Raw genomic sequence first — 72089 nt, 5'->3', positions numbered from 1 at the left:
AGTCCATAGCTACCAATTCCTAACAGGTACTAAGTCCATAGCTACCAGCGTCTAACTAATAGGTACTAAGTCCATAGCTACCAATTCCTAACAGGTACTAAATCCATAGCTACCAACGTCTAACAGGTACTAAGTCCATAGCTACCGGTGTTCGTACCATAGGCACTAAGTCTATAGCTGCCAATGTATACTCACATCATCTTATATCTCTCATCATTCATCTACCCATCTCATACCCAACATATTCGTATATATAAAATACGTATACAGTTTAAATCCTTTAAAACGTGTATAAAACGTTCAACCAGCATAGACAGCAAGTATTCAGATAATATGCACACATAGCACGTAGTTTATATAAAATACTTCATATCTATGTGTAAGATGAAAGGGACTATGCACTCACCTGAAAGGTGGTGACTCAGCACTCGAGCAGCGCTTGGATACTCTCAAAACAACTTTCCTTCGATAAAACCTAGTACCAATACCACTAGGGTTTAGTCTAACGATAACCGCGACAAATTAATTAGTCTGACTATTATTATTATTATATAGGCGTTAATAACACTCAATATAACTCATAATAATAGCCCAAATAATTATTTTAAGGACCTAATAACATTCCTATAATTATTTGAAAGCTATATTAAAAATTGCGTAAGCGTAACACACTTACAGCGAATTTTATCGAAAACCGGAAGTTATTTGGAGCAGCGTTTCGAAACCGAAAGGCTCTTTTTCTCGGGACTCCGGGAGCCTCGGGGCTTCCCTTGGGAGCTAAGGGGTTTAACTAGGGCTTAGGGGGTTTAGATGAGCTAGAGAGAGAAAGTTTAGAGAGAGAGATATGAGAAATGTGTGAGAAGTTCGGAGCACTTCGCACCTCTATTTATAGTGCCAGACTTCGGTCATTACATTGGGCGTAGGGAGGCTACGCGGGGCGTAGTCCTCATATAAGAATGCCAGCTTCGCACCAACTGGCTCGCACCCATTCTCGGACCCGGACAAGATCAAGTACGCTGGGCGTACCCAGCTTCGGACGCGGGGCGTAGCGAGGGGCAACGTGCCAAGATCCGAAGCGAGGCTTTCTTCAGCGATGGACGGTTCAGAACGCGCCACGTCATCGATCCTTCATCAGGTCTCGCAATTTCATGTTTCAACTTTAAAAATTCGTAACTTTCACATACGAGCTCCGTTTTCGACGTTCTTTATATCCACGCGAAGGTGGGAACGTACTCTACAACTTTCGTTTAGATTTTGTCGGCTAATTTTGACTCGATTTTAAATTTTTTATTATTAACAGGCCGGGACAGGATTGGTCCGTTAAATCCTCATAACTTCTTCATCCGACGTCCGTTTTCGCCCATCTTTTTCTCGTTACGCTACTCTTAACGATATCTTCGATTCTCGTTCAGGTCGTGTTGGCTAAAAACCGCTGGATCTAATATTCGAATTTCGGGTTGTACACTGCTAGTCCGAAACTTCGAAAAATCATAACTTCTTCATACGAAGTCAGATTTGGGCGTTCTTTTTATTGATGTTCTTAGTTTAACATATTCTACGACTTTCGTTTAGAGCGCTAAGGCTAAATCTCGCTCTATCGTAAATTCACTATTTACGCTTCCCGGTGTCGTGCTGGTTCCGTCGTGAAACTTCGACGGGTCATAACTTCTTCATTATAACTCGGATTTCGGCGTTCTTTATATTTATGGAAACCTTGTGACATATTCTACAAATTGGTTAAGATTATTTATTCTAAATATTATTTTTTCGAAAAGTCGTTTTCGACCCCTATTGCCTCTAAATTGACTAGCCCGGATCTACGGGCGTTACAATTATCTCCCCCATAGGATGATTACGTCCCGGAATGATCAACGAAACAGGGCTCGTATAATGACTCCATACGTCATCTCTTCATCCTAGGTAATAATTATAACTTCTATATTCCTTCAAGTCTATCTCTTAGACTCATTGACTGCAAGCAGTACTCGATCGTGCACCTGCTCTCTACCTCAGGTTAGACTCCAAATAATGACATATCATCATGTGATGCACGTTTAGACTCAGGTCTCTTAGAGTTAAATTCTAAAACATACTATGCCTTTCTTCATGTTTTAATGTGATATAATCACACTTTAACATGTAGCATTTCTAGCTACCAACTTCTTTAACAACGAGCGCGGCACTTCTATTGATCGCTTTTGATTTCAATTGTTTGGTTTAAGTCGGACGCTACATCAAACTTGGTTCTCTGAACCACGTAACCTACTCATTGTATTCGGACTCAATGTGATATGACTACTAGGGTCGGGATAACAACAATTTTCTTAGTCATTACCAAAACAATGGTAACAACATACTTGAATAAAACGAAATCGATTACTAGCTTCTTGGTAACCTTGTGACTTTCCCTGATCCAAGTGTGAGTCTTGTGCTTCTGGTAGTATAGGCCTCTACTACCATTCACACCTACTCATACTCGTCCCAAGTATAGTCTCGCAGTTTTCCAAGTCACCATACGAGAAAATCACATAACAATTTAACACACCAGATAACAAAACGAAGATTTTATTATTTCTTGAAACTATTACATAGGTGTTCAAGTTCATCCTGGACTATGCCACTAATGGGATACATCACGATACTATGGCTACTGCATATCTTGATCTTCAGGTATAAAATCCTCATCCTTGATTCCTCGCATGGTTCTCTGCTTCGTCAAGGATCATGTGAAATGCCCTTGGCCTTGGTGTTTCTGGTCTTGCTGCTTTATTTTTCTTTGGGCAGTCTCTGGACATGTGCCCCTTGCTTCCACATCCGTAGCATACTTTATCATTATGTGTGCAGTCCTTGGAATAGTGACCAGTCCTCCCACACTTGTAACAAGTCACTTCTTCGTTGCACTTCCCACAATGCTTCTTCTTGCATTTGTCACACCATCTCGCTTCACCTCCATCTCCTCCTCCAAGCTTTGAGAATTTGCTTTCCTTGTTGGACCTTGAAGATCCTTCAAACTTCCGCTTCTCTCCTGCCTTATCTTTTTCTACTCCCTTTTCTCTCATCTGGGCCTCTACGTTCTTAGCTGACCTAACAGTTGTTTTCAAGGTAGTTGCCATTTTGACCATTGGGCCAAAGTCAGTGGGCATTCCGTTAGCAAACCTATCGATCTTGGAGAGTTCAGTAGGCACCAAGTAGGGGAATAGCTTCATCCTCTCAGTGAATGCGGTGGCATACTCATCAACACTCATCTTCCCTTTCTTCAGGTTCTGAAATCCATTGTTTAGGTCTATCAGATCTATCTCCGAGCAGTACTGCATTTTCAACTGTTCCAAGAACTCTTCCCATGACATCCTTAAGGCTTCTCCTCGTGGCATCGTATCTGCCAATAGCTTCCACCAGCTCAAGACTCCAGTTTTCAGTTGTCTTACGGTGAAGACGGTCTTCTGTTTCTCGCTACAGTCGCAGCTCTCAAACACCATTTCCATCTCGGAGATCTAATCCATAATCTCAACAGGCTTTGGGCTTCCTGAGAGACTTGGTGGTTTCGCACCCAAGAAATTCTTGTACATCCGCCCATCCTTGTTGTTTCTCCCTTCTGGGCCATCCCTTTGCTCACCCTGAGTCCCTACTTGACTCACTTGGCGGCTGTAGTTCCCTTCCTCAGATTGCTCGGGAACTGGCTCTGTCGGTTCAACATGTACGGTAGGTTCGTCCCTATTTTCGTGGAGCATCTGTCTCATTTCTTCCCTTTGTTCAGCTAGCATAGCCCGAATCATGGCTTGAACTCCAGCCATGGTGACTGGCTCAGGCGCAACTTCTTCTACAACAGGTATTTGCTGAACCACTGGGGGTTGGTTTCTGTTCCCATTTGCATTTACGTTTTCGCAACGGGTCCTTGCCATCTTGATCTATACACTGAATAAGGTGAATCTAGACCTATACTTACGATTGACGTTTAAATCATCTTTATCACTCTGAAACATTTACATGCTAGTTCTAATATCGTAGTCGTACGTTTAGAATCCTAAACACATAAGGTTTCCATATTCGGTCGGCAACAGACCATAGATCCGAACAATTAACAACATATCATGCACAAAGCATTTAGCACATAAAAGCAATTTAGGCATCATTCCTAAAATAAGCTAGTGCTCACACCTCACAATCATCGCTTAGCATTCTAAGTTTAAGTCTAGAAATAAATCCATATTCCTAGTTCACTTAAACTAATGCTCTGATACCAACTGTGACATCCCCAAAATCACGGCCAGAAAAGACCGATTTTTGTTTATGTTTTTTAAAAATTAGAGTACTTCTTTTAATAAAAATGTTGCGGAATTTGTTCCCAGAAAAACACGATAAATACGTTATTAAAACATTTTCGAAGAAACGTATTTTATTCATCTTAAAACGTTTGGGATGTCATCGTTAATACAGAAACATAAGCATAAACAGAACTTACACTTGTTTACACTAGTGATCTATATCTCTTTAAATCTCTCAGTGTAATGTGACTTCATATCAACACCTGTGATATAAATAAACTGAGTGGGTCAGGTTGGGAAACCTGGTGAGTACATAGGGTTTTCAACCCACAATAATATAATTCCTATGTTTAAACACTCAAACAATCAACCCAATTACCCATCCCTATTATCTTCTTTACTCTTAAGGATTTAACCTAAGAGTCATCTATCCTGCATTCGTTTATTCTGAAGTCCCTTACTTCCAGGGTTATAGGACTGGCACTAAATCCATAGCTGCCAATGTTTGTTCGTAAAGCACTAATTCCATAGCTGCTATATTCTACTCATCGGGTACTAAATCCATAGCTACCAGTGTTTAATAGGTACTAAGTCCATAGCTACCAATTCCTAACAGGTACTAAGTCCATAGCTACCAATTCCTAACAGGTACTAAATCCATAACTACCAACGTCTAACAGGTACTAAGTCCATAGCTACCGGTGTTCGTACCATAGGCACTAAGTCTATAGCTACCAATGTATACTCACATCATCTTATATCTCTCATCATTCATCTACCCATCTCATACCCAACATATTCGTATATATAAAATACGTATACAGTTTAAATCCTTTAAAACGTGTATAAAACGTTCAACCAGCATAGACAGCAAGTATTCAGATAATATGCACACATAGCACGTAGTTTATATAAAATACTTCATATCTATGTGTAAGATGAAAGGGACTATACACTCACCTGAAAGGTGGTGACTCAGCACTCGAGCAGCGCTTGGATACTCTCAAAACAACTTTCCTTCGATAAAACCTAGTACCAATACCACTAGGGTTTAGTCTAACGATAACCGCGACAAATTAATTAGTCTGACTATTATTATTATTATATAGGCGTTAATAACACTCAATATAACTCATAATAATAGCCCAAATAATTATTTTAAGGACCTAATAACATTCCTATAATTATTTGAAAGCTATATTAAAAATTGCGTAAGCGTAACACACTTACAGCGAATTTTATCGAAAACCAGAACTTATTTGGAGCAGCATTTCGAAACCGAAAGGCTCTTTTTCTCGGGACTCCGGGAGCCTCGGGGCTTCCCTCGGGAACTAAGGGGTTTAACTAGGGCTTAGGGGGTTTAGATGAGCTAGAGAGAGAAAGTTTAGAGAGAGAGATATGAGAAATGTGTGAGAAGTTCGGAGCACTTCGCACCTCTATTTATAGTTCCAGACTTCGGTCATTACGATGGGCGTAGGGAGGCTACGCGGGGCGTAGTCCTCGGATAAGAATGCCAGCTTCGCACCAGCTGGCTCGCACCCATTCTCGGACCCGGACAACATCAATTACGCTGGGCGTACCCAGCTTCGGACGCGGGGCGTAGCGAGGGGCAACGTGTTTCTTCAGCGATGGACGGTTCAGAACGCGCCACGTCATCGATCCTTCATCAGGTCTCGCAATTTCATGTTTCAACTTTAAAAAATCGTAACTTTCACATACGAGCTCCGTTTTCGACGTTCTTTATATCCACGCGAAGGTGGGAACGTACTCTACAACTTTCGTTTAGATTTTGTCGGCTAATTTTGACTCGATTTTAAATTTTTTATTATTAACAGGCCGGGACAGGATTGGTCCGTTAAATCCTCATAACTTCTTCATCCGACGTCCGTTTTCGCCCATCTTTTTCTCGTTACGCTACTCTTAACGATATCTTCGATTCTCGTTCAGGTCGTGTTGGCTAAAAACCGCTGGATCTAATATTCGAATTTCGGGTTGTACACTGCTAGTCCGAAACTTCGAAAAATCATAACTTCTTCATACGAAGTCAGATTTGGGCGTTCTTTTTATTGATGTTCTTAGTTTAACATATTCTACGACTTTCGTTTAGAGCGCTAAGGCTAAATCTCGCTCTATCGTAAATTCACTATTTACGCTTCCCGGTGTCGTGCTGGTTCCGTCGTGAAACTTCGACGGGTCATAACTTCTTCATTATAACTCGGATTTCGGCGTTCTTTATATTTATGGAAACCTTGTGACATATTCTACAAATTGGTTAAGATTATTTATTCTAAATAATATTTTGTCGAAAAGTCGTTTTCGACCCCTATTGCCTCTAAATTGACTAGCCCGGATCTACGGGCGTTACAGTCCATGTAGGACTGATTCTAACCATGTTGACTGATGTTGACCAAGTTCTATGGTATATTTATTTTTCTTTTTTAGTTTAGCTCATCTTGAACTCATGTTAGTCTTTTTCTAACTTGAGTACAAGTTAGGGTTAAGCTTGGGGTGATTTGATAGTTTATTTTATTTCCTTCTTTTTTATAGTTTATTTTTAGCCCTTTTTATTAGTATTGCATTGTATATTCTTTATTTTCTTTATCATGGATCATGCATGGTACTTCCTATTTTGCATGAGGTATTTTATAGGGTTTTGGAGTCTCAACGTGGTTGCGTTTAGCTTGGAGATGGGCTTGGTGTGCTTTCGAGGCATTATTGGGCTTTCTGGATCCATCAAAAATGAATTCGGCTAAAATTGTTGAAGACTTTAATGAAGTGGGCTTATGAAGATGGGTCATGGACTAAAGAAGATGGACTTGGACTATCTATTTCAAGCTTGAAGACGATTGGCCAAATTTAAATCATGTGAGGTGTGGAGGGGACCAAGGGAATCTTGAGTGGTGGGGTGGTGTAGTGGAGAAAAAGATCCAGTAGCATTCCAGCATCGTTTGCGAGGGTGGAGTCTCAGTTGCGCAACTTTGCGAGGGTACCCACATAACAACACACTTTGGGGCATTTTGGTCATATTGGTCATCATTTACTTTGGGGGTAGGTTTGGTAGCATTCAATTTTCCACCACTGGAGCACCTTGGAGGCGATTTTTGAGAGCTTTATCTACATTCTTCTCATATTTCTAGTAATTGTTAGTTTCTTGATGCAAAAACACTTTTGTCATTTGTATCTTGTTGCCATGAGTGGCTATTCTATGTTATTTGGTTGAATTAGGTTAAAACCCTAGGATATTTGTGGGTTTTGAAGGATTCATGCTTAATTGTCATTTATCTTATGTTTATGATTCTAGTTCATATTTCTTATGCTTGTTTAATACTTTGATCATGAACTTGGTACTTGAATGAGCAGTTGTTGGTTTATTTCTTTGGTTTAGCATTAAATCATTAAATTTACTTAGAACAAAGGCTTTGTGATGGTAGAAATCATCTCTAGCTTATGGATCATGACTCCTTTATTGATGTGTAAGCATTGACATCCTCCAGTAATTGGGGATTCCTTTATTGTTAAGGCTAATCAACTTTCTTGGGTTCAATTGCTTCAATTGAATCTTTTATTTTGATTAAGAAGTTGTGTTATGGGCTTCCCCAACCTCCATACTACCTTTTAGGAATCTTGGCATATCATGCTTCATAATTGCTATAACCAATTTGGGATGAATGATAAGCTTCATATTGAATCCTAATGATAAACACATAAATATTCATTATGTTGAATTGTCTTGGTTGACCATTTCTGTCTAATGTTTGAGCATCTCATCATCTTGCTTAATTGCAAGCTTTTTATTTATTCAAGTCTTTTAGTTTCCAAGCATTCGCAAAACCCTATTTTTTAGTTTAATTGTAGTTAGTTAGTTTTATTACACAAGTTCTATTAAATTGCATTGGTGATTGAATACAACCATTTTTCCAAGGATCAATACCCATTTTTACCATTATTTATGTAAAACTTACTTAATATACGTAACATTCAAGAACATATCTTCTGAAACAATATATCGCTTTATTACTTTCGAAGGAAAATGTTTCGTAGCGATTCGGTTTCTAATGTACTGTTTATTAACACTCTGGAACGCTTTCGGTTGAAGTTTAAGAGTTGGATGTGAAAAATAGCAATGTGCTTTTCTTGACTTGATTATTATAGCATTTTACTTTCAAAAGTCTACCCCGATATAGCAAAGCCCTACAAATACAAGGTAGTTTTCACTGATAAGAAAAGTAGAATTTAAAAGTACAATGTATTTTAGAAAAAGAATATTAAAATATAATCTTGTAGCAAGATGAAATGAAAATATGTTGTTAGTTATTGCATTTAACCTAAAGTAGGTTAAATGGAAGAAACAGCAACATACTTCTTTTTTCATAATAGAATTTATATTTTGAAATATCTAACCAAATATAGAAATGTCATCCGGATACCAAGAAATTCAACGTATATTAAAGGTAACAAGTTATTTTGATGTCAAGCTTTAAAATTCTAATGTTATTACCCTTAAAATCTTGCAACATTGAATGTTTAAAAATAAATTTGTAAAAGTGATTTCTCTTTTTCCCTCTACACCACCTTTACTTTTTATTGAGTTTTTTTATCTTCTTTTTTCAAACTTCTTTGGTAATTAAACTGTACATACCCTTTCTTAATGTTGTAAGTTTTTGATTGCTTTTGGTATGTATCAAATTAGGATACACAAATTCTTGGAGAAATAAACGATAAAGAGGTTGCTAAAGGGAATACATAACAAAGTTGCAAAGTTTCCTTTCACAAACAAGTTAATATTGAGGTACGTATACTGAATTTTGAATTTGATATATGCACAAAAATTACATAATTAACGGTTGTTGCTCTAAACGAAAGGGTAATATAGTCATTTATTTACTTTGGTCTAAGATAGAAACATATTGTTTTTCACAAACATACAATCATTTACTTACATTTGATCTAAAATAGAAACTTTTACAACATTGTACGCTCAAAAATCTATCCAATTCTAACACTTAACTTTCAAAAAAAATTAAGACATATATTTTTTTTTTAATTTATTATATTACGGATGTGAACATACATGAACTATGCAATCTCCAAAATGGTTCTGGACGATGGGAAAAACCAAGACGTCTCCATGCACGACTGCGTTGCGTTCCTCCAAGCATGCATCCACAGGAACATCACCAACTTGAACGAACCCCTATTTAACAATCTTTCCATGAAATAAAACGATTTTATATATTTATCTTTACCATGTATGTCCCCCTTAGATTTGAATTCCAAATATATAAAAGAAAACCTAACAACCCAATTAAAAAAAAAAGTGATTTGTAGTTTACTACACGCTCACTCGCTAGTTGTACGTAAAAAGTGCCTATTCAGATTTATAGTAATATTATTTGTTATTCTATTTTTATAGTTGAAAATAAAGTTGGATTAGATATCGAGTTGGAGATAGTTAAGTTCTTTGTTTTTTATATATTGTTGTTGGAGATTTCTCGCAAATCATTGATGCCATTCATTCCAAAAAGTTAACAAATTGATGCCAAAAAAACATTGCATATCTCTCAAAACCCACGCCCCATCACAACCCTCTTAAGACAAAAAATAAACAGTGGTAGGACCCAATCGTCACGAACACAACATCCCGATGAAAGTAATAGCCCCGGCAAGGCCAACAATGAAGCCATGCAAGTTACGTTTGCCACTAGCCGTGCCGGAGGCGTCAGCAGTGGCACTACCGTCGTCAGAGGAAGAAGTATCGTCAACGGCGTTGGATTTCTTCTTAGTCTTCTCAGTCACCGGGGCCGGCGCTGGAGCTGGCGGACCAAACATGCTCATTGGTAATAACACCTTGTCCACTTGATACACCGCAAGAGAACCATCGGTGTAGATGGTGTTTGCCACCGTGGCATTAACGACACCAGTCGATATATTCACCTGGTTGCCGGAGGTAGTTATATTTAAGGGAAACTCGTAATAAGTACTGTCTCCGGCCTGTGTCCTCAACGGATTACTAATAGTTTGAAACTGTAAAGTGGAGAGGAAAGTCGGAATAACATGAAACTGTACTAACTCGACCTTTTCTTGATCGGAGAGAGAATTCAGGGATCCGGTTTTGAGACCGGAGAAAGCATTGTCGGTGGGTGCAAAAACGGTGATACCCTGGTCGGAGTTGTTGAGTTGGGTGTTGATTTGGTCGCCGACTTGGGTCATGTGGAAGAGGCGGAGGAGGATTGTGTATTGGCTGGCTTTTTCCAAGATTTTTGTAATGTTGGCGGGGCCTGGTGGTGCCGGAGCTGACGCGGTGGTTTGAGAATAGGTGGTGGTGGTGGTGGAATGGAGGATAAGTAACAGTAAGAACAGGAATGATGACGACATTTTTAAATGGAAAACAAAGGGAAGATCGATGTGAGAACCAACGATGGGTGTGGAGGGCTTTTATGGAGAAGAAAACGTAAATCACACTATTCAAATTTAAATTTTATTATCACCAAAAGGTATGATATATGTTGATTTCATCATTTTAATTATGATTTTAGTTATCCTATATTGTGATGTATATAGATAATATAATATATGCCCACACTCTTGTGGTTGAACATCTAGGTTGTTGACGTGTTGTGATGAATGTTAATTTCATCATTTTGATTATAGTGTTGATGATAGGGCATCACTCTCACTTCATTGAAATTTGAAGTAATTAACCTTAGCATGAGTTTCAATCAATCCCCGTTATTAAGTTGTGTTTGAGTCATTGAGAAATAGTTTAGATTATTTGTTTTTTGTTGGGTAGAAGAAGTGATTTCATGACAAGTGGTAGCTTCACTAGTCAACGTAATATCCTTGCAATTTCAATGTTTTATATTTAAATTTTTAGCAGGTTGTGTTTTAAAAGGATCTATAATTTCTACATAGCATGCAACTTCACTAGAAGAATGGGATTCAATGTTTTGCTTGTGAAAGCAGGAAAATCACAAGGGATGGTGGTGGGTTTTCTGATAAAGGTGGGTTGTGTTGTTACTTCTGCTTTCCAATTGCATATTTCTATTATGAGGGTACACACAAACTTAGAAACAAAGCCACTGATTTTTTATTTTTCACTATATATAAAATATAAAATAAATTAATATATTTTTAACTATAAAATAATATTAAGAAAACTAAAATATGCAAGAATAATTTATTCTAGACTAAACTGCACAAATGGTCCTTATGATTTGCTCAAAGTTGTCACTTTGGTCCAAAAAAAGTTTGTATTAGCGCTACAGATCCAAAGTTTTTATTTTGTTGCGAGTTTTGTCCAATTTTCTTTGAACTTTTTCATTACGACGATTTTGCCCTTATTTTTTTCTTTTTTAGTATTTTTATTTATTTAAATATTTTTCTGTTTAAAAGAAAAAAAATTGTCTTTACTATTTTACTTTAATAATTTTTTATAAAGAAAAAAATAAATAAAATATACAATCTCTCTCTCTCTCTCCCTCTCTCTCCACCCACCGTCTTCTCCATCCCTCTTCCATCTTTGTGTTTCACTATTGTTGCCAAGAGATACCTTCAAAGAGCATCTCCATCTCCAATAAAAAATTAGGCAAGTCGTCTGCATCCCTGGTCAGACCTCATCATCGCCATTCTCTCTCTCTCTCTCTCTCTCTCTCTCTCTCTCTCATTTCTTGATTACCACCATCCAAAGAAGAAGAAACCAGCGGCTGTCGTCGGCCCGGGCCCCCCTCCGCCTCCCTTCGTTCTGGTAACACCACCCCAAACACCAACTTCGATTGTTTCTACCCTCCCTTTGAACCTTGACAGCCGAAGACAAGAGAAAGGAGATCGAAATTTGAAGTTAGGGTTTCTTGGCGGCAAGGGTTTTCAGATGCGGCGTTTTGCGACTGGAAATCAAGGGGAGAGACCTGAGGTGAAGGGATGGGTGTTTGGTGGTAGGGATTGCTTTAACATGCTACTTCGACAAGGTTTAGATTGACGGTGGTTCGTCTTCGAGATCGATTTAGATGAAACTATGCAGAAGAATGTGATTTTATCATCATTTTGTCTTCCATGTCTACGTCATGGTTCGGAGAAGACAAACCGACGGAGGTCAATCGAAATCCATCTCCTTACCTCGGCATATATGCTCCGAGATTTGAAGACGAAATGAGATATGTTCGTGTATGTGTGTTTTCTTGTTTGAAGGCAATATATTGATTTCTTTCGCCTAAATCTAGTTCAAATCTTCAATGGTGGTGGTGATATTTTATTTTTATGAAAATCGTAACTATAAAGATATGTTTTGATTTTTGAAGTAGGTGTTCATGGATTTCTTCAATGGTGGTGGTGATATTTTATTTTTATGAAAATCGTAACTATAAAGATATGTTTTGATTTTTGAAGTTGGTGTTCATGGATTTCTGATTTCTAATGTGGTGTTCATGGTTTCTAAAGTGGTGTTCATGGATTGTATTTTTTATCATTTTTTTAAAAGAAACGAAGTGGTAGAGAGAGAGAGATAGAGTTTTGGCTTTTTAAATTTTTTAAATTTTTTCTTTTATTCAGAAAAATATTTAAATAAATAAAAAAATAAATAAAGCAAAAAGCAAGGGCAAAATCGTCTTTATAAAAAAGTCCAAAGCAAATCAGACCAAACTCACAACAAAATGAAAAGTTTGGACGTCTGGTGCTAGTCCAAACTTTTTTGGACCAAATTGACAATTTTCAGCTAACCACAGAGACCATTTGTGCAGTTTTGGCTTTATTCTAACCACCGATTTTCCGTTTAGTAAGCGGTTTGGAATAAGATAAGGGAAAGTTTATATCCATTATTTTCTACCGATGTTTACACTTTACACAACTTGGTTTAGCGAATACATTTTTGTTTTTTTATCAAATTAAGAATCATAACTCCAGAAAGTTAATAGAAAGAAAGTTGAAACTATAAAAATTACCAAACAAGATTCTATTAAATTTTTTATGTACTTAGATTCCTCCTTTATCTATGTCATATCAAGAACACCTCTTCAATATACTATTTGCATACATCTTTTTAAATGTATGACAAAAAAATCGAGGAAAACTGAAACCTAACATATAACCAATAGTTCGGTTTTAAATTTTCAAAAACCATAATTTTTCAGTGCGATGCGGTTTTATCCTAACTATATGCACCATAATAAAAGAAACTACATGATATATATATATATATATATATATATATATATATATATATATATATATATATATATATATATGTGTGTGTGTGTGTGTCACAACCCCACACAAACTTAGGTATGTAACCTGGCGCTGGCAAAATTCGACCCAACCCACTAATCCAATCCGGACCCAACCCAAAATTAGCGGGTTAAGTTGAGATTTTCAACCCATTTAAGTTAAATGGGTCAATCTGTTTAACTCATTTAATTAAATAGGTTGAGTTGGGTAAAAATTATCAATTCGTTTTCAACCCACCAACTCATTTAACTTTAATATATATTTAATTTGATAGTTATTTAATATTATTATGTATTAATCTAAGTATTAATTTATAAATTATAATATTGTATTATTATTTATGTTTAAAAAATACAATCCTAATGTTCATCCTTTTTCTTAGCACGGATAATACTAGTCATTTTCCAAAATCACTTCGAAATTAAACATTTTTAATGTTATTTGAACAATTTATGTGTATTTGTAAATTAGGATTGTACTTTTGTCATACTTTGAAACTTTATTTACGCTTGAAACTAATTTAAGTGGTGAAATGGTCAAGTATCTCAATGATTTTCAGTTCAGGGTCAAGGTGTCGAGTGGCGCTAAAACCGTGTTACATAGCGATAACAAGGTGTTGAGTGAGCGCCACAATGACGGTCTCTCTCCATGCTTACCGTGGACTTCTCCGATGCCTTTAACCTTGTTGACAAATCTGCATTACTTCATGAGGTCAGATTGAGGTGCTCTTCTATATCATTGTGGATAGAATTCTTATATGGTCAAGCAGCAAGGTTATATCTAGGAGACACGTATATTTGGTCTACTACTTGTCACACCCCGAAACCGACGGCGGAAATGTTCTGGGACGGAGGACGTCATGCGTAGTATCACAACCATTGTACATAGTAAGCATAGTAAACACAACCATTACATTACAATAAGAATATTTACATTTGTTTAAAAGCATTGAAAACATAGTTATTTACATCAGTATAAACAAAAGTAAAGACGAGACTTCTATATGCTCCGTCTTCTTCAAAAGTAAGCGAGATACCTGCCTAACGTGGTCCTGAGAATAAAAGCAGTTTTAGAAATATCAGCATAAAGCTGGTGAGTTCATAAGCATGTTTTGTAAGGAAAAACTGGTTAATAAATCTTGTGAAAATACTTTCAGTTCCATTGTTAAAGAATGCAGTAAATATCAAAAACCATTGTTACTGAGTTATGAAATATATATGCATGTTTTCCAAGAAAATCCCATATTTTCTAACATGTTTGTCGATTTCCATATGATAAGAAAAACCCTAGTTACCACCAGTAAGTATAGTAGTTTTACTACTTAAAATAAAATCATAAGTTATGTCCCTGGAATACCATCCAGTAAGTAGGTAGGTAGTCTTATTACATAAATAAAACTATAGAAGAAACAAAAGAAGTCCGTGAACAAAGTTAGTTTATACGTATTGTGAGTCGTATAACCATACTAATTTGACCCGTGACCTCCTTGACGTTCTTCAAGCGTTGTACGATTTCCAAAATTTGTCACCCCAGGCGTGCCCGCCTAACTGTAGCTAGCAGTTTAGGTATGGGATTGTCCGTCCCGAATAGATCTATCCACAAATTTCACGCTCCCCCTCCAGGTGACTCTGGTTATACTACCGGAGAGGATTTATTGGTACCCCAAAGGGCATAACAAAGATAAGTCTCACAAGCTAGTATTAACTAATTCACGGGATAATTGACTGATATCGAGTTTCAAAATCGTTTGGAACCAAGTAGAGTATAAATAATTAAACACAAGATAATTATTTAGCATGATACTCTAGATTAATAATGGATAAACTAATTCAGACATAGTTTATATAATGACTTTGCATGAAATTCGAATCCGTAAAACAAGTAATGAACATCCCAAATTATTCCCATAATAATTTGAATGGTTTGATAAGTTCCCACATTGTTTCGAAAACTATGTAATTATATTTAGAAATCGTCCCTTATGCTCCGCATATTACAAAAGGGATAAAGGTATCTAAAAGTTTGATAGAAAATCTGTTATAATTACATCAGTTTTTAAATTACGAAATCCTTTATGATTTGCTTGTATTCCCCCCTAAAAACATGAAAAACTAGGAAAAATGTAGGGGTATGAACTCACCTGCTGTGATTGGAATGGATGAACGTGTCGGGTAGGATGCTAGGTGTCAATCGAGGACTTGAACACACGTGAGGATCCTATGTAACATGAAGCGATACCTAATTGTATCTAATTAGTTATCAAATCACTAATTAAGTAAGTAAATACACTCTAATACGTGAAAACACTTTATTCCAAGTGCTAGGGGTGATACGGATTGCATCTAAGGAGTGTATGGCCTCATTATGGAGTTTACTCTTCGAGTGGTGACCTTAAGGGGTGTTTACGGCTTCAAGACCATATCCCCCATGGGTTTACGGCCGTAAACTCATGGGAATGACGTTATTGGGTGCTCAAAGGTCTAAAACTACTCAAGGAACCACGCTAGACTCGAATCAAGGGCTATGGAAGTGATTGGGGCTTGAAATGGACCTTCTTTGGAGTTTACGGTTTCTGAGTCCTTCCTTGGGGATTTTACGGTCGTAAACACATGAGTTTATGGTTGTAAAATCATGTTTGTCCCTTCCTTTTGTGTTTTGGTGCTTCTAGGTCAAACATGCAAGGTTCTAGCCACTTATACAAGTTATAGAAGGTGTTAAGGGCACTTTAACACTCTTAAAAGGTGTTTACGGTTTTGGGGAATCCCCCAACCATAAACTCAAGTTTACTCCTCTCATTCCATGTTTTGGGGTTCTAAGATCATTCATACAAGTTTCTAGGTCAATAGCCAAACATCGGAAGGGTTTTGGGAGGGTTTTTGGGGCATCAAAACCCCCTTTTAGGGTGTTTACGGTTTTGGGATGTTCCCAAACCGTAAACATATGTTCTTGGGGTTTTTGGATAATTAAACCATGAATTTGCAAGTATACCAAGCTAAACAACAAGCTAGGAGGGTTAACTTACAATTGTGAAGCTCGAAAGGGGCGTTTTTCGATCAAAATCCGATTTGTAGAGAGAGAGTAGAGAGAGAAAGTTCCTAGATTGTGAAAAGGGTTCAAATGAAGACCACTCAACCCATATATAGGGTTGAGTTTATGGCCAGGTGGGAATCCACCCAATCCCGACATCAAACGGAGTTTATGGTTGTACCCGATTAAATGGTCGTAACCCGACTTGATCGTGAACTAAAAACTTTCCAAAGGAAATCGAGGGTATTTCGCGTGATTTTCGTTTTCCGACACGTATGAAATTACGACAATAACCCTAATTGATTTACTTAACTTAAAAATTAACGGAAAACTTTAAAAATAAAAATAAATTTCATTAACGGAAGTGGGTTACAGTGACGGAATAAATTTCGGGTTGTCACACTACTGGAGTTCAACAAGGAGACCCCTTGGGACCACTTCTCTTTACCCTTGTGTTGCACCCACTCTTGCATAATATTAGAGACAATTGCAAGCTTATTCTCCATACATGGTACCTTGATGATGGCACACTTATTGGAGATTCTGAGGAGGTGGCCAAAGCGTTAGACATCATTAAGGTTATTGGCCCAAAATTGGGCCTTCAGTTGAATATCAAGAAAACATAGCTCTTTTGGCCCTCGTGTAATGGTAGGAAGCTGCATAAGGGGCTATTCCCGGTTGGTATCAGAAGGCCGCCATTAGGGGTGAAACTTCTCGGGATGTTGTTAGTAGAGATGTTAGTTAATTTCATTAGCAGCTTAGTCATAAAGTAAGCTGAAAACGTTGTGAATTTGATGCGCCTTTTTCCACATGAGCTCCTTCTACTTCGTTCTTGTATGGATATTATTAAACTTTTCTTTGGGTTGAGGACATGCCAACCCGTTCACATGGAGGAGGCGACGTTGTTCTTCGATAATAGGTTGCGCTAGGCAATTGAGGACATTATGCTTTGTGGTGGCCCTTTCTTTGGCGACTTGCTTCCCTACCCATTCGGTTTGGTGGTTTGGGTTTATACTCAGCAGTAGAGGCTATCTCATATGTTTTTGTTGCCTCAAGGGCCCAATTTTGGGTATTGCAAGACCACATTTTACGGGATAGGGGCATTTATGGTATGGATTCTGATTATGCTTGTGCCTTAGCTTCTCTTCGTAACAAGCTTCTGAACATTGACCTTAGCGGTTTTTCTACTAGGGACACCTTACCCCATAAATCCTATAATACATTGGCGAGTGCCCTTTTTAGTAAAATTGTCCATAATATGGAAGTGCATTTCCACATGACGGCTCAGCAAAAAGCAGTTTTCCAATGTTTGCATGCACCACATGCTCAAGATTTTCTTCTAACAATACTTGTAGATGGGTTGGGCCAACATATGTCTCTTGTGGAGTATCGTACCATCCTTAAATACCGACTCATAATTCCAATATTCCCAGCCGACGAGATAAGTTCGGTGTGCCGCAAGACATGTTTGGACTCTTTTGGTGTAACGACCCAAAATCAAGGGTTAAAAAATCATCTTTTATGTAACTAAAACATTTATACCATTATTTCAAACATTTCAAATCATTATTAAGTAAAACATTTATCATAGTTCATCCCAAAATCATTCATTGCGGAAATCATAGGTATGTGCATTGTGATCAATCCGAGCTCTTCGTTTCCAAATCGTTAATACCTGAAACCAAAACTATAAACCGTAAGCACAAAGCTTAGTGAGTCCCCCAGAGCATACCCCACACACAATCCACATAACACAGATCACATATCATATTATCTATACAAGCTATCTCTACCACATATCGCATATCAATTAGCTATAAAGCTATCTCTACCACATAGTACATATCAATTAGCTATAAAAGCTACCTCTACCACATATTACATATCAATCAGCTATAAATATATCTCTACCATTAGCCACAAAGGCTATCTCTATCCTTAGCCCTAAAGGCTATCTCTACTATTAGCCCCAAAGGTTATCTCTACCGTTAGCCACAAAGGTTATCTCTACCATTAGCTGTAAAAGCTATCTCTACCACGTATCACTGCATAAATATGCCACACACCCTCTACACAACAAGTATACCAACTATCATAAAATGGTCCAGCCTTGGTGCCTTAGACCCATTGGTATGGTGAAAAGACTCACCTCGCACTGCAGAATCTTCCCGCATGAATTCCTTAGTTGCTGCCCCGCTAGTTTCCAGAGCAGTCACTTCATCAAACAATATACCCAGTTAGCAATTGGGTCCCATACCATAATCCTTAATCCATGCATGGGGTAAAATGACCATTCTACCCCTGGCCCAGTATGATTCAAAACTAAGGCCCAAACCCAAAACAAAGCCCAACACTCTAATGTCCATAAGTCCTTTAATGGCCCAATTCTAAATTGGGCTCAAAACCATAATGGGCCTCCACAAAAAAATATCAATCCCAAAACTTGATGGCCCAACAAGGACCCAAAACACAAAGTACATTGCTTGGCCCAACCCGAGGCCCAAAACACACCAAACCCATAATTGACGAGTACACGGGGTGTACTCTTCTGTACGCTAAGTGTACTGGCTGAATGAAGTGTACGTTACACATACTTGCATGTACGCCCAGCGTACCCCTCTGTTAAGCCATTTTTCCATTAAGTGCTTAATACTCTACTCCAGAAGCTAAAATTACAGATCCAAGTCCTCTTCAACTTCTTAAACCATAAAGTTGCTTGCTTGATGGCTTTGCATGACCCACATAAGCTCAAACTCCAAAAATGATAATCTACTTCCATGGAAATGGTCTTAACTCATGCATGAACCCATTAAAACCTCCAAGATGACAACTTTCTGCCTTAGAGACTCGCTTAACACAGAGAGTGGCAACTCTAAGCCTAAGGATCGGATTTCAACCATAAAGTTCCATCCTTGGGACCAAAATGAATTAAAACTAACAATGGTAGATTTAAGAGATGAATGATCAAGATCAAAGCTTTATACCTTCATCAAGCTGATAATGAGTCCTAAATACCAGATCCACAAGCTCCTCCTTGATTCCCATCTTTGCAACAAGTTCCATCTTCTTGAAATGCAACAAAAACCACCCAAAATGCACCCACAAAGCTCACAACACTCTTGGATAAGCTACCACTCGAATTTAGGGTTTAAGGCTCTGAGAATGAAAGGGAGGCGCACCTCTCGAACTTAAGGTGCTTTAAATAGTAAGTCAACCCTAAAAATTAGGGTTAAGGGACTCTGAGTGTACGTTAGGTGTACCTCTCCAACACTTGCGACCACTTATCCCCCTACGTTGGGCGTACCCCAGCTTATATTGGGCGTACTCTTGAGCTGGCCACCTTGCATGCATGGGATCTCCTTGCCACTTTTCTCTACTAAGGACCAATAATGCCAATATCTTTAAAGTACTAGAACTTCTTCATTCTAAGTCTATTTCCTACGAACTTCATATCCACGAAAAGGTGATGAGAAACCCTACTCTCCCAGCTCCACACTCGAGCCCTACAACCTTCCGAATAAGACCCGAGACCCATAAAAGACCGAATCGTCAGATTACGCTTATACCCTTGGTCTCTAAAGACACAATCGAACACTTTCAAAACCGGGTGTTACACTCTCCCCCACTTAAATTAGATTTCGTCCTCGAAATCATTCCTTACCAATCCTCACACCACATAACTAGGGCATCATGGCTACAGCCCCGAGCATACCATAACCTTTCCAAGGCAACCGAAACCAACCCTCATAAGGTTCTAGAACCTTAAGATGAACGAATTCCTTGCAACCTGGTCACATCTGCTTCATCCAAAATCTGAAGTTTGAGGCGGTCTGTCTCCCTGACAGACTGCCCACATCGAATCATCATCAAACTGATTTCACAAGAAACCAACCTAGATAGAATACTTCCCACTCGTAATACCTTAAGGCTTCCTAAAGAACAAAATCACCGATCTACTGCGACTACCGAATAACAAGCAATTCCACACACAAACCCCAAATCACTGAAGTCGCTCCTACTCCTCTTGCTGCCACATGGTTGCTTTCCTGGAGAACACCCGAGGACCTCCCTGGTCCCAACCTGTCTGCCAACTGTCCAGAACACCGCACACCTGTTGGATTAGATGTCTAAGCCCATAACTATTATTGGTATGTACTCTACCCGAGAGTAGCATAGTCCATTTGGGTTACACTTCACCGGAACAATTTGTATGGATAGTTTTTTGAGAATAGTATGTCTATGGTTTATTAATATATTCTAAGTTATAATATATTAATATGAAATCATATTATTTAATTAGTATTGATCAAGAATTAATTTAGTGATCAAAAAAGGAACTAATTATATATGGACTCTTATATATATATATATATATATATATATATATATATATATATATATAAGAATCCATATTTAATTAGTTCCTTTTTTATCACTAAATTAATTCTAAATGAGGACATAAGTTCTCTTAAATAGGCCTCAACCCGGAATATTTAGGGTTTCACCTTACAGCGCCTACTCGGCGAGTTAGCTCTCTAACTCGTCGAGTCACTTAAGTGCACTCGGCGAGTTGAGTCAACATGGGCAGTTGACTCGAGTGTTGACTTTTGTTGACTTTAGGGTTTGGTCAAGGCATGGAGTATGGGGACCGTGGAGGGGTAAAATGGTCTTTTACCCATTCCATGAGTTTGAGAGAGAGAGATTAACCTAGTTTATTTCAAGTTATGATTTAAGTGTTGATTAGAGATTATTATCTTATGTGTTAGGCGGAGGCTAGTTCGAGATTCGTGTACGAGATTATCACTTACTTGATTACGAGGTGAGTCTTCTCACTATACTTACCATAAGTGGTATCTTTGTGTGACCGAGGGCTCTTATGTGCTTACTTGTGTATTGTGATATTATACATTATGTCTTTGTGATTTATGTTGAGTATCATTATTATGAGCTTATTGAGTTAGGACCGGAGGGTCCACCCGAGTTGTGGGACCGAAGGGTCTCCACTGAGACACATTGAACGGAGGGTCGTTTTGAGTTAGCCTCGAGTGGCTAATGTGATGTGCGTGGTATTTTGGGGAACTCGCTAAGCTTCATGCTTACCGTGTTATGTGTTATGTGTTTCAGGTACCTCTCAGGATCACGGGAAGGCACTAACTTGATTGTACGTGTGACATCCCCAAAATCACGGCCATAAAAGACCGGTTTCATTTGTGCTTTTAAAATAATTTCAGAGTAAATCAATTGATTTAAAAGAGTTGCGGAATTTGTTCCCAAAACAAAATATGATAAAATAAAGTTTATCAAAGCATTTCATCAAGAGATACATTTTCATTATATAACAATATTCGGGATGTCATGTTCCGATACAGATCAAAAAGCATAAACGACATATTACAAGCCATACAACAGTTATATACATATACAGGCTCATAAACAAAAGAACTTGATGATTCATCCATCTTATGCCCTTGTGCCACTTCCTGTAATACAAATAAAACTAAGTGGGTCAGGCTTGGGAGCCTGGTGAGCATATAGGGTTTTCAACCCACAACAAATAATTATATTTAATTTCACCAACCAACAATAACCCGATTACCCATTCCCGTTATCCTCACTTTATGTCCCTAAAACAACATCTATCTCAAGAGACCTAATCTAGGATTTTCATCGGGACGGACATTACTGCTAAGGGGTTTCCTCAACAATAGATATCCTAAAGGCAACCATGAGGGGGATAGAGTACACCGGTGAACACATCGTTCACAACACCTACAGGTTATGAACCTGCTAGCGTTCCACAGGACTGTCTAGAAAGAGTCTGTGGTCGTTATCCATACTCCGCTGAATAACTAGATCAACAACAACAACATCGAGGCCTCTCATCTGTTTATCACACATCAACTATCTACCTATGTTCTACCCAACATATTAGTAGATAAAAATATATATTTTTATACATACTTTAAAACCTGTATAGCATTCTCATTCAATACATATTCCAAACAATAGATGAGACACGCACACATAACACGTATTTCATAGAGAATAAATCATATCTATGAGATAGAAGAAAGTGAATATATATTCACACATATAACAACAAAATATACACATAACACGTATTTCGTATAAAATACTTCGTAATTATGCGTTAGAAGAAAGTAACTACACACTCACTTGATCAGAAGATGATCGGACAGCACTACGACTTGTAGAAGTAGTATTATTCGATAGATCTGGAAGATCTTCACAAAAACTGGACTTCTCGCGGGCAGAGATTCGGCTCGGGAACTCTTTTCTTCTCGGGATCTTCGGGCTTCGGGACTCGCTTCGGGTCTCGGGAATGATACCGGGGCTTCGGGGGGTTAAAATAAGGCTTAGAGAGAGTATCGGGAGTGGGAGAGTAAGAGATGAGCAACCTAAATCGGCTGACCCTTGAATTCTATTTATAGGGTGAATTTGCTAAACTCACCTCGTGAGTTTTTAATTCTCACCTCGTGAGTTTTTAATTCTCACCTCGTGAGCTCGATACGTCATTGCATTTGTCATGGCCACTTGCCCTGGAAGACGTCCATCATCTGTTCACCTCGTGAGTCACTAATGCTCACCTCGTGAACTGACTCAGCCTTGGGGCTCACGCCCCGAACTTCAGAAATTCATAACTTTTGCATACAAGCTCCGTTTTTGACGTTCTTTATATCCACGCGTAGGTGAGATTATGCTCTACAACTCTCGTTTAGACTCTGTTGGCTAACTTTGACTTTATTTTTAATATATTATAAATATATTATTTTTAGTAGGCCGGGACAGGAAAACTCCGTTATAAATTCATAACTTCTTCATCCAACGTCTGTTTTCGTCTGTCTTTTTACCATTGCACTACCATTGATGAGATCTTTGATTCTCGTTTAGATTGTTTCGGCTAAAAACCGCTCGATCTCGAATCAAGTATTCGGGCTGTCTACTACTAAGCCGAAACTTCGAAAAATCATAACTTCCTCATACGAAGTCAGATTTGGGCATTCTTTTGATGCACGCTCTCGGTTTAATGAACTCTACGACTTTCGTTTAGATTACTAAGGCTAGATATCGCTCTATCTTAGATTTGTATTTTACGTCATTCGGCGTCGTGTCGGTTCTGTCACGAAACTTCGACAGGTCATAACTTCTTTGTTATAACTTGGATTTCGGCATTCTTTATATATTCGAAAACCTCGTCACGACCACTACCACATCCTTCATAGATATCGGGATTTTCTAACATTTCATTTTGAAGCTTATTTTCATACTTAATTCAATTAAGTCACACAGTTAAGCACAAAACACATAATACTCAAATAATACACTTCTATTATTTCAAAACGTGTTACAAAGGTTAACCTAGACTATTACATTGCTATTAATGACAAGGCGTTACAGTACGCACACCCGAGTTGGAGATATGTTTTTGGAGGATCCTAGATTTGTGTTATAAACAGTTTTGGGACATGTGTTTTGATAACTTGTTGTTTGTGGAATTTTGTGATTTTGAAATGAGATAATTGGTTTTTTAAATGAAATTTTTTGTTTGAAAATTTACGGTGTTACATTTACCTTTGCTTAACTGGGCCTCCTTTCCTCCAAGGTCCAAATCCAAAAAAAAAACCCAAAAAGGCATCCATGCCCACTATAGGGCCTCTAAGGTCTAATATGGACTAAGAACGCCTAGAATGGTCTTAGGTCCAAAAATGTCTTGTTACAACTGTTAGGCTTGAGGCCCAACCTAAACAAGTCCAAGGCCCAACATAAACACGAGCCCACAAATCATTTGAGCCCACATACCGCATACGCACGATGTACTTGGCTTGTACGCCCAACGTACGCTGGTGTTGATCTGGAGTCGGGATGCTAACCTAGTACACACATTGTACTTTGTAGTACGCTTGGCGTACTAGTCTGCCAACCAAAACACACTACCATGACTTAACACATTAAGTCCTAACATCCAAAACTTAGATCCAAGTCCCTAATAACGTCTTAAGCCATAAAGTTACAAAATTTATGCTTTTGCAAGCAAGGATGGGGTTCAAATCATGAATTAAGTCCATAAACAAACTTGGATGGTTACTAACACTTGCATGGTTGAGACTTAACCATCAAGATCCGATTTTATGACTCAAAACACTTCCAAGAGTCCAAAAGGACACCTCATATGAACTAAATTTTCTCATACTCTAAGAATCCAACTATGGGACCAAAAGATACCATTTTCTAACCTAAACCTAGATCTAAGCTTGAAATGATCAAGGTTCAAACTTTATATCTTTAATGGGCTAGAAATGGTGCCAAACTTCTGGATCTACAAGCTCCTTCTTCTCCTTTGCTTTTTCCCAACCTTCCTTCATTCTTCAATACCAACAAAGATCACCAAAATAACCAAGGTAAGCTTAAAGATGCACTCAAGCAAGCTAAGGTTCGATATTTGCACTAGAAGGACAATGGAGGTTGTAATTGATGAATTTTGAGCATTCTAACACTTCCTAAGTGTACATGCAACCCTAATAAACCTTGGATCTATGTTTGACTAAGATACATGCAAATAATTATTTTCTAGGGTTCTTATCCTATCTAGCATGGTATGGGGAACTTGAATCAAATAAAGCTAGTAGAATTACTTACCTTGTAGTTGTAGTTGATTGCTTGGAGTTTTAGAGCCTAGCACCAATAGTGTGGATGCCTCAAATGGAAATCACAAATCACCACAAACTTGGAACTTTGAGAGAATAGTCACAACTATCTTGAAATCGGCCCTCTTGCTTTACTCACCTCAACTCATGTGATTTCAAGAACCAAAGCCTCCTTTATATAGTGTGGTGGATTAGGGTTACATCCATGTAAACCCTAATACCCATGTCTCTTCATTTCCATGAGATCCATGGGTTAAAGCTCCGTGGAGTATCCATGGACTTTCCATGCAAGCCTAGCCCATTCCAAATGAGCATTAGCCCACACTATGTAAATATAGCAGCCCATATTTATTTAGTAATACTTTTGATCTCTAAATTAATCCTAGATTAATTATAGATCAATACTAATTAAATAATATGATCTTATATTAATATATTAGAACTTATAATATATTAATAAATCATAACTTATACTATTCTCAAAAGATTATCCATAAATTGTTAGGGTGAAGTGCAATCCAAATGGACCATGCCGGGTCGGGTCAAGTACATACCAAATATAGTTATGGACTTAGACACTATATCCAACAGTAACGACCCAATTTTTCACAGAAATTTTTCATTTTCGAATCATCAAACATATTTCCATACATTAAGAAATCCAGTTATAATTGCTTTCAAAACATAAGTCAAATACAACTTTTATTCCAAACATTAGAGTGTCCCGTGAAAGCGCCTGAGAGAGAGTGCACGTCGTGCCATCACGCCTCGCCCTTGCCCTTGGAACCTGAAGTACCTGAAACAAATCCACAACCTGTAAGCTAATGCTTAGTGAGTTCCCCAGAGCATACCCCAGACAATCCACATATCATATTAGCTATAAAAGCTACCTCTACCGCATAACACATATCAATTAGCTATAAAAGCTACCTCTACCACATAATACATATCAATTAGCTATAAAAGCTACCTCTACCACATAATACATATCAATTAGCTATAAAAGCTACCTCCACCACATATCACATATCAATTAGCCACAAAAGCTATCTCTACCATTAGCCACAAAGGCTATCTCTACCTTTAGCCATAAAGGCTATCTCTACCATTAGCCATAAAGGCTATCTCTACCATTAGTCGTAAAGGCTATCTCTACCATTAGCCACCAAGGCTACCTCTACCATTAGCTGTAAAAGCTATCTCTACCACGTATCAATGCATGAATATGCCACACACCTCTACACAGCAAATATACCGACTATCACAAAAGGGGCCGGCCTTGGTGCCTTAGACCCATTGGTAAGGTGAGAAAACTCACCTTGAATGTAGAAGCATCCTTAAAGAAATCTTTAGTTGCTACTTTGTCCCCTTCCTGAGCTATCAATATACCCAATTAGCAAGTGGGCCCCAATACCATATTCCTTAATCCATGCATGGGGGTAAAATGGCCATTCTACCCCTGGCCCAGTATGATCCAAACTAAGGCTCAATCCCAAAACAAAAGCCCAACACTAGGTAGGCTTTCCAAGCCTACTAGTGGCCCACTAATGGCCAAATTTTCGAAATTGGGCCCAATCCCTCTAATGGGCCTTACCTTAAGCCCAAACATATTCCTGGCCCAAAACATCTGACTTCTGATGGTCCACTAAGGCCCCAAGTCCCAAAGTCCACTTCCTGGCCCAACCTGAGGCCCAAAACACTCCAAGCCCATAACTGATGAGTACGTGGGGCGTACTCCCTTGTACACTAAGCGTATTGGCTGAAGGTGGTGTACGATGTGCGTACCTGCATGTACGCCCAATGTACTCCTCTGTTAAGCTACTTTTCCATTAAGTGCTTAATACCCCATTCCAGCAGCTACAATAATATATCCAAGTCCTCTTCGACATCTTAATCCATAAAGTTGATTACTTGGTGGCTTGCAATCCACCAAATGAGCTCAAACTTGAAATGTGACAACAAACCTCCATGAAAAGGGCTAGATCTCATGCATGGCCACAAATGAGCCCTAAAGATTGAAACTTTATTGCTTATGGGACTCATATGATACTAAGGGTGGCAACCCTGGACTTAGAAACGTGCTTGATTCATAAAGATCCAATCGTAGGACCAAAAGAGTCCATAAACTCATCCTAAGAGAGATCTAAGAGATTAATCATCAATCTCATGACTTTATACCTTGAAAAGGTCTGAAGTCAAGCAGAAATCCCAGATCTGAAACTTCTCTTTTGCACCAACACCTTGCCTTGACCTTTGCTTCCTTGAATGGTGGATCCAAAACACCAAAATGCTCTCACAAAGCCTTCCAAGCTCCAAGAACACTCAAAGAAGATTAGGGTTTCGTGAAAACTGTCTAAGGGTGAGAAGGAGGCTGGCCCTTGAGGGTATAATGTTCTTTATATAGTGGCACACCCTAAAAATTAGGGTTTAGGGACTTTGAGCGTACGTTGGGCGTACTTCTCGTATGCTGGGCGTACGTCTCCAACACCCGCGACCACTTATCCCCTCCACGCTGGGTGTACCCCAACTTACCTTGGGTGTGCTCTTGTGTTGGCCACCTTGCATGCATGGGATCTCCTAGCCACTTTTCTCTACTAAGGACCAAAAATGCCAATATCTTCAAAGTACTATGACTTCTTCATTCTAAGTCTGTTTCCTACGAACTTCATATCCACGAAAAGGTGATGAGAAACCCTACGCTCCCAGCTCAATGTCCGAGCCCTACAACCTTCCGAATAAGACCCGAGACCCATAAAAGGCCGAATCGACATATTATGCTTAAACCCTTGGCCTCCGAAAGTCGCAACCGAGCACCTTCTAAACCGGGTGTTACAGAGGTTGAGAGGGTGAAGATTATGGGGGACTTAAGGACTTTAAATAGGGTGCAAAACCTAAAAATTAGGTTTTTCCCCTGACTTGATTACGCCCATCGTACGTTGAGGATCCCCCGATGACGCGCATGCAATGAGTACGCCATACGTACATAATGTATGCCAAGTGTACTCACCATCCTTCCACTACCTTAACTTGAATTGAAAATAGACAAAGTCATAAACTTCATACCTGGCGACTCGGGTGCTATAAATTTGTATTGCTCAAATATTGGTGACAGTGCATTTGAAGCGACTCTAGTAGTCATGTGGTTTTACTCTCCTTTTCTCGAGAGGTTTCCACGCTAAAAATTCTAGTATCGTTATTGGTTGATTACTTATTGCTTTGGACCGATTTTATTGATCATATAACTTGCATTGATGGTGTTTTGTTGCAACTGAAAATACCATATTTGTTACTCACACACACATCTAAACAAACGTAAATAAATGAATATAAACGAACATAAACAAACAAACATAAATGAACAAACGCTCACAAACATAAATGAAAGAACAACACCAATTTTCATGTTTGTTTGTTTAACTAAATGAACGAACAATCTTGCTCATGTTCGTTCGTTTATTAAATAAACGAACTTACCGTCAAACGAATCACGAACGGTTCGTTGAATGTTCAATTCGTTTACACCCATATCATTAAGTGAAACTTTGATCCTCTATCCTCTTCCTCTTCCTCCATTGGAAACGACGTGCACCCCCTCTCATAACCTTAGTGGTAGTCAGCTACAAGCAAACAAGAAGAGAAAAACTATTTTGATCAAGTTGGCGTCTATCAACATTTCATATATGCTCGTTTGAATACTGATAGTGATAATCAACTGTAATTATCGTCCTCTGCATCAATGGATCCCTGCATAGCAATGAAAGAACCTCAAACATCGTATGGTTGTTTTAATGGTTATCATTGTCTATTTAATTAGATTCAACTGTTGAGGTAAATAAAAAATTAAATTGTATTTTTCATTATCTTATTGATTCTTTAAAGTATTTACGAATCAATCAAATCCCAACAATTTTGTCATCTTTCCACAACAAATTATATCATGTTAACTAAATATACTGGGATATATATATATATATATATATATATATATATATATATATATATATATATATATATATATATAATATTAAGGCATGGTAAATCTATCGAGAAGTATCCATTCATCTAAAGTTGTCAAAATCGGAATTTTATGTGATTGTTTATATATTACAAGATCGTGACCGAAAGACCATATCATATAAACTAGTCTCTAAATTTACTTGCAAGCTTGTAGAATACTTATTATAACTTGGTATCCACACGAGTGATAGAATTAATTTTAACTTTTTAAGCACTAAACATGATTATTTTAATAAGACAACCATACCAATTTGGAAGAAAACATGTTAAGTAGAACAAGACACAAAATTATCATGACTATGCACAATTAAAGGCACAAAATCACAAATTATCCAACTTTCTCATGATGCTTTGTCTGATTCGATATAAATGAATGAAATATCTCACAGGCTTCCTACGGTATGCAATATTCAATTTCGACTTTAATGGATCAAAAAATTTTAGACTCGGTTACATGGACCACCATATTGACATCTATGCAACAAATAAGCATCCAAATTAATTGTTAATATTAGAATATAAAGATGATGTCTTTTTAATATAACATTTATTAAATGTTGGTTATTATTTTCTAGGTCAAATCTTGTTTCTTTTTTTTTTTATTGAAATTATTGGATTATAGTTTTGGTCCTAGTAATTTTCAAATACACAAAATGACAAACTGGTCCTTATGTGAGAATTCTTTTTTTTGGTCTATATTAATAGTAAAATTACAAAAACGATTATCACTCTAATACAAAATTATAGAAATTATTCCTCCATAGGAAATAGACGAAATTACAGAAATGGTACATATATGATAAAAAGTTAGTCTGTTTGTAACAAAGTTTTAGAAATTATCCCTTTGTAAAATAAAGTTACATAAATAGTCTTAACAAAAATACAAAAATGATTTGGCCACAACATAAGAGCTTAGAAGTTAGAACCCCCGTTTTGAATAGTCTTTGAGTTTGGAAAAGGGAAAATGATGCAACGGTGCTATTATGTATTACGACTTTGCTCGTTAAGTCCTTAAAGTTTTTTTTTTCGTACATTTTAAGGAAACAAAATGCTTTTTATCGGTCCAATTTGGTCATTTTGGACAAAATGAAGAGGTAACCCGGTTATCCATTTGTATATTGTATACTTTTGTGGGACCACATAAGATAATCTTTTGATTTTAAACGAGATGTGATATGTCATCATCCACGTTAACACCCCTGGATAAAATCGTCTTATATCTATCTGAACAATTTCAATCGATACCTTTGAAAAAATCAACACTCTTATAATACCCACATCCCAATTTCTTAGAAATTTAAGCATCTTAGATACCACTATCACAACCCTAGCCTTCGTCGGTCGGGAATCTTACATCGGATCCATGTTTGATGAAAACTGGGACCTTCAAATCAATCCCGTCGGAGAACACTTCATTGATCGGAACCCATATTGTTTTTCAACCCTCTTAGACTTATTACGAACATGCAAGCTTTACATTCCACCCAAACCTATCGCAAAAACTCAAGTATCGAGAAGCCTTGTTTTATAGCCTCATGGACCACGTTGGGTCAGCGAAATGGGGGTAGTTCGATAACAAACTTCTTCAGCCTTCAAAATCCGTCACGGGCCGAGCAACATGCGGTTGAACATCGATATGAGTGTCCTCCGACGACGGCGAATGTATTACCCATGGCCTACACTTACGATTGGATGTTAGAAGAACATCCTCTAATCGACCTCGATTACTAACGGGTCAATGAAGCAGGCGACGACGGGAGAATCTGGTAGACTTCACACAACCATATATAGAGCTTCTTTTATGTTTATTATGTTTTCTATCTCAGTGAGACTTATTCTTCTGTTCCGGTGAATTTTTTTTCTTTTCATTAATACATCGGATTTCGATGACAATGTGACTTTTATCGGAACTCCTTGGTTGTTGTATTCCACCCTACATCGCCGACCACCTTGCAATCCCCGGAGTGGGGGAAGGAAGCAGATGACGATGAGACTAATAGCATCGAAGGACTTGTTTGGACGAGAGTTCTTGTCTTGCCTCAAAATGCAAAGTTTCAAGATGGTTTTTGATCATTATCATTGGCTCTTTGGTCAAATATCTTTATGAAGTCAAAACTGGAAATTAGCTATCCATGTCATTATTTGGTTGCATATGTATATGTGGCAGTTTCCACCGGCTGATTTAGGTTACATGGATTAAATGGACATGTTACTAACAACTTTATTCTCTTATAAAACACGAAAATAAGTTAAGGGACTGAAAAAGCAAAGTCGAAATATATCGTTGAGCTAATGTGTTAATTTTCCTTAAAAAAACTAAACTTTTAAAGACTTACCCTAGATGAATTTCATAATTGTAACATTAACCTAATTTTATAAAATTGTAAAACATAACACGTTGATAACAAAAAGCAGTTTAAATATATAATATTGAATAAAATGAAATAAAAATATAACTATGTAACAAAAAGCTTTTTAAAAATAAAGTTGATATTTTTTAGCATTCCCCAAATTAATTAATAAGAAAAACAGATGGGCAAGAGGGGTGCGCTCGCATCGGCCATGGCAGCAGATTGAACTGCAACTCCAAAGTCCAACCTTCACCAATGGGCGAACACGATTTCCGATTGCCATGAACCTTCTCCTTCCGATCACTATCAATCAACGTCGCCATGATCAATACCACCACCGCCGCAGCCACCACCACCAACACCGCCTCTCAACCTTCTGCTTCTTCTTCTTCTAACACCGCCGCCCAATCTCTCGGTCTCAAAAACTTCTTCAAAACTCCCGAAGGCCGATACAAGCTTCATCAAGACAAAACCCATCCTTCTTCTCTCCTTCCCTACGCCCTCGCCAAGTCCATCACGCAGGTAATCAGTTCTCTTTCAAACGCACTTGTAACTTGTCTCAGTTCAGATGATACAGACTATTACTTGTCTGTTAAGCTCATTCATATAAGCTGATGTTGAAATTGAAATTAGGTATAAGTGTTTGATAATTGAGAATAATAACACAAACCCTAGCTTACCTCAAGGATCGGAGGGAGCGTATATTCTTCATGAAACCTATAATTTGATTTCTAATCTCAATCCTACCTCTTCTCTAATGCAAAATCGACATGAACATGAATCGGATCAGCGATAAACATATTTATTTTGTGAGTGTTCAGATAACCTTAGCACACATCAAGGATCAACCAGTTCAGGCAGCAACAAACACTCCTCCTTTGCAACCTAACTCAAGCTATAGCGTTGCAAGCAGTGGAGTGCGATATGTGACATCAAAGTTCTTAGGAAGCAGTGGCAATGGCAGCCGAATGCTTGGATTTGTTGGAGGAAATGGCACAAGCAGTAAAGCAAACGGTGGAACAAGCAAGAGTAGCCATGTAGGAGGAGGACTCACTAATGGTGTCAACAACTCTACACCTGGTTCAAATACTCCAGATGGCAAAGGAACTTTTTTGATATTCAATGTAGGAGACACACTATACATTTCAGAGCTCAATTCAGAAGAAAAGGTAATCTTGATTCTTATGCATATTCATTTATTAGTATCAAACTTAACCAGAATAACATTTTCAGGACCCAATAAAATCAATCACTTTTGGTAATTCAAATCCTGTATGTCATGCATTTGATTCCAAAGCCAAAGAAGGGCATGATTTACTGATTGGATTAAACTCAGGAGATGGTAACTTCTTTCCCCAAATTCTCCATTTGAAATGGATTTATACTTTTTTAGATATTTTTTACACTAAAGCAATCAACTTTTTCACTTTTAGCACTTGATATTTTGTAGTGTACTCGGTATCCTTAAGACTTCAGTTGCAAGATGTTGGGAAGAAATTAGTTGGTGCTCATCATTACAACAAAGATGGAACCCTTAACAACAGGTAAAAAACATATCATATGATTCATATCAAATGAAATACAATTTCTTTTTGGTTATTTTGACCTTATAAACCATATTTATAAGTAATTTTCTCAAGATTCAATCAAATCTTTTTTTAAATAGTCGATGCACGAGTATTTCATGGATACCTGAACGTGAAGGTGCTTTTGTTGCTGCACATGCTGATGGAAACTTGTATGTTTATGAAAAGGCAAGCTTCAATTTCAACATAAATGTTTTTTTTTAAAGTTTTTTACTTTTTTATTAAGTTTTATTCAATGCCCTGATTTTATTTTGATATATTTAGAGCAAAGATGGTCCTGGTGACTCTACATTTCCTGTAATAAAGGATCAAACTCAATTCTCTGTTGCACATGCACGTTCTAGTAAGGTACACATAACTAACTTTTTTTTTATATTATGAAAATATATCTTATATATTTATATATAAAATAACTATGTGTTTGTTTTTGGACATTTATTAATATATACATATCTCATCAAACAGAGTAACCCTATTGCTAGATGGCATATATGCCAAGGTCCTATCAATGCCATTTCATTTTCAGCTGATGGAAGACATTTAGCAACTGCTGGAAGAGATGGTAAATTACTAATCTGCCCCCCGTAATATTTAATTCAGTCATTTAATATTTTAATCTTGATTTCATTTTTTTTAATATAGGTTATTTACGTGTGTTTGATTTTTTAAATGAACGACTGATATGCGGTGGAAAAAGTTACTATGGTGCCCTTCTATGTTGTGCCTGGAGGTAATAAAATTTTGATAAAATTTCAAAAGTCATCCTTACATAATTTTTTATTAAGTGAAAAAAAAATCTTGATTTAATTTAATTAAATTAATCAGTGCGGATGGGAAATACATTTTGACTGGTGGAGAAGATGATCTAGTTCAGGTTTGGAGTATGGAAGACCGGAAAGTGGTAGCATGGGGAGAAGGTCACAACTCATGGGTAATTTCGTAATTTTGTAATTTCAATTAAAAAAAAGAAAAAAAACATTTCAAGATAAAAAATAAATAAATCTTTAATTTCTTATGTCAGGTTAGTGGAGTTGCTTTTGATTCTTATTGGTCCCCTCCAACTTCAGAAGACGATGAATCCGAAAATGCGGTTTACAGATTTGGTTCTGTCGGCCAAGTATGTCAAACACAGTACAACACTGTCTGTTCTGTCCTGTCTTGTTCTGTCCTGACTACTGACTATAATTTGAATTTGTGTAGGATACGCAGTTATTGTTGTGGGACCTAGTGATGGATGAGCTTGTGGTCCCACTTAGGCGTCCACCTGGCGGGTCACCAACGTACAGCCGGACACAGTCATCTCACTGGGACAATGTGGTCCCGTTGGGAACCCTCCAACCGGCTCCCAGCACAAAGGATGTTCCGAAACTCGCTCCGTTGGTGGCTCACCGAGTCCACTCGGAACCGCTTTCTGGACTTGTATTCTCTCAGGAGTCTATCTTCACTGCCAGCCGGGATGGACATGTCAAGATCTGGATGCGACCTGGAAGTTCGGATTGCCAGGTCAGCAGCTCGGACAGTTGTACACCCGTGAAAAGTTTGAAATAAATTGTCTAAGATGGCATATTTGTATGTGATATTATAGTTTTGGAATTGAGGTTGGTGGGTAATTTGTTGTGTAATGTTTTGGTTTTGGCCTCATTTTGCGGGTGTTGTGAAATGTAGAATTGATTTTGGCCGTTTTTGGACCATAAAACTATTATAATGATAATGTAGTATTGTTTATTTTATTTTATTTTATACTATTATTTTATTTTAAAGAGTGTTTGGTTGAAACTTTGGGATAAATTGTATGTTCTTTTGAATATGGAACAAAGATGGTAAAGTAGCAAAAAAACACGATGTCATCTTTAAAAGTAATAATTTGTTTTTTAGAGGGATAATGACTTAAAAATGTAATATATTTTTTGATTTGGACACATTTTGTAACTGAGTTTTTTTTTTGTCCATATTTATCAATTTAACTTGTTAAATTGTACACATTCGGTTATAATTTATGACCGGTTACTCTAAGTTAGCCGGAAAAAATAACTTAATAGGGTAATATATTGATAGATCCTTGTTGAATTTATTGTATACCCCAGACATTCTAACAGATTCACAGCAACTAAACACTCAATAATACCAGAAAATTATGATAGAATTCTCATTCATTCGAGAGGAATGGACTCTCCAAAAGAAGAACAAAGTTCTCTACAAATCAATTCTTAGCTACCTAAACAATAACCCCCTGAAAGGATATATATACTAGACATGACCAATGAAAGATACTCCAAAAGGCGTGGTCCCTCAAACAAACAAGGGACAAAGATAGTGCTCCTAACATAACAAAACAACCAATAACAACCATAATACCAAAAAGACCATTCTACCCCTAAAGTTAAATAGATAACAGAATGACTCTAATAAAGCAAATTAAGTAAAAACACTATAGGATTAGTTGGGGCTTATCAATACCAACGGCCCAAACTTTCACCTTGTCCTCAAGGTGAGTGAAAATGATGTGTAGCACCCAAATTCTTCCAATAGACCATTGTATCTTGTCCTTGGCATTGCCATGATCTGCATTCTCTACATCTCCTTGTTCCACTGCATCCAAGATTGTCTTAACAACTTCAAAAACCTTCTTATTCTCACTAACAATCACTAATGGGGATAAGTACTGGTCATTAGAAATAGGAACCTCCCTTGGTGTCTTCACCTCCCTAACAACATTCTCAAACTTATGTGGGATTTCACTAAGGTCCTGTGCATTCCAACCTCTTTTCACAATTTCCCAATCATTCTCATAACGATCCAGAATGTTATACAAGCGCCCTTGCTATGTAAAATTGCTAGTTCACCATCCAATCTTTCAGTAAAGCAGTCACTTGAACAATCAAAAACTTCAAGGATAAGCAACAGTAACAACTGACAAAGCTCATTAAGAATAACTTCACTGTCAATTTCATTTGCTCCAAGAAACTTATCTCGCAGCCACTTCAACATCAAATATTTGCTAACATCATATTTTTCCTTACTAGCAATCGCAAGCATTTCTTTACCCCTCTCTTCCTCAATCCCTAAAAGGGGGGCATCAAGTTACATACCTTTTACTTGCTCTCCTTTTAGGTGTTCTACCATTTCGATTATTCGCCCCTCTTCATCAACTATCATTACACTAAATGTAGTTGCATCTTTTTCATCCATTGATAAAGATGTTGCAAGGATGTCAGCATCGGTTTCTCTATGAGTTTGAATGAATTTCCCAAAATCCATCAAGGGAAATTGATCCCTACCAAGTATTAAGCATTCCAGAACATTATGCGCTTCTAATAGCCATGAATACCACCTTACAGCATCAACAACAATGCCCTAGAACCAGTTTGGGTTTTCTAGGCTTTGTTGACCAGTAAAGATTTCAACTAACCAGGAAAATAAACAATAAAATAAACCAGCAAGGATTTCAACTAACCCCCTATTCTTGTAACCATCAATGTTTGCATAAGTATGTGTCATGTGGTGATTGGCTGATGTAGAAGTGAACCTTGTAAAAACATAAATCTTTGATCCGGTGACGTAATTGCTAACATGGATATCTACAAGTTTGTAGTCTTCTTCTAAGGAAACAAACTTTTGGTAAAGTCGTATCTCAACTCCTCCAAATGTTTTACAGATGGCGTTTTGACTATCGCCAGGATCACAACATGTTTGAGATTTTTTTGAATCATAATTAGCTTTCAGTGAAACAACCACCGATGTTCTCTTTTCAGCATCAGAAGCTAAGCAATGAGGTGAGTTCATGGCTTGGACTGCTGCCATTGATAGCCACACAGGTGCAAGCATGTTTGGGAGCTTGAAAGAAGCTGAACCCGGGCACTATGGGGTTTTTGTGGTCGTCTCGTTAATTGGTTTCTGCTCCATCTTTTCCGATTTCCCATGGTTCGTTGCATCGGTTGATATTACGTGAAAACTCGATGGGGTAGAAAATTGGATTGTTTTATGGTTATACGGCTTATTGGAGTTGGGCGTGGTTTCTTTTTAATTTCCACTGCCAGATCATTTACTTGCTCCAGATTACGATTAAGTGAGCCCATCACTATAGTTTTGGCCCAAGTATCTTTTTTAAGCCCATATTTGTGAGGACCTAATATTAACGGAACCGTTACCTTCCAGTAACGCTATGGGTATTCCGATCACATCCCGTCTTGAGAAAGTTCGCATCGCATCAACCAGTTCTTTCCCACCTAGTCAGGCATTGAATCCATCGTTCCTTTCCCCTTTGATTTAATTCCCGACAGTGGTGGTGATGGCGTCGGTGGCGACGGCTTGTAGCTATCGAACAAGTGCATTTTCATCCTTCTATCATACCAATTTACGCCTCTTGTATTCAAAATCGCTGCCCTGCTGCTATTCTTGGACCCTATAGTTGGTGGAAACGGCAGTTGTGGTGTTGGAGGCGACGGCGGTGGTGGCAGCAGTAGTGGGGAAAACGACAGCGACGGTGGTGGAGGGTGGGGCGGCGGCGACACTGGAGGTCTGTGATGATCGAACAAAGGCATCTCCAGCTTCCTAAGACTCTGATTAATGCTTGCCAGAAACAGATTTGTAGTCTCGTTTCCCTTCTCGAACCCTAGAGATGGTGGAAACATCGGTGGTGAAGGTGGTGTAGATGGTAGCGTCATCAGCAACGTCCGGGGATAGCATGGGTGAGTCTGCGACGACGAAGGTGGTTGTAGCACCTGGTTCCTGGTATGTCAAATTTATCTAAGTACTTTGCATTTTTAGCCTTGGACTCGGCGAGTTGTAGGCCCGACTCGCCGAGTAGATCCGGGATATTGAACACGTTTAAGTTGGCGACTCGGCGAGTCCCCGCTGTCTGATGAAACCCTAATTTCAAGGGTTTGCACCCTATTTAAACCATCATATGCGCCCCCAAGCTCGCCCCCTTCACCCTCAGAGCTCCCTATATCGTCCTAACCTCATTCCTTGTGAGATTGAAGTGCTTTGGTGTGATTTCTTGAAGATTTTGAGAGAAAAAGGAGAGTAGATCAAGAGGAGAAGAAGGAGGCTAGACATCTTGGTGTTATTTCAGAGATTCCTTGAGGTATAACTCAGTTTCCTTCTGTTTTCATGCTAAGAGTCCCTTAGAGCTCCATTAAAGTCCTTCTTGAGCCATTTCCAAGCTTGATTATGAATTACGGTTTGTGATAAGTTGATTAACCTTTAGATCTAGGCATGATTGAGCTCCAGGAGCTCTGATCTACTGCCTTTATGGAGCCATATTGCATGAAAGCCCTAGATCTACTCTTTTAGTGCATTTTGAGCCCTAAAACCTTCATTGGTGTTTATTTACACGTAAAGTTTCCAACTTTACGTGTTAATCAAGCCCTAAGAACCCAGATCTATGTATCGCATGAGCTGGATTCAAGCAAAATCGAGTATATAGTAATTGCATGTGAAAGACTCGGCGAGTCGTTCATCGGACTCGGCGAGTCGATTCGCGAGTCCCCGAGTTTTCCCCCTTTTCGTGTTTGCTGAGTGGAGTCGTGAGTCATGGGGATGACTCAGTGAGTCGGAAGCCAGACTCACCCATGGAGGAACTCGGCGAGTCCAAGGCAATCTTCTTGCCTCAAGAACAGACTCGGCGAGTTGTTCATACAACTCGGCGAGTCTCAGCATAGAGTGTTCTTCGGATGAAGATGAACTCGACGAGTTGTTCATACAACTCGGCGAGTAGGATGAAGGACTTTTGGACATCAGTTAGAAGGAAAAACTCGTCGATTCAATGCCTAACTCGACAAGTAGAGACGGGATTATGGTCAATTGAATGGATAGGGACTCGACGAGTTGGCGAACCAACTCGGCGAGTCGGGTCAACTGGAAGTTGACTTTGACTTTGACTCTTGGCTTGGTTAGGGGTAAATGGTCATTTTACCCTGAGGTCGGTTAGCAATATTTGACTAAGTGTTTTGTGGGAATTATAGCCGGAGGATTTCCGGAGCAGTAGCCGCAGAAAACAGTCAGTTCCCACTCAGATCAGCAGCTACTTTGAGGTGAGTTACATTCCAATAGCGGTGGGTCTACGGCCACAATGTCGGCCCACCAATAGGAGTTGTATGTTAGATGATTGTCTCTGTGATATTCATCTAGGGTTGCTACTACCTGTGATATGTTTATGTGCTAGTATGATATGATGCTATGTGCTAGTGACAGTAGGGGAGATAGTCCCCAGATTACCGGTCGATAGGGTCGAAGGGGCGGTCAAGCCCAGCCATGCTAGATAGATTATGTGATATGTTTTATGTGGTAGTAGTAGGGGTGAAATAGTCCCCAACGTCCAGTCGAGAGGACCGAAGGGGAGACCAACACCCAGATATGCTAGTCAGTATCCGGTCGAGAGGACCGAAGGGGTAGGTCGGGCACCCAGATATGCCTGAAAATATATGTATGTTATGTGGTTATATGGTATGTGGTATAGTGGGGGAACTCACTAAGCTTCGTGCTTATGGTTTTCAGTTGTTGTTTCAGGTACTTCTTCAGTCAAGGGGAAGGAGCTGGCGCGGTAGCGACTCATCACACACATGCTCTTCGTTTTCCGCACTATGAGATATTTTTGGATTTGTACTCTGACATTATTATGTTTTACGTTATTGTTTACAGTCACGAGACATTTTTATTAAATGATATGATCATATGATATTTTGCTACCATCTTTTAAATTAAAAATGAAAATTTTTGGCCCGTATTTTGGGATGTTACAGTGGCAATTGTGGTGGTGGTGGAAATGATGGCGATGGTGTTGGCGGAGTCAACAACAGAGATGATGGAAGTTGAGGTTCCCTCCTAGGTTCCGCTTCCAACTCAGAAATTTCCAATGATTCTTCTTCATCATCCGATTCCAACTCAGTAACTTCCAATGATTCTTCTTCCTCTTCATGGACTACTTTCTCCTTCTCCTCCTTCTCCTTCAAGGTTGAGTAATAAATTTGTCTCCATTTAGCCTTCTCAACCTCCATCCCTTCCTCTGAGTAGTAATATTTTTTTCATTTTAGCTATTTTAGCTTTTGTCTCTTCTTCTTTCTTTTTCTGGTTCTAATGATGCATATCCATTAGCTTCACAATCTCTAGCAGATCTGTTTGGATTATCCTTATTGCTATCATTTCTTCCCCAGCATCAACAGCTCTTATACCATTTGATAGATCCTTGTTGAATCTATCGTATACTTCAGGCATTCTAATAGATTCACAGCAACAAAACACTCAATAATACTAGAAAATTATGATAGAATTCCCATTCATTCGAGAGGAATGGACTCTCCAAAATAAGAACAAAGTTCTTTACAAATCAATTCTTAGCTACCTAAACAATAACCCCTGAAAGAATATATACTAGACATGACCAATGAAAGATACTCCAAAAGGCGTGGTCCCTCAAATAAACAAGGGACAAAGATAATGCTCCTAACATAACAAAACAGCCAATAACAACCATGATACCAAAAGACCATTATACCCCTAAAGCTAAATAGATAACGGAATGACTCTAATAAAGCAAATTAAGTAAAAACACTTAGGATTAGTTGGGGCTTATCTTATATTTCTTATTTTGTACACATTTAGTCCTTAATATTTTTGTACTCATTTAGTCCTTAATATTTTTTTTGTTTCAAAATAAGTCCTTTTTTGTTTTGGTACTCATTCAGTACTTATGAATGCTTTTTTTAGGGTTTTTCTCACGACATCGTACGTAGGAAAATAATTGATGATGTGTTTGGGGTTGTTGATGAGTATGTCCATCGCGACCTCGACTGCTTGGTTGCATAGGTCTTGTGGTTTGGCTTAGGTCTTGTGTTCTGAACGTCGTATCTTCTTCATACGATATCAGATTTTAACGATCTTTATATTCACGTGTTCGTTTTTTGAGTCTATTATAACTTTCGTTAAGATTATTCCCGTTTAAATTTAATATATATTTTTACTTACGATTTTATAAAAAAAACATTCATACATGCATTCATAAAAAATGTATGGATATAAAAATCGTAAATAAAAAATATACTACTTTTTAACGAGAGTAATCTAAATGAAGGTTGTAGTAGACTAAAATATGAACGCATGAATATAAAGATCGTTAAAATCCGAGATCGTATGACAAAAATTATGACGTTCAAAACACATGACCTAAACAACCAAGTAGTCGAGATCACAATAGACATAAACATCAAAAGCCCAAAATATCTCATTAATGATTGTTCCACGTAAGATGTTATGAGAAAAAACTAAAAAAATCATTAATAAGTACTGAATGAGTACAAAAACAAAAATGAATTATTTTACAACAAAAAAAAAATTAAGGACTAACATGTAATAGTCGGTCATAAGGACTGAATATGTACAATTTAACAAGTTGAATAGATAAATACAAATAAAAAAACTCAATAACTAAATATATACAAATAAAAAATATATTATCCTTTTAATTCATTAAAGCATATACATTCTTCCGCCCTAAGCATGGCTTTTTTGTTTTACAACAGTTTTCCACCAACACTACAAACAAAAAAACTATTAACTAATCTATCCCTATCATTGACCATTTTCGAAAAAAAAAATCTTATATAAATTAACTGATTTATGTCATCCATATGAAATGAGTTATAGAATTCTCTCATCTAAATTTGTTACTTTATATACAAACGTTGATATTTTAAAAGGAAATATTATGTGACAAAAACAATTAATTATAATAATATATTACAATAAAAAAAAATTTGACAAGACAAAAATGCAAAAATGGTCCGTGGGGTTTGTCATTTTTTGTGGATATGGTCCAAACCTTTTAAAAATTGGATTTCTGGTCCTTATGGAGAGGTTTGTTTGTGGAACAAGCCCTTGGGGTTAACAGCCGTTTGTTTGTGGCTGTTAAACCCCTCACGTGCATTGCACATGAGGGCATAAATGTCATTTTACTTGAGGGACCATTTTTACAATTCCAGAAATAAACTCGCTTGTTACCGTCTTAGCGCCGTATTACACACAAAATCACAAAATATTTAGTTATCTCTTCCACTTCCATCTAATTCGTCATTCGTTTTTAACGCAAAAACCCTAATCAAGATTTGGTCCAAGGTGTTTACTTGTTTTTGCTTTTCAACTGTAAATGGTGTTCGTAATGTGGGCGATTAGGCCAAAAGGCGAGACGTATGACATCACAAATGAATATGGTTCGTTTCAGTTATCCTCTGTTTACGAAATTTTGTTAGGTTTCTTGATGATCTGAAGAATAGAGCCAAAAATGCAAACATCTGATAATTTGTTACTTAATGTTTTTTGTATCTTGTAGAGCGTGTACCAACAATGTTCAGCATAAAGTTACACCATGGTGGAAATTTTACGAAGCTTCCAAACACGAAATATGTTAAAGGTGAAGTGAGATATATTGATTTAGTAGACATTGATGAGTTCTCAGTTCATGAACTAGACGCAATGATGGTTGAGCTAGGTTACTTTGTACCCCCAGTAATATATTACCATTTTAGGATTCCTCATGAAGACTTGGATTTTGGCCTCAGAGCTTTAGGGAATGATGATGATGTCTTGAATTTGGCTCAGTATATTGGAGATAACAAGGTCATTGAAGTGTATACAGAACATGGACAAACTGATATGCTGACCTATTTTATGTCTCCAAAAGGAAAGCAAAAAGTTATTATTAAGGAGCTCTGTGATGGTGATCTTCCAAAAGAAGCAAATGTACCTCAAATACCAGCAAAGCATAAAATCCCAATGATAGATGAAGCTGATGATCAAACACAGTTGGCAGGGTATATGTCCTTGATACTCTTTGACAAAGTCCCTACAGAAGTTTCACCACAGTATAGAAGAAATGTAAGGGTGAACTCAATAGTTGGTCAAAGTTCTTGTGCCAAAAAACTTTGTTTAGTTGAATTGGATGATGTAGTAGAAGATCAAGGTGGTGATCATGCTAAATTGGATGATGTTGTACAAGATCAAGGTAGTGAGAATCCTAAATTAGATGATATGGTACAAGATCAAGCTGGTGAGCATGCTAACATGGATGATGTGGTTCAAGATCAAGAGGTTGAGCATGCTAACATGGATGATGTGGTTCAAGATCAAGAGGTTGAGCATGCTAACATGGATGATGTGGTACAAGATCAAGGTGGTGACCATGATAACTTTGATTATGATGACTTTCATTATGAGAACTTTTCTCATGATCACTTTGATCCTTTTGATGGAGAACATTATCAACCACCAGAAGATGAGAATGTTGAAGACCATCAGTCTGAACATGAAAAGTCTGCTGACAGTGATGATCTTGGGCAACAATCAGAAGAACAATATGATGAACTTGTTGATGATGAAAACAATGTATCAGAAGTGGAGGTGGATATGACTGACTTTAACCTCAATCTTGATAAGGATTATGGTTGTGTTCAAATGGATGGGTTTCATAACGGGGTTGGGACAAATGATGAACATGAGGACATAGAAGTCATTGACAATGATAGATGGGATTCTTTAGATGAAGGGTCAGAAGATGAAAGGAAAAGAAGATGTGTTCTTAAAAATCTGGCTAAGGAGAAAAGATGCAGTCTTGGCAATATCCATAAGGCCAGTTTTTATGTTGGGCAAAAGTTTAAATCAAAGAAAGAATTGAAAGAAAAAATTGACATGCACGCACTAGAAACTAGGAGGAATTTATATTATAAAAAGAATGACAAGCTTAGACTTCGGGCATTGTGTAGAGGTGTAGTCCCTGTCATCAATGCAAGTGGGGTGGTGGGCCTTAATACCAAAAATAAAAGCAAGGGCAAAGAGGTAAATTCAGAAAAAGTAAACTGTAGTTGGTTCCTTCATGCTTCTAGGTCAAACACAGAATCTCCCTGGTTTGTAAGGACATTAAATGACAACCATACTTGCCTTCAAAGTAGGAAGATTAGAGCTTGCACTGCTACTTTTATATCCAAGCGAATCATGGACCAAATTGACACGAATCCAGGGATTCCTCTTCGAGCTTTGCAGGAACAACTTCAAAAGGACTTCGAGGTTGGTGTTTCTATTGACAAAGTATTCAGGGCCAAGGCTATTGCAACTAAGATCGTGGAGGGTGACTATACGAAACAATATGAGATCTTGAGGGACTATGTCCTTGAATTGCAAGCAACCAATCTTGACACAACTGTCAAGATTGATGTTTACAGTGAACAAAACCCATCAAACCCAACGAGGAGGTTTAAAAGAATCTACATTTGCTTAGGTCCCCTGAAAAAAGGTTTTAAGGCTGGCCTCAGGGATCTTTTGGGTTTCGATGGTGCGCATATGAAAGGACCATTTCCTGGGCAGGTTCTAACAGCAGTTGGGTTGGACTCTAACAATGGTATTTACCCCCTTGCTTATGCCATTGTTGAGACAGAGAACAAAAGTAGTTGGGTATGGTTCTTGCAGTGTTTAGGAGAAGACTTGGATCTTGGTTCAAACTCTAACTTTACTTTTATCACAGATCGACAAAAGGTATCTCTTTCTAACTTGTATTATTAATTACTTATTATTATATAAACTAAATACTTAATTATTGTTATTGTTCTAGGGTTTAATACCAGCAATAGCCCAACTATTCCCATGTGCTGAGCACAGGTATTGTCTCAGGCACATACATCAGAACATGAGAGTGAAATGGAAATTGAAAGAGTACAAGGATCATTTATGGAGATGTGCAACTGCAACCACTGTACCTGAATTTGAACATTGCATGAAAGAATTTAGCAACTATGACAAGGAGGCATGTGAATGGCTTAGAAAGATTCCTCCAAAACACTGGGCAAGAAGCCATTTTACAGGTACATAAATTACCATAAATTACTATATGTTAAATGTGTACTTGTACTTAAAACAATATGTTAATTTTTTTAACAGGCAGAGCAATCTCTGATATACTGTTAAACAACCTTTGTGAGGTATTTAACAGCAAGATAATAGAGGGAAGAGATAAGCCTATCATAGGTTGTTTGGAGTATATTAGACAATACCTGATGAAGAGAATATGTAATGTTATGAAGGTGATGGACAAGGCAAAAGGGCCTTTAACACCCACTGCAACAACCATATTGGATGTAAACAAGTCTCATGCATCACATTACATTGCTAGGTGGAATGGGGGTGAGAAATACCAAGTCACTGGGGCATGGCAAGACCAACATGTTGTAGATGTTAGGAACAACACATGTACTTGCAGAAAGTGGGAGCTAATAGGCATCCCATGTAAACATGCCATTGCAACCCTTTATGAAATGACCAAGAACTCAGAGGATGTTGGTGACATTTACAGGTGGGTCAATAAGGTATACTGGTTGGATACATGGAAGAATGCATATTCCTATAAGGTAGAGCCCATAAAAGGAAGAATAATGTGGCCTAAAAGTTTGTATCCCACCACACTTGTCCCTCCAATACATCACAAGCAACCAGGTAGGCCTACAAAGAAGAGGAAGAAAAGTGAGGATGAAAAATTGAGTCAGAGTCAAAGAGGGAGTCAAAGTCAGACTGGTACTCATGGTGTAAGTCAGGAAGAAGGCTGTAAAGTGGGTCCTGATGGAGTTCAAAAATTAACAAGGAAATATGTCAGTGTAACATGTGCAAAATGCAAAAACAAAGGTCACAACTCAAGGACATGCAAAGGTCAAGGAGGTGGAAGTTAGGTGGAAGTTGAAGATCAAGGTTGTGTTTGTTTTGGCAGATGTTATTTGCTACTTTTGGAAGTGTTTTGATGTTAAACAACTTATGACTTATGGTTCGTTTGGTTTTCATTAGTATGATAAGTATTAGAACATATATATATGGTTGCATATTTTGGGATAATGTAATTGCACTATATGCTTGTAGTCTATTATGTAATTGCAGCCTTGGTTATTATGGTTTTTTGTTATTGTTGTTTATTATAACCATTATAGTCAATTATTCACATTAACCTTTCTTTCACCTTACAAAAACTACAAAGAACCTTACAAACAACATAAGCAATTCCATAAAAATCATATTTATATCAGGAAGTCATTTACTACATACACAACTTACTTTGACCTTACAAACAACTACAAAGAACCTAGGTCAAAGTACCAAAAACCATTAATTCACCAAAAAACCACACTTTTATCGATCTTCAACAAATAAAAACCCACCCCATTGACCTATTACCTAAACCTAAACAGACCTTATGAACAAAATCACAAAAAACACCCAACTAGCCAGCAACATGATCTTCAGAGCTGTGCACCAAGCTTGCATTCGGTTAATATTTCTCAATAGTCCAAGAATAATGACTTTAGACCTTTCACACATGGGGGGATCAACCCATCCGATGAAGCGACAAGCAGAATCCTTCAAAAAGGGGAAAATAACAAATGTTATTTGATTACAAATCAAAATGGGTGCAAACGAATTTCTTTACCTTTTGAGGGCAAGCATAGAAACGTCTGCCTGGGTTCTTTGGTGTCCATGAGCATTTAACAACAGCAAACTTACCACAAAAACAGAGAACCATCGTGTGATTAACTGACACCCCGACTGTTAACAAAGAGAGATGAGAGAAGGAAGAGAGAAGGAAGAACAACTTCGAAGTTGCAGAACAACGTTTGGGGAAGAACTTGAATGTTGGGGAAGTCTTTATATGTTATTTCAGGAATTGTAAAAATGGTCCCTCAAGTAAAATGACATTTATGCCCTCATGTGCAATGCACGTGAGGGGTTTAACAGCCACAAACAAACGGCTGTTAACCCCAAGGGCTTGTTCCACAAACAAACCTCTCCATAAGGACCAGAAATCCAATTTTTAAAAGGTTTGGACCATATCCACAAAAAATGACAAACCACAGGGACCATTTTTGCATTTTTGTCATTTGACAATTAAATTAAGCTTTTTAGGGTGTTTTTTTCCAAAAGTTCAAAAGATCATAAATACGTAGTTATAAAAATACTAAAAGGATTATATTATAATTAAGAACTAGTAATTGAGTATGCGTTTTATAACGAGCTTTTATGTGTTTTTGTCGCAGATTAGTAAAGTAGAAGAGGGAAAAATCATATATATATATATATATATATATATATATATATATATATATATATATATATATATATATATATATATATATATATATCAAGGTTAGGGGTGACAATTTATGACACGACACGACAAAAATACACGGCACGAAACGAAATTGGGACGAAACTAAAATTTGAATTCGTGTCCGTGTCGTGTTCGTGTTAGCTATAAAAAACACGATGTCATGTCGTGTCGTGTTCGTGTTCGAAATTCGACACGAAATTGACACGATTTAGCAGTTCTTTATCGTGTTTTCGTGTTTGTCGTGTTTATCGTGTTATATTTGATAAATTATTCATTAAATAAACTAGTTTTTAGTATATGTTATATTTGTCGTATCGTGTCGTGTTTGTCGTGTTTTACTTCGTTCGTTTTCGTGTTAGTTAAGAAAAACACGACATCGTGTCGTGTCGTGTTCGTGTTACCAAAAACTTTGTCGTGCCGTGTCGTGTCAGACAGAAACACGAAACGATAGTACGATTTGCCACCCCTAATCAAGGTTGTAAAAACCGCTCGACGTTAGCTAGTCAGTGGACGGGTCAAGGGATTAATCGGTTAGGCGAAGATTAATCGGAGACCATTAATTGCTAATTTGTTAGATTTTAAAAAATTAAATATGACTAATATCATATAAAAGTTCATAAATACTACTAATATCATAACAAAATAAGTTAATATGATAAATACAACACCAATCATATCTCAAATAGTTTCTATTGAGATATAACTTCTTCAAAGTGTTAAAATTTCATCGTATTCTACTATTTCAGTCATTTTGTATGCATGGATTAATCGTTAGAGAGCTCTCTAATCGGTCAAGTAGCGTCTAGGGATTAATCGGGATTTTGACACCAGTGATATATATATATATATATATATATATATATATATATATATATATATATATATATATATATATATATATATACACACACACACACACACACACTATCGGGATGGAAATATCATTTTATAAAATAGAGGGGTTACAAGTGACGGGTCATATAAATTTGAAGGATTAAAGTTGAACTTTACGCATTAAGATACTTGTACATTGTACATAAAATATTGTACTTTTAGATAGAATAACTTATACTCACAAACTCAAAGTTCTATTTTAGTTATATATATAATTTAATATTTAATACCAAGCATTAAAATAAAATATTATTTATTATTTATTAAAAGAAATCAGTTAATAAATAAATAACGAAGATTTAAAAACTAGCTATAATTAGGAGTAAGGGGTTAGTTGTATTAAAAACCAACTCAAAAACATTTAAGTTTATATAGAATGGTTTATACTTATTCGACCAAAAACTGCATATCCAATAGTCATAAAAATAAAAAATTTGTTCTGAAGTTGATTATAAATATACGACCTCCCATCCCATTATATGTTAATATTTACAAATCGTTGTGAGAATGTGCACATCACATTGTGAGAATGTGCACATACATATGTCACATATGTACAAAACTTTGGTAAAGTAGTCTTCTTCCTATTGGTAGATGCGTGAATGATATCTTTCCATCTCTCCATTCTGGCCACATCACTTTTCTTTATCTTCTTATTTCATCCAACAACCGTGGAAATGTTCATCTTTCTATCCCAATTTTTTTATTAAAATAAAATAAGATAAAATGATTTGAAAAATCAATCTCAGGAAAAAGAGCTTAGGATCGATAATTACAGTTAATACAAAATATATATGGTTCAATTTTTCAGGAAAAATGAGAGGAGTAGAAATGTGTATCATTAAGCAAATTCTACACCCAAATGAGAGTTTGAGAGTTTCAAGTACCCATTGTCTATAAGAAATAGGTGTTAAGAATGAAGTTGATCACAACATAAATAAGAGATAAGTAAAGTGGAGAATAACCACATAATATGTGAAATAACATTCCCTTTGGAGCTAACTAGAGAGTTCTCTTAAGACATGAATGTAAGTCGATTGAGAAGTAGCACGAGAGGAAGATTGAGCTCATATTGCTAATATTTGTTTCGTATTTTATTGCTAATACTTATCTTCACTATCTATGCATCCGCACAATATCCACTTGCTTATTAATATTTGTTAGAGAAATTAAATAGCATCCTATTTATTTTTTCTATCTATCTTTCTACTCCTTTTAGACGATGACAAGTATAATAAAAATTTATTAAATATGACAAATGTGACGATCTTAAATATATAGGAAGATGGTATGAGAAAAAAAGTTGAGGATATTTGATTTCTCTATTTATTGTTTAACTTTCTTGTGGTTTATCCCAGTTCATATGAAATGACATATTCTTACCCTTTGTTTGTTTTTTATTGATATTTGTCATTTAAATCAATGACAAATTGAAAAAAAAAATCATTATATTATCATAAAATTTCGAATTTGACACTAAGTTTGTTTGTTTGTTTTTTTCCTCTAAATTATGTCGATATATTTACAAATTTGTTGCAATATCAACCAAATGATCGGTTCTCTCTGTTCTCCTCGTAACTACTTTTCCCGAATTGCAATAAAGTCACTATGTTTTACCAAAATTGCGATTTTGACACTGTGTTTTTTTCTAAATCATGTCATTATATTTACAGTTTTGTTGCAGTATCAACCAAATGACCAGTTACTATCACAATTTTTTTGTTGGATGAAATTGCGATTTTGACACTGTGTTTTTTTTCTAAATTATGTCATTATATTTACAGTTTTGTTACAGTTTTTTTCTAGCACGTTACCAAATAAATGACATAACAATATTGTGATGTGGAAGCCACATCACACCTCTATGTGCCGCGACACGTTTTATTAAATGTACCTAACTCAACAGGTCCAACATTGTGTGCACGAAAGAAAAGTCAGTCTGACCCATGGCCGCGGCGAGGCGAGACAAAAAGCTCCCTATAAAAGGAGGGTGACCCTTTCTAATTTCTTTCTACCAATTCTTCCAACTCTCTCTCTCTCTCTCTCTCTCTCTCTCTATTTTGGTCCCTCATGATTCGACTTCTCATTCTGTAATCTAGTTAGCGAAACTCTAGAGGCTTGGTAAGGATAACTAAGGAAAAGAAGTAAACGTCGAAGTTCTGCTCACGGCTATTCAAACCTCATCAAATTGAGTTACACTTACTCTTATCTAACTTAATTAGTTGTTTCAAGAATATTCAGATGAGTTATCTCACTATACTATGTGTGACAATATGTCCTTTGTATGTTAGAATGTGAGGACTGTTGGAATACAGTTACATGAATAGACTAATTCACATGAATATTCTTGAAACAACCAAGTATGTTAGATATGAGTAAGTATACCTTATTCGATTTGATGAGGTCCAAATAGTCGTGAGCAGAACTTCGATGTTTACTTCGTTTCCTTAGTTATCCTTCTGAAATCTCCAGAGCTTCGCTAACTAGATTACACAACGAAATGTCGAATCACGATGGACCAAAATCTCGAGAGGAAGAGAGTTAGAAGAATTTGTGGAAAGAAATAAGGAATGGTGACCCTCCTTAGGGAGGAGGGAGTCGTTCCCATTGAACCCACCGAACCCACTGAACCCACTCCCACATCAGCTTTTCTCTTTGATTTTTCTTCATCTTTCCGAACCCACAACACACAGGAATCCTATCTTTCTCAACCCACTCAACCCACTCGATTAAAAAAAATATACAAAATAATCAAGTTAAAATCTTAATTAGCAATAGAGTTACCGCCGGTACCACTCCCTCTTCGGCGGGTTGTTTAATTGGTTTCACGAACCCACTTCATCCTCTCTCTCATTTTCTCTTGTACCATATGTTTTAAGACTTGTACCTTAGTTGTTTAGTATTTTTTTTAATTGAGTGGGTTGAGTGAGTTGAAAAATATAGGATTTTCGTGTGTTGTGGGTTCGGAAAGATGAAGAAAAATCAAAGAGAAAAACTGATGTGGCAGTGGGTTCGGTGGGTTCAATGGGAACGACTCCCTCCTCCCTTAGGGAGGTTTTTGCCACACCGTGTCGCGACCTATAGAGGGCCATGCCACGACCATGTGTCTAACTAATCTTTAGTGCACGCAATGTTGGATTGATGGTATGGTGTGGCTTCCACGTCACAACATTATCGTGTCATTTATTTGGTAACGTGTTAGATTGATGGTAACGATCTTTTAGTTGATATTGTAACAAAATTATAAATATAGTAACATAATTGAAAAAAAAACATTGTCAAAATCGCAATTTTGGTAAACATAATAACTTTATTGCACTTCAAGAAAAGTGGTTACCAGAGAACAGGTAGAACCGGTCATTTGGTTAATATTGCAACAAAATTGTAAATATAGAGACATAATTACGGGGAAAAAAAACTCAGTGTCAAATTTGATATTTTATGGTAATATAATGACTTTTTTGCAATTTTCCCTTAAATCAACTATAAACCATGCAAGTTCAAGACACCATTCTTGTATTACACAAAATCAAATCAATAATTCAATTCAAACAACATCAAAATGCACATTAATATTACAAAATGAGAATCCTCATCAAATGTCACAAAAATGCTACTTGGATTACATCTTCACTTCACAATAAGGATTTCAAGTCTCCACTGCTGGTGTTTCTTTTAATGCATCCTCAGCTTTCACCTTCTCAGGAACAAAATCTACATCAACATTCAACAAGTCACACAAACAAATTACAATCCATAAATCTTTATCTGATAAAACAAAGGTATCTGCATATCACATTCACATATTCACATACCTGAAAGAAAATCAAATCTCCTACGCTTGCCAACAACTGATGCTGATTCAACAACAAAGATTTACACACTTATGATGAGATGCTGTAATAATTTATGTACACATGATGTATAATATGAATGAGATGAACTTACAAAGGTGTTTGTAACCAATATGCTTCTTGCGATCAAGAAAAGCACTAGCATATGCTTCTGTAGTGAATAGCTGAAGAAACTTTTCCTGCACACAAACAAGAACTTTTGATCCATTGAAAGATTTCATAAGAGAGAGATTACAGTGGTATGAACAAAGAGTTGTTGATGTTCTATGAAGATATTATGTTGAGTTGCTTTAATTTGTTAGTGTCAAACACAAACATTCAAAGCATTGAATAGAGATTATTGTGACCTAAAGAAGGAAATGTCAAATGTGTCGCTTAAATTAAGCTTTGTATGAAAGCAGGATTCATATCTTTTGAAGCGGTTTCTGATCATACAATGAAGGTCGTAAGTTTCTAATCTGCAAATTGATTGTTCGTAAATTTTGGGGGTTAATGATTCGTCAAAGCATGTGGTACAATGGAGAAAAAACAAAAGAGACTAAATGTTAATGGAGTAATCGATGATTTGAAACATCAACTTGACTCTCGTTGCAGCTTACCATGGTTATAATTTGTATGAATGAGCGATTCTGGACAGTAATTGAAAATAATTATAGTATTTCGAATCTGTTTTACTAAGCTGCTCCATAGTGTTTTTTATGCAACTAATGAACCCTAATTCGATGGGAGCTAAAGGCAAGGGAATTCAGTGATACCGATGCTTTGTTGATGATGAAAACGGCCTCCTGAGTGATACGAACGTTAGGATCTTCGACCTTAATGATACGACTCACACGATTCATCGGAATCTGATACAATGAGCTACTGTCTTTCTCATCAATCTCCTCTTTCACCTTCTTCTTCTTCTTCTTCTGATGTGTATCTTCTTTCACCTCCTCCTCCTTCGCTTTCTCCTTCTTCTTCTCCTCCTTCGAAGCCTCAGTGCTCTTCATCGCCTCCTCCGCCTCTACAGAATCATCAACGACATCCACTTTTCCAGACACTTCCACTTGTTCTTCTACGAATGATTCTGATTTCACTCCATTCCTCTCGTGGTTATGAGAATTGGAACTTGAAGACTGAACGATCGGAACTTCCACCTGTACATCTCCTTCAGCATTTTTCTTAATCTTACGTTTACCGTTAGCTTTCGCCGTTGCCGGAGCAGTTTCCCCTTTTTTGCTTCTTCCACTTTCAGCTTTTTGCTCCTTCGCCATTTTCCCTGAGAACAGCAATTCGTCACGCTACTAAATATTATTAGACATTTTTTGTCATTTATATAAGCCCATTTTAAATAATAGGCCCATCTAAAAGCCCATTCCATACACATGTTAACGTGCACAAATTGAGCTTTAAAACCTAATCAAACCGGTTTTTAGCCCGTTACACTTTTTTAAGAGTATATACAAAAACCGGTTTTCCCCCAAACTGGTTTCATTCTAAACCGGTTTCCATATTTGATTTCTATTGTTTGTGTTTCCAACATCTAGAATAGAATGTGATTCTGAAGATTTTATCAAACTTGATTAAGTGAAGATTTTATCAATTAATTTAAAATCAAAGTAAATCCAAGATTGATCGTTATTGAATTTGAGTTTTCGAGTGTGTATCACTAACATAAATTCATCAAACCACACCACATAAGAAAGAAAACATAAATCCAATCTCTTATAAATGATAACATCCAAACATTTTGTCCAAATAAAACAAAACAAAAAGCAAAAGATGAATCAATTTCCTTCATTATATACACAAATGACTTGAAAATTGCAAACACCCCCCTTGTTGAATCATCCCATTAACAAAAACACCCCTCGTCAATTATATCAATCAATTTCATAGCTACTCGTATACAGGAAGATCGGTTTTTGATTGCTTGTTGTAAAGGAAACTTTCTTGATCTTCATAAGAGCTACTACTACTACTCGATGCCACTATTTCATTATTACTATCCGACATTTTCACAAAGTAACTATGCCTATAAAAAAAAAAGCAAATATTAGCAATGTACTTTAAAGAAACAACTTAAGAAATATATAAAAGTTTTTCCTAGGTTATAAATGTATAATCCTTAAAGAAATGGTCAAGGGTTCAAGTCTCAGCAGCAACAGACTGGTACAAGAGTTTCAAAGTTGGCCACTGTATACCTGATTTACATCTTATATGATATTCTTGGACAGTGTGAGAGTGAGTTAGCTCAGGGTTGCTAGAAGAATAATCTTTTGTTTGAAAAAATAATTTAGGAAATGGAAATACCATCGAGAGTCAATAGTCAACTCGGGATGAAATGCGGTTGCTAGTAGATTGCCTTGTTTGACAGCTACAATCACTTTAGTATCGGGTTGAGCTTCTTGACTTGGGTCAACTATGTCGGTTGACCGAATAGAAATAGAAGCCAACACTTCAACATCGGGCCCCACTTCAAGAATTGCAGGAGCACGGATAAAAACAGCACGAAAACTTGGTGGGCCACCTTCTTTAGCAGCAAGATCTGGTACGGGAACCTCAGCCTCAAAGCTTTGAATCTGTATATTATTATGCAAGAAATAGCAACATACTTTCATTATTTGTTTTGTATTTTTAAAAATGACATTAAAATTATGAAAGTACAATGCTTTAATGAGAAAAATAATGAAATTACTCGCCTGACTACCAAAGAAATTACGATGAACTGTACAATCAAGCCCTCCAACAAGTTCTTGCCCTCCTTCTTTTTGTCCTGAAACAGAAAAATGAATCATTGGTGTCAATTTCGTGAATTTAAATGTTGAATCTTGAACTTATTTGCAATACAAAAAAATGTGTTCTTTGTATAGAATCTCACCAGTTGCTTTGTTTGCCAAGAAGATGAGACCAGCACATGTTCCCCAAACTGGCTTTCCCATTTTTACAAACTCACGGAGTGCAGGAAACTACAAGCAGATTACCAATTTGATTCAGAGAAAGGCTCATATAGGACTTTTGTCGAACATATAGAGTGCAAATAGACCATGTACAGAATTTCGATACAATTTTTGGATTTGGGTTGTGTGAATCAAATGGGCATCGGAAAGGTAATAGATAGATAGATGGATGGATAAAAGTTTACCAGATTGTGCAATTCGGCAAGCTTAGCCATGGTGGTGCTTTCGCCGCCGGGGATAATGAGCGAGCTTACGTTGTCTAACTGTTCTGCTTTCCTAATCTCCACCCCCTTCACCCCAATCCGCCTTAAAGCTACACACAAACACAATCGCACGATTCAGTAATGGAAAGTTCCTTGAAACAGATACATACATACTCATAAATAAAAACAGAGGACGAGGGAACGAACCGGCGATGTGTTCGTTGAAGGAACCCTGTAAAGCGAGAACGCCGACCGGCATATTGACTGTTTTTTTTTAAGGTTTTCGGCTTCTAGGAGAAATGGAGGATGATAGAAAAAGGGGTTTTGATGTTCTTGGTGAAAAAAGGCTGCGCTTTGGTGGAAGGTGAGGCTGAGTTCACTTGGGTGTGCTTGACTCGTGTCGTGTAAGAGCTTGCGTCACTCGATATTCTGTTGATGGGCATCGCACCGTGTCAAGTTGGACTTGTTTTGGACTTTTGGGTGGCCATTGGTATATGTTTGATCATTGATGATCTACAATGGTTGTCCAATATCAACCCTAATAGAAAGAGCTAATAATTAAAATGACAAATGACAAATAAAGTGGAAGTTAGTATTACAAAAATAGTCATTTTTATGTATTTAAAAGAAATGACTACATAATTAGTGAAAACTAGTTAGCAATACGTGAAAAGGAGACGAGTGACCCCATTTATATAAAGTAAGTTTCAAATTTTCTTAACCACTCCATCTCCAAAACCATTGCAAAGCATTATGTGATTGTTTTTCTGCTAGTAAATAAGTGTTGTCACAAAATAATTAATAATGTCAAAAATTAAGTTAAAAGTAAGATGTCACTAAAATGCTTCTGGACCAATTTTTGATGGGTTTTTACCGTTTTAACACCATTTTTCTTTCGTTTTTAAACATGTTGCCCTTCGAAGAGTTGGGAGAAAAAATGTGTGTAACTTCTTGGTGTCCTAGTGTTTAAAAACTCAATTCCAAGGAAAATCAAGAACAAATTAAAAAGTTTTTCTCATTCAAAGCAAAGAGTGAAGGTATATATCTATTACGTAGTATATTTTTTTTAAGAGTTTGCTTCCATGATCAAATTGAGATTTGAGACTAGAAAATTATAAAATGAGTTGAGAGACATGTTATCTATTATAAATAGCATGTATTTAGCAATTCGCAAGTTTGGTTAGTCATGAGTTGGAATTTGAAATACGAAGACTTGGATAAATAAATTATAAATTGATTCTTATGGTTCTTTAACAAGAGTATTAATGCAATTTACTTGCTTTACACATGAATATTAAAACATGATTAGTATTTGGGTTAATACCTTATTCAAAGATCATTATATTGTTTAAATAAGTTTAAGTAACCAATTGGTCAAAGATATATATTTATATTCCTAGATAAAACCATTATAAGTTAAATAACTAATGAAGGGAGAATTTTATAGTGCTAAAGTGTATTGCTAAACAACATATAAAATGTTATGGAACGGAATAAAAGGTTTAGTTGGTTAAATGGGCATGTTGAAACTTGTTATATGTGTGAAACGGGTGAGCAAAAACCACACCGCAACTAAAATTAACTGCAAAAACCGCGTAAACCGCAACCGTAATAAAAACCGATGGTGAGGTTTTCTGTTTTTCAAAAACCACAAATTTACGGTGTGGTGCGGTTATTAGTTTTCAAAAACCGCAAAAAAACCGCACCACACCGCATATATTATATACAACTTTTTTATTAATTATTAATATATTAAATATTAAAAATAAGACAAGTTTCATGAATGAAAAATAAGTAAAATACTAGAAGACAAAAGTGTTGGTTTTTTGTTATGTTTAACTTTGTAAAATGGTGAAATTAGACAATTTTAAGAAAATTTATTATTAATTACTATTGATTTAACGTTTTTAAGATATTAATTGTTTGTGATTTAAGTTAATTGTCTTATACATTATGGTTTTTTTATTACAAGTAATATGTTTGAACTCTTAAAACCATTTGAGCTCTGAACTGTGGTTAAAAACCACACCAAATCCATACGGTTAATAACCGCAGTACAAAAAAAACAAAACCGCACCGCAAAAATAACCGCACCAAGCGGTTTTGAAAATGGATTAACCGCATTTGCGGTTAGTGGTGAGGTTTTGCTCATAACCGCGTCGTGCTCACCCCTAGTGAAACATATGTTGATGGTTAGTTAACCATTCCAATGCGGCAATTTTATAGGAACTGGAGGAAAAATAGAAAGCTTTGAAGGCAAAGGACAAAGGGAAACAATGCAGATGGTAACAGTGAGTACTTCGTGATGTTTTCCCAATATAGGACACATGTCACACATTTTTGTAGGGGTGGCAAATCATGCTATTGTTTCGTGTTTCTGTCTGACACGACACGACATGACAAGGTTTTATGTAACACGAACACGACACAACACGATGTCGTGTTTTTTTAACTAACATGAAAATGAACGAATTAAAAAACGATAAACACGACATGACACGAAAAATATAACATATACTAAAAACTAGTTTATTTAATGAATACTTTATCAAATATAACACGACAAACACGATAAAGAACTGTTAAATCGTGTCAATTTTGTGTTGAATTTTGAACACGAACACGACACGACACGACATCGTGTTTTTTACAGTCAACGCGAACACGAATTCAAATTTCAGTTTCGTCCCAATTTCGTTTCGTATCGTGTATTTTTGTCGTGTCGTGTCATAAATTGCCACCCCTACATTTTTGGTAACACCCTGGTCCGGATGTTTCTTAATTCAGGGTTTCCATGTCGTAATTCGATCATGTAAAGGCTTTGGGCGTTGAGAAAGTAAAGTTTTGACCTTATTAAAGTTTGATAACATTGGATGTGGGGTCTAAGCCCTTGATCTGTATGCTGGAACCAAAGGGTAGAAACGGAAAAGTTATAGGTTAGGCTTCTTGTATAGATTATGTTTTTAGTTCGGCATGTTTTAAGCCAAAGTTAACTATATATGAGTGTGGGGATTTTGAATACATTTCTGTGCATATAAAGAACACTGAAAACAGATTTGAAACGAAGAAGTTATGATTGATTGAAGTTGAGCGGGAAGATGGAAGTTTTGCCTACGCAGGGCGTAGTATAGCTAAGCATGGCGTAGTGGTTGATGGAGGAACGCGTCTTTAATGATCTGCGAACGGCGTAAATCTTGTTGCGCAGGGCGTAGCCGCTGCTGATCAAAACCCTAATTAAGGGTTTGTGAGCCCTATTTATAGGCTCTAATCCCTTAGAAGCCTTCCTATGCTCAGCCTCCACCCTCATATGCAGTAACCTCGAAACCCTAGCCATCTTGTGAGGATTTTGAAGCATTTGTGTGTTCTTTTGAGTGTTTTGTGAAGAATGATTCCATTGAAGAAGCTCTTGGGAGTGGCTTGTAGATCCAGGCCTTTCACCTCATCAACATTCTCCATGAGATATAATGCTTGAACCTTGATGATGCATTTGATAGATCTAGTTAGTAATGAGTTTTATAAGCTTTTTGGTCCCTTGACCTTGGTCATTTTGAGTAGGAGCTACTCCAAACCTTATGAGTCTCTTTTCTACATGTGTTCTAAGTTGATCGAGTCATAAAAATAGGAGCTTGGTGAATCCCATTCATCCATGCATAAGCTCTTGAGCCCTGGAGTGTGTTTTGAACTTAGGGTTTGGTCTTATTCCCTTTTAAGCTATGCAAAAGTGTAAATTCATAAACTTTATTATTTACAACGTTTATTAGGTCCAGATCTGAGAATTGGATGGTTGGTCTTAGTACATTAAGATCTTAACAAGAAGTTGGCACAACAAGGCATTACGCAAGGCGTAATTATTGGATTAGGTGTCAAAGCCAATAACTGAATTAGTATGATGTTGAATTATTAGCAATGTCCTTTTGGGTTGCCCTCAAACCTATAAATTGAATATGATGACTTTTAGAGAGAGGGAAACTGATTTATTGATTTATTATATGATTAATAAATAGCAATAAATGAATTTATTAATATGTTATTAAAATAATATATTAATTAGAAATAGTAATATTTAATTAATAATTAATCAGATATTAATTAGATTAATTTTGGGATTAATTGTATTAATTAAAAGTGCAAGGGTTAAAGTGCAATTGTTCAATAATTGAACAATAAAGAGTCCATAAGCTTCCTTGGAAGGAGGTGGACGAAATTAGAGTATTCCAGGGCATGCGGAATATTCCTTACAGATAAATAGGAAGTTGGATAATTACGAAATTGAATAAATATTATTTTATTCGTTTAAGGTTATCTATGATGGGTATTGAGCACTCTATATGATGGGTATTGAGCACTCTAACAACCTTATGGTGTACATGCAACCCTAAATGCTTTGGATCTATGTTTTCTCTAATTATACATGCATTTTGATTTTCCAAACCATTATCCTAACTAGCATACAAAGCATGGGTACTTGAACAACAAAAACTAGTTAGATGACTTACCTCTTGTTATAGCTTGTTAACTTGTACCTATAAGAGCCTAGCACCCCAAATGTGATGCCTCAAATGCTTCACAAAACACCACCAACAATGGAGGACTTAAGAGAGAGTGACTTGCACAAAAATCGGCTATTATGATCTCCTAGAACAACTAGTGTCGATTTTAGGAGCTAAGGGACTTATTTTATAATGTGGCAAAGTCTAGGGTTACATCCATGTAAACCCTAATGGACATGACCTTTCATATTACTTAGGCTCCATGGGTTAAACCTCCATGGACTACCATATTGGTTTAGCCCATCCTAAATAACTATAGGCCCACACTATAAGAATCATTGATTTACCAAATCAATCCCCGTACATTTAATTAGTCTCTTTTGATCACTAAATTAATTCCAAATTAATTCTTGATCAAGACTAATTAAATAATATGATGTCATATTAATATATTTGAACTTATAATATATTAATAAATCATAACACCTCGCTCCCGAGTTCAACTTAAAGAGAGAAAAGAAAGGAAATGGGAGGAAATGAGAGGAAAGCAAGAGAGAATGGTGCTCCCGAGTTTCATGAAAGGAAGGAAGTGGAAGGAAATGGAAGGAAAACTTTCCCTCCTACCTTTCCTCCCGATTTGGGAGGATTTGAAAAGAAAGAACAAAATGTTTATCTTTCCTTCCATTTCTCTCCAACTCGGGAGCACAAATGACAATTTCTTTTTCCTTTCTTTTCTCTTTTTTTCTCTCCTTACTTTCTTTTCTCTTCTCTTCTTTTGTTTGCTATAACTCGGGAGCGGGGTGTAAATAATCTCTACTCAAAAGTCCATCCTTTCAAATTGTTCCGATGAAATGCAACCCAAATGGACCATGTTATTTTCGGGTCAAGTACATACCAATTATAGTTATGGACTTAGACACCTTATCCAACAGTCTCCCACTTGGATAAGTCTAATAACTATAGCTGCAAGTACGACTTCAGGAACCGACTAGCAATCGTAGCTCTTAAAAGCCTCTGTCAAACTCTGACATGCCATTTAGATAAGGGATCATATAATCCTCTGTTCTTCAAGATATCAGCCGGACAAATACATGGAACGATGTCATACTTATTGTCCAGCAGTTTGTTTCTCGATTTCCGATTTGTTTGACATAGAACTTAATTGAACACATCAATTGAGTTCTGACCGGGCCCGACACATAAGTCAAAACAAAATCATCGAGGGGCCCAAGATATCGCTTTTAATCCTCCAAGGACTAAAAGGAACAAATAAACTTCGACAATATATGTTTGTACTAACTACTTTTTAAATCATACACAATAGTTCGTTTTATAACATCAAGTTACTAATGCGGTTTTGCACTATCAATGTACAACCAACTCATATTCAACAACTCATATATCTTGGTTTGAAGACTTATATGATATTATCGTCTCACGATCACTCGAGATAAATTCCATGAAGTGATTAAAGTGAGCGTGGGTTAATCCAATACTCAAACCTTATGAGCACTCATGAATGTTGTAGCAAACTTTGTTATGTCTAATACACTACAGACAATCTACAAGCCAAATTCATGACACTCTTGCCTCAGTACCTACTTCCAAAGTATGATCGACTGTGAATGGTTTGAATAATATAATTATTATGGAAGTCAAAACATGCAAAATAAAACAATAGTAAATGATTGAAACAAGATAGTAACATTACTTATAAATAAAACACCTTTTATTCAATCATCAAATGTCAATTACATTTCAACTATTACAAGTTTCTAAAATTCTATCTAATCATTAAAACTAATATTATCCTTCAGCCCGATGCGCCTCGCATGTTGTAAGTGCTTAACCCTACTCGGTCCCTTCATGAGGGGATCTGTTGGGTTCTCCTCTGACGATACCCTCTTTGCTACGAGAAGTCCTTCTATTCGATTTCTTATGAAGTGGTATTTTCTGTCGATATGCATGGATCTGCCGTGATCCCTTGGTTCCTTGGCTAAGGCAACTGCACTCTCGTTATCACAGAAAATCTCCATAGGCTCTTTTATAGCTGGTACAACTTCAAGGTCTCCAATGAAGTTCTTCAGCCATATTGCCTCCTTTGTTGCCTCGCTTGTTGCTATGTACTCTAATTCGCACGTTCAATTAGCTACAGTCTCCTGCTTGGAACTTTTCCAAGTTATTGCTCCTCCATTCAGGGTAAATACCTAGCCCGAATTAGAGTGGAAATTATCTATGTCGGTCTGAAAACTGGCGTCACTATACCTCGTTACTCTCAAGTCATCACTCCCACCGAGGGTAAGGACCCAGTCCTTAGTCCTTGGTAGGTACTTGAGAATATTCTTTATCACAGTCAAGTGAGCCTTACCAGGATTCCATTGATATCTGCTAACCATGCTCAAAGCAAAGGCCACATTAGGACGAGTACAAGTCATAACATACATGATCGAACCAACTGTGGAAGTATACGGTACTCGACTCATCTCAGCTATCTCAGCCTCTATACTCGGACTCTGAGTTTCACTCAGTTTGGTATTGCCTTGGATGGGTAAGTCACCTTTCTTGGAATCCATCATGTTGAACCTTTTCAAAACCTTATCCAAGTAGGTACTTTGACTAAGTCCAATTAGTCTTTTACTCATGTCTCTCAATATCCTTATCCCCATAATATAGGCAGCTTCCTCGAGGTCCTTCATAGCGAAACACTTCCCAATCCAGGATTTAACCTCCTACAAGGTTGGGATGTCATTTCCTATGAGAAGTAGGTCATCCACATACAACACCAGAAAGCTAACTGTACTCCCACTAGCATTGACATACATACAAGACTCATCCTCGTTTCTTGAAAAACCAAACTCTTTGACTTTCTCATCGAAACAAAGATTCCTTCTGCGAGATGTTTGTTTCAATCCATATATGGTGTTTGAGGTTCCTTCACCGCTTGACTCTTGAAGCTCTTCAAGGTCAATTTGCCTCCCACTGTCTCCTTGGCCTATGAGTTCTCTCTCGCGAAAGACTCATCTCCTTACAACAAAGACAACATTGTCACTCGGTCTGTAGAAGAGATATCCAAAGGATTTATGTGCGTAGTCGATGAAAATACACCGCTCACTACGAGGTTCGAGCTTGACGTGAGTCTTGCGTCTCACGAAAGCCTCGAAACCCCAAACTTGATGTGTGCTAACGAGGGAACCTTCCTCGTCCACATCTCGTGAGGTGTTTTGGCAACCTTATTAGTTGGGACTAGATTAAGGATATGGGCGGCGGTCTCTAAGGCATACCCCCAGAATGAGATAGGTAACGAAGCTCGACTCATCATGGAACCAACCATATCCAACAAGGTTCGATTGCACCTCTCAGGTACACCATTAAGTTGTGGTGTCCTAGGTGGCATCAATTGTGAAACAATCCCACATTCCTTAAGATAGTCTTGGAACTCGATACTAAGATACTCACCACCCCGATCGGATCGTATCATCTTTATCTTCTTGCCCAACTGATTCTCCATTTCTTGTGTAAACTCTTTGAATCTCTCAAAGGTTTCTAACTTATGTTTGATTAAGTAGATATAGCCATATCTGTTGTAATCATCAATAAAAGTCACACAGAAGCGGTTAGCATCCTTTATGGCGGTTCTGAAAGGTCCACACACATCGGTGTGTATGAGATCCAACAAACCTTCACCCCTTTCATTAGTACTAGTGAAGGGTGACTTGGTCATCTTTCCAAGTAAACAAGATTCGCAAGTGTCATCCGACCTTAAGTCGAATGACTCCAAAACTCCATCCTTTTGGAGTTGGCCTATGCACTTCTTGCTGACATGTCTAAGACGACAATGCCACAAGCATGCCTTATCCAAATCATTGGAAGAATCAATGTGCAACACATTATTTCCTAAGTTCTATAACCATCACAGTTTCATATACACCATTACAAGGCAATGCTTTAAGATACGTGGAAAAGTACTAGTGGCCTTTTGAGATGAACAATGACCTTGTGGAAAAGTACCACAAGAAAGTTCGTCAAGAGATGAAAGAAGGAGAGTCAGTCTGCAACCACGTGCAGAGAATGCAAAGATACATGGAGCACCTGGTCAAGCTCAATGTGCACTTTGACGAGGATTTGGCCATTGACATGGTCTTAAACTCATTTCCAAGTTGTTATGATCAGTTTATATTAGCTTATCATTTGAATAACACAAAAACCACATTGGCCCACCTCCACAACTTGCTACAGACTGTTGAGTCATGATTAAAGGGGAAGAATTCAGCCCCTCCTACTAATGCTCTCGTTCCTGCCATTGAAAAAGGAAAAGGGACGAAAAGGAAGGTTGCTCCCAAAGCTAACTGGAAGAACAAGGCACATGCAGGGTCATCAAGAAATGGGCAAAAGGTGAAGCCCAACTCAGACATTCCAGCTATAAGTGATCCCAAAGAGGCCATTTGTTACTATTGCAACAAAAAGGGTCATTGGAAGAGGAGTTGCCCCCAATACTTGCAAGCCATCAAGGATGGCAAGGTGAAGCCATCGTCGGCAGGTATATACACTATTCAAACTAATAACTCACCATCTACTAATTCTTGGGTCCTTGATACAGGATGTGAATTTCACATTTGTTCTAATTTGTAGGGGCTAAAAGAAAGTGATGAGGTGGAGCATGGAAGAATGAATCTAATCATGGGACTTATCAGCTCGTGCTTACCAAGATTGGGACTTATCAGCTCGTGCTTAGTAGTGATGTTAGGATTAGTTTAATTGATTGTCGCTACTCGTTATAAATGACACAAAACATTATTTCTTTTCATGGATTGTTTAGACAAGATTTTCCCTACTCTTTTGATGATTTGAATGGTTCAATTATAGTTTATAAAAATGGTGTTTTTATATTTGAAGTTTTACCTTGTAATGGTGTGTATGAAAATGTGACTTGTGTTGATAGCTTATGTAATAGTGTATTTCATATTGATATGTTTAATGGTCTAGATAAGGCATGCTTGTGGCACTATTGTCTTGGGCACATTAACAAGAAACGCATCATCCAACTCCAAAAGGATGGAGTCTTGGAATCTTTTGACCTAAGGCCAAATGATGAATGTGAATATTGTCTTTGGGGCAAGATAAACAAATCACCTTTCACTGGATCTTGTGAAAGAGGTGAAGGTTTGTTGCATCTCATACCTATAGATGTGTGTGGACCCTTCATATCCACCGTAAGAGATGATAATTGATTTTATGTAACATTTACAGATGATTATAGTACACATGATTATATTTACTTGATCAAACATAAATCAGAAACCTTTGAAAAGCTCAAAGAGTTTAAACATGAAATCGAGAATCAATTAGTCAGGAAGATAAAGATACTCTGGTCTGATAGAGGAGGAGATTATCTTAGTACCGAGTTTCACGACTACCTCAAGGAATGTGGAATAGTTTCATAACTGACTCCTCGTAGGACACCACAACTTAATGGTGTGGCTGAGAGGCATAATAGAACCTTATTGGACATGGTTCTTTCCATGATGAGTCAAGCCACTCTTCCCATTTCCTTCTGGGGGTATGTCGTAGAAACAACTGCCCATATCCTCAATCTTGTCCCTACTAAAAAGGTTTCCAAAACACCTCATGAAATATGGACATGGAAAGTTCCCTCGTTAGCACATATCAAAGTTTGGGGTTGTGAAGCTTTCGTTAGATGAGAGACTCATAACAAGCTAGAAGCCAGAAGCGAGAGATGTATTTTCATTGGCTACCCAAAAAAAATCTTTTGGATATTTTTTCTACAGGCCTAATGAAAACATGGTATTTGTAGCACAAAGAGGAATCTTGAGAGAGAGAGAGAGAGAGAGCTATATGCAAAGATGATAGTGGGAGCACAATTGAACTTGAATAGATTCAAGATTCAACCAATGAAGGAACCTTATAAGACACTAACACTCAACCAGAGGAATAAAGTCCATTTGAGCCAGTTGACAATTCATTACCTATTCGTCGTTCCAATAGAGTTAGCATGCCACCTGAGTTCTATGGTTTCCATATAACTTCAGATGGTGATACGTTTATAAGTGATCAAATATTGATAAATTTGGATGATCTAGCTAACTATAAGGAAACAATGGCATGCCTTAAGGCTGCTAAATGGAAAGAGGCAATGGACAGCGAGATCAAGTCCATGTATGACAACCAAGTTTGGAATTTAGTTGATCAACAACCTGGTTGAAAGACAGTTAGTTGCAAATGGATCTTCAAGAAGAAGACCGACGTGGATGGAAATGTGCACACTTTCAAGGCACAACTGGTTGCGAAGGGATTTACTCAAACCCAAGGGATTGACTATGATGAGACCTTCTCACTAGTGGCTAAGATAAAATCTATTAGGATAATGCTCACCATAGTCGCCTTTCATGATTATGAAATTTGGCAGATGGATGTTAAAATCATTTTCCTTAATGGAAAGTTGGCTAAAGATGTTTACGTGATTCAGCCAGAGGGTTTTTTTGATGCAAAGTTTCCCAATAGAGTGTGTAAGCTTGAGAAATCCATTTATGGATTGAAACAGGAATCTCGCAACTGGAATCTTTGCTTCCATGAAAAAGTAAAAGAGTTTAATTTTTCTAGGAGTGAGGATGAGTCATGTACTGATGTGTGTATGTAAAAGCTAGTGGGAGTATAGAAACTTTTCTAGTGTTGTATGTTGATGACATACTACTCATGGGAAATGACATTCCAACCTCGCAATAAGTGAAATCTTGGCTTGGAAAATGTTTCTCTATGAAGGATCTAGGAGAGGCTCCCTACATTCTCGGGATAAGAATTTTGAGAGATAGAAAGAACATGCTAATTAGACTTAGTCAAAGTACATACGTGGACAAGGTACTAAAATGATTTAGTATGGAAAATTCCGAGAAAGGTGAGCTACTTATCAAAAAACAATGCTAAATTGAGCAAGACTCAAAGCCCAAGTATGGATGAAGAGATAGCTTATATGAGTCGAGTCCCTTATGCTTCAGTTGTAGGATCGATCATGTACGCTATGACTTGTACTCGCCCTGATGTGTCCTTTGCTTTAAGCATGGCCAGTTGCTATCAGGGAAATACTGGTAGAGCTCATTGGACAACAATTAAGAAAATTATTAAGTATTTACGAAGGACAAAGAACATGGTTCTAGTCCATGGTGGCAATGATACGTTGAGAGTGCCTGGGTATAGTGACGCCAGCTTTCAAACAGATAGATACAACTTCCGTTCTCAATCTGGTTAGGTATTTACATTAAATGGAGGACCATTTACTTAGAAAAGTTCTAGACAAGACACAGTGGTTGATTCTACCTGTGAATCAGAGTATATAGCAGCAAGTGAAGCATCAAAGGATGCAACATGGTTGAAGAACTTCATCAGAGATCTTGGAGTAGTCCCAACCATTTAGGAACCAGTGGAACTTTTCTGCGATAATGAAGGAGCGGTCGCTTTAACCAAAGAACCGAGAGGTCATGGCAAATCAAGACATATCGATAGAAAATACCATTATATCAGACATAGGGTTGAAGAATGTCATCTCATATTGAAAAGAGTCTCGTCAGAAGATAATACTGTAGATCCTCTCACAAAATCTCTGAGTAGGATTAAGCACAGACAACATGCTAGGAGCATTGGATTGAGAGATGACATTAGTTTTAGTAGTTAGATGATTAGTTTGAAACTTGTAACAAAATAAATGGAATTGACTTTTGGTGATTAAATAATAGAGATTATTTATGAGTTTGTTTACTGTCTTTGTCAATTATTTATTCTTGTGTGTAACGTTTGATTCCTGGTATGCATTTAACTTATTTATTTATTCATTCATTTTAAGAGAGGGACTCGACGAGTTGGTGGTCCTAACTCGTCGAGTAGAAAGCAGATTATGCGTAGGGTTTAAGTTATCTACTCGACGAGTCAAGAGCCCTTGACTCAGCCAGTAGATCGGCCAGAATGAAACCCTAATTTAGGGGTTTTGCACCCTATTTAAGCTCCTTAACCCCCACCCCTTAGCCTCATTTACAGCCTCCTTGTCCCAAACCCTAATCCACGAAACCCTAGAGCATCTTGTGAGTGTGTGAGCCATTTGTAAGAAATCTTTTGTGTTCTTGAAGCTTGAAGAAGAAGAAGAAGAAGGAGTAAGAAGGCTTAAGAGGAAGAAAGTAGATCCAGAAACTATACTTCTTTGGCTACATTTTCTGGTAATCAAGTTTCTATCTTGACCTCTAGTTCATTAGATCTCTTCCTTCCCCTTTTATGAAGGTTTTGTCCCAAGAATGATAACCTTTGGAGAAGGGACGACCCAAGTGGATAATCTTCCAGATCTAGGATCTAGAGGGGCTGTTATGACATAAAGGTTCAAAGTTTATGTCATTGGAGCCCTCATGCAAGCCATAGAGTATCATATTGGCTTTTAGCCCAAAAGGCCATGCATGTGGGGAAAAGGTGGGAACTTTACGTGTCCAAGTAGTGTTAGGGGTTTAGATATGAAGTTGTAAGCTTTAGTTTGGTGTATGGAAGGGTTAAGGACCAAGTTCTAGGTCCCAAGGAATTAGGGTTTGAGCTAAACCCTTTAAGAAGTGGTATTAAGGGGTAAAGTCAGAAACTTTACCCTTAACAGGATATTTTCAGGGTTAATGTGAAGTATGAAGCTTAGATCTGAAGTGAGGGGTTTAATCCATTAAGATAGCCCAAACAGAAAGGGGAACTCGGCTAGTCCAGTAAGGGACTCGACAAGTTGAAGTCGGGTTGTCCCGATTGTATGCCAGGTAGAACTCGACGAGTTGACTCGGCTGACCACGAGTCTGAGTGGTAGAGGAACTCGCCGAGTTGGGAGATAACTCGATGAGTTGGGTTGACTGGGAGTTGACCTTGACTTTGACTTTAACCATGATGTTGACTTTGACCAAGGGTAAAATGATCATTTTACCCTAAGAAGGATTATTAGATTTTGATTAAGTGTTATTGTGAAATTGATAGCCGGAGAGTCACTGGAGCAGCCGTCAGAGACTCCTCACATGAGATTTCACAGCTAGCATTCGAGGTGAGTTTTCTCCAGTAGAAAAGGGTCTAAGGCCACAATGTCGACCTGTTTAGACATAAGTAGTTTCGGGCTATGGTTCGATGCCAAGGCGGTCCCGAGAAGCATTTATGTATGCTTGATGTCTTTGTGATTCTTGCATGTTATGTTTTATGTGTTTCGGGCTTTGGTCCGATGTCGGGGCAAGCCCGATGTATGTTAGCTTATATGTTATGTGTTATGTGTTATGGGCTTCGGTCTGATGTCGGGGCAAGCCCGATGTATGTTAGCTTATACGTTATGTGTTATGTGTTACGGGCTTTGGTCCGATGTCAGGGCAAGCTCGATGTATGTTAGCTTATATGTTATGTGTTGTTTGTTTTGGGCTTTGATCCGATTTCGGGGCAAGCCTGATGAATGTCTATATGCTTATGTTATGTGATTATGTTATATGATATGTTGTATGTATGCCGGGGCAAGCCTGATGCCAGACGCAGTCTGATGTTGGGGTAAGCCCGATGCCGAGCAGGTGTCCGATGTCGGCTTTGTCCCGATACAGCTGGGCGGATTCCTAAAGTTATGTTATATGTTATGTGTATGGTATGTGGTAGTTTGGGGGAGCTCACTAAGCTTTGTGCTTACAGTTTTCAGTTTTGGTTTCATGTATTTCCGCTAGTAAGGGGAAGAGCTAGGGATGACTGCATGACACACACCATTGTTTTTAGCCTGAGAGGATTCACTATGATTTATGATATTATGATTTTGATACATTTACAAATTTGATCATATTTTTGAGATACATGACTATGGTTTTTATGTGATTGATGATATGGATGGTTTTTATTACTGATATAAAATGAAATTTTTTGGTCTATATTTTTGGGATGTTTCATTGTGTTTCGTTTTGCATGTTTTACTGCCTGAATAATTTAATTATTCAAATTCCACAGTCACTCATACTTTAGGAAGTAAGTAGTGAATTAAAACTATCGTGAATTGTATTGTAGATTGTCTAAGGAAGTTAGACATTGCAATTGTATTGCTACAACATTCATGAGTACTTAGAAATGGAGATTTAAGCATTGGATAAATTCACACTCAGAAAATTACTTCATGGATTATATCATGAGTAATTCTGAGATGATAATATCTTATATTCTTGAAACGAAGATATATGAGTTGTAATTTACAAATCGGTTGTGCATTGGTGCTGCGTAAACGTATCACTAACATGATGTTATAAACGCAATGTCATGTATAATTTGGTGAGTAAAGAATACAAACATATAAGTCAAAGTTTATTCGTTCCTTTTTCCCTAACCGGAAAAAAGATATCTTTGGGCCCCTCGGTGATTTGGTGTTGGCTTATAGTGTTGGTCCCAGTCAGGACTTAATTGATGTGTTCAATTTGAAGTCTTATGTCGTCATCACAAATCAGGAAATCGGGAAGCAAAAATTTTGGACAATGAGATTGATTCTAATCCACATCTCATGTCAATATGATATCTTGTAGAACGGAAGAATACTGAATCACTTATCTTAGGACCAATGTCTCTTAAGTTTAGAATTCGACAGTTACTATAGAAGTGCTCTTTGCTGTTTAATTTAGAAGTTATAGTGGTAATTGTAGTTAAAGACTTATCCAAGTGGGAGACTATTGGATTAGGTGTCTAAGCCAATAACTAAATTAGTATAATCATGAATTATTAGCAAAGTCCTTTGGGTTGCCCTCAAACCTAGTAATTGAATAGGATAACTTTTAGAGAGATAGAGACTGATTTATTGATTTATTATATGATTAATAAATAGCAATAAATGAATTTATTAATATGTTATGAAAAAAATATATTAATTAGAAATAGCAATATTTAATTAATAATTAATCATAAATTAATTTGATTAATTTTAGGATTAATTGTGTTAATTAAAAGTGTAAGGGTTAAAGTGCAGTTGTTCAATAGTTGAATAAGAAAGAGTCCAGAACCTTCCTTGGAAGGAGGTGGAAGAAATTAGAGTATTTCAGGGCATCTGGAATGTTCCTTGCTAGGGCTGTAAACGAACCAAACGAACACGAACAAGGTCTTGTTCATGTTCGTTCGTTTAAGTTAGCCGAACAACAAACGAACACGAACGGATAAACGAATGAGATTTTCTTGTTCATGTTCGTTCGTTTAATTAATTACTTTGTTCATGTTCGTTCATTTATGTTCGTGAACATGCTAAACGAACATAAACGAACAAAGATAATAAAAAAAAACACAATTGAACATATATGAACACAAACGAACATATAATATAACAATATAATAAAAATAATTGAATATAGATGAATATAAATAAATTTAAACGAACGAACATAAACGAACGAACATAAACGAACGTAAACAAACATCATAAACGAACATTCACGAACATAAATGAACGAACGAGACCATTGTTCATGTTCGTTCATTTAACTAAACGAGCGATAATTTTTGTTCATGTTCGTTCATTTATTAAATAAACGAACTTCCCGCTGAACAGTTCACGAACTGTTCGCCGAATGTTCAGTTCGTTTACAGCCCTATTCCTTGCAGATAAATAGGAAGATGGATAATTACCAAATTGAATAAATATTATTTTATTCATTTAGGGTTAACTAGGGTTTCCAAGTTGCACTATATAATGACCCCTAGCCTTCAATTTTCAGCTAACCACTCCTCCTACGCTAAAGAAGGATGAAAATCATCACCTCTCTCCTCTCTCAAAAGTTTCTTGTTGCTAGTGTTGGGTGTGAACCATCAGAGGCACGACACTTGTGGTGTTAGCTTCCAAGTTATTGAAGAAAGGATTTTTGATTGTTTACTACAACAATCAAAAGGTATGTTGTTCCTTCTACAATTTTCGAAATTACTTAAGGTTGGTGATTTCATGTTGTTTAATAGAATGTTACATCAATAGTGTTATGACTTAGATATTTAGGTTTCATGTATGCTTAGGTGTCAAGGATTCATCCACGTTAATACATGTAAAACCCATTAGTAATCCTGGGTACGCTGGGTAGCCTGAAATTGTCTCGTTTTTCCTTATAAGGCTCTAAGCAGGGTGTAGAGAATGGGAATGCAGGGCGTAGAACCAGAAGTGTGATTTTTGGACAATTTAGTTTAAGGGTCAAGTGGAGTGGTTTCTTGGCTTGGAAGGGTAAAATGGTCTTTTACCTTGGAAGGAGAGAGAGGGGGAGAGAAAGATATTATGAGCTAAGGATTTTGAGTAGGAATCATTACCTTAATTTCTTATTAAGGTCATAGTGTGTATTGACTAGTGTCGGAAGTTCCAATACCGGCAACTCGAGTGTGAGATATGTCTGTCTTCAGATTGAGGTGGGTCTTCTCACTATAATGTGTAGGATGATAGTTGTCTTTGTGACTCATGCA

The 72089-nt window shown here is 37.2% G+C and overlaps 3 protein-coding genes and 1 pseudogene across 3 annotated transcripts; 1 reads left to right on the top strand and 3 right to left on the bottom strand.

Moving 5' to 3' along the window:
- Nucleotides 1-9750: 9750 nt before the first annotated feature.
- LOC145093640 (fasciclin-like arabinogalactan protein 11 pseudogene) lies at nt 9751-10692 on the bottom strand (annotated as a pseudogene).
- A 21017-nt stretch (nt 10693-31709) lies between these two features.
- On the top strand, nt 31710-34855 carry LOC145093636 (putative catabolite repression protein creC). Its single transcript, XM_079031836.1, has 11 exons — nt 31710-32061; nt 32361-32708; nt 32773-32881; nt 32990-33083; nt 33206-33293; nt 33390-33473; nt 33591-33687; nt 33768-33855; nt 33951-34056; nt 34147-34242; nt 34326-34855. Exons 1-11 carry the CDS (start codon nt 31861-31863, stop codon nt 34671-34673), a joined length of 1659 nt encoding a protein of 552 aa, XP_078887962.1. The 5' UTR covers nt 31710-31860; the 3' UTR covers nt 34674-34855.
- Nucleotides 34856-51643: 16788 nt separating this feature from the next.
- Nucleotides 51644-53297, bottom strand: LOC145093628 (uncharacterized). The gene is made up of 4 exons (XM_079031828.1): nt 52760-53297; nt 52099-52183; nt 51966-52007; nt 51644-51864 (listed from the first exon to the last, which is right to left on the bottom strand). The coding sequence occupies exons 1-4, from the start codon at nt 53258-53260 to the stop codon at nt 51800-51802; spliced, it is 693 nt and encodes a 230-aa protein (XP_078887954.1). The 5' UTR covers nt 53261-53297; the 3' UTR covers nt 51644-51799.
- Nucleotides 53298-53686: 389 nt separating this feature from the next.
- Nucleotides 53687-55572, bottom strand: PDX2 (pyridoxine biosynthesis 2). Its single transcript, XM_079031818.1, has 6 exons — nt 55357-55572; nt 55132-55259; nt 54868-54955; nt 54689-54762; nt 54300-54568; nt 53687-54021 (listed from the first exon to the last, which is right to left on the bottom strand). The coding sequence occupies exons 1-6, from the start codon at nt 55406-55408 to the stop codon at nt 53886-53888; spliced, it is 747 nt and encodes a 248-aa protein (XP_078887944.1). The 5' UTR covers nt 55409-55572; the 3' UTR covers nt 53687-53885.
- Between the last annotated feature and the right edge of the window lie 16517 nt (nt 55573-72089).

The sequence above is a fragment of the Lactuca serriola genome, chromosome 1 (assembly GCF_051521515.1).
Source record: "Lactuca serriola cultivar US96UC23 chromosome 1, Lser_US96UC23_V15, whole genome shotgun sequence".
NCBI lineage: Eukaryota > Viridiplantae > Streptophyta > Magnoliopsida > Asterales > Asteraceae > Lactuca > Lactuca serriola.
The sequence above is the reverse complement of the archived record's forward strand: the minus strand, read 5'-3'. Positions and strand labels throughout refer to the sequence as shown.

Bases quoted from the DNA above. Each gene is read 5' to 3' on its own strand.
- LOC145093628 (XM_079031828.1), bottom strand. From the start codon at position 53,260: ATGGCGAAGGAGCAAAAAGCTGAAAGTGGAAGAAGCAAAAAAGGGGAA. The intron at 52,184-52,759 runs GTATCACTGAAT...GTTTGTGTGCAG, and splicing joins TCATCATCAACAAAGCATCG to GAAAAGTTTCTTCAGCTATT. The intron at 52,008-52,098 runs GTAAGTTCATCT...TTGTTGAATCAG, and splicing joins TATTGGTTACAAACACCTTT to CATCAGTTGTTGGCAAGCGT.
- PDX2 (XM_079031818.1), bottom strand. From the start codon at position 55,408: ATGCCGGTCGGCGTTCTCGCTTTACAGGGTTCCTTCAACGAACACATC. The intron at 54,763-54,867 runs GTGAGATTCTAT...TTTCTGTTTCAG, and splicing joins CTTGGCAAACAAAGCAACTG to GACAAAAAGAAGGAGGGCAA. The intron at 54,569-54,688 runs GCGAGTAATTTC...AATAATATACAG, and splicing joins GTAATTTCTTTGGTAGTCAG to ATTCAAAGCTTTGAGGCTGA.
- LOC145093636 (XM_079031836.1), top strand. From the start codon at position 31,861: ATGATCAATACCACCACCGCCGCAGCCACCACCACCAACACCGCCTCT. The intron at 32,709-32,772 runs GTAATCTTGATT...TAACATTTTCAG, and splicing joins AGCTCAATTCAGAAGAAAAG to GACCCAATAAAATCAATCAC. The intron at 33,474-33,590 runs GTACACATAACT...CTCATCAAACAG, and splicing joins CACATGCACGTTCTAGTAAG to AGTAACCCTATTGCTAGATG.